Source organism: Pelobates fuscus, chromosome 11 (assembly GCF_036172605.1).
Source record: "Pelobates fuscus isolate aPelFus1 chromosome 11, aPelFus1.pri, whole genome shotgun sequence".
Taxonomy (NCBI): domain Eukaryota; kingdom Metazoa; phylum Chordata; class Amphibia; order Anura; family Pelobatidae; genus Pelobates; species Pelobates fuscus.
In genome coordinates, this window is record NC_086327.1 from 134170100 (window position 1) to 134242188 (window position 72089).

The 72089-nt window shown below is 38.7% G+C and overlaps 1 protein-coding gene across 1 annotated transcript; it reads left to right on the plus strand.

Annotated features, from left to right (window-relative positions):
- The first annotated feature begins 5031 nt into the window (after window positions 1-5031).
- On the plus strand, window positions 5032-53670 carry BARX2 (BARX homeobox 2). The gene is made up of 4 exons (XM_063436026.1): window positions 5032-5760; window positions 43521-43827; window positions 50279-50363; window positions 51329-53670. The coding sequence occupies exons 1-4, from the start codon at window positions 5574-5576 to the stop codon at window positions 51614-51616; spliced, it is 867 nt and encodes a 288-aa protein (XP_063292096.1). The 5' UTR covers window positions 5032-5573; the 3' UTR covers window positions 51617-53670.
- The last annotated feature ends 18419 nt before the right edge of the window (window positions 53671-72089 follow it).

The following is a 72089-nucleotide window of genomic DNA, read 5'->3' on the forward strand; positions in this document are numbered from 1 at the left end:
ACTGGGGTACAAGGGGTGGGAAGGAGGGAATGGAATAAGAGTACTGGGGTAGAAGAAGTGGGAAGGAGGGAATGGAATAGGAGTACTGGGGTACAAGGAGTGGGAAGGAGGGAATGGAATAGGAGTACTGGGGTACAAGGAATGGGAAGGAGCGATCGGTTAATATGTCTGTTTGTCTGACATGTCTGTCTGTCTACCGATCAAGGCTGGAGACTATTCAGGTACATATTTGTGTATTCTCTACGAAATTCCCATTACAGTGGATTCCTCACTCACTGATTTATTATTTCATTTATTTAAGATCTATTATTATACAGTGTAGGAGGAATCTGTTCAGCAATGGTGATTGCAAACTTTATTTCTCAGTCTCTCTCTCTCTCTGTCTTTCTCTCTCTCTGTCTCTCTCTTTATGTCTCTCTCTGTCTCTGTCTCTCTCTGTTTGTCTCCGTCTCGTTCTCTCTCTCTCTCTCTCTCTCTGTCTCTCTGTCTCTCTCTCTTTATGTCTCTCTCTGTCTCTCTTTGTCTCTCTCTCTGTCTCTGTCTCTCTCTGTCTCTCTCTTTATGTCTCTCTCTGTCTCTGTCTCTCTCTCTCTCTATGTGTGTCTCTCTCTCTCTGTCTGTCTTTCTGTCTCTCTGCCTGTCTGTCTGTCTATCTACAATAGGCAGTACGTGTCACTGTATGCTGTACATTGTATCTGTACAATAATCCAATAATCTGCATTTATTTAGTTTGTCATTTAGATTTGTTTGACAGCAGTCTTTACATAATGACAAACTAAGATCCCCCCCCCCCCCCCCCCCCCATCAAAATAAAACAACCAACACATTTACCCAGGTCCTACACGTTTCTACCCGATGTTAGATGTTTCTAACCGATCTCTATTTATTATTAAGATTTCCCCAGAGTTCTTTCAGCTCCCCTTAGCTCAATGTTTAGTGAATGAAAGTCTAATCCCGTGTAATTATGTGATAACGAACTCTGTGTTTTACTTCACTAACAAATTATTAAACAGCTAATTTTATCATTACTTTTAATTACTCAAATCAAATGCAATTTAAATATCACCAGCACTTAAATCCGCTGAACTGCAGATATTGCAACAAACAAAACGGTACTTTCATTGAAAAATAAAGAAAAATAAAATATTTCGTTTAATTTAATTCAATTTAATTTAATGGTTTGCGTTCTCGGTTACTGGACATATAAGGTCGGATTCGGCATTTAAAATGATTGTTAAATGCAACAAATCGTTTATTTATGGATCGATTAGTGTAAGAGATTATTTGGGGCAGAATTAGAATTTCTCACAATTTAAGAAATCGAAAAATGACAGAACATTCCTTTATTTTGCGATAACTGATTGTATAAATTGGTCATTGTTACCGATGACATAAAATCACTTTGTTTCCTTAGAGAAATAAACTGACAGAGACTAAAAACAACGAAATTAGAATAAATCTAAAATGTCTGCTTGTTACCTTTTATATGTTCATGTTTGCAATATTAACTGTTTATTGTATTTTACAAATATTATCATTGTTCATTTTATTTATTTATTTATTTATTTTATCTTTAAACCGGTGTAAAATTGTTAAATATCTTAAAAGTTAAATTCTAACAATTACAATCTAATAACAAATAGCATTGTAACTATACATATATAACCCGCACAGTTATTATTATTATTATTATTATTATTATTATTATTGTTATTGTTATTATTATTATTATTATTATTATTATTATTATTGTTAATGTTATTATTATTATTATTGTTATTATTATTATTTTCGATTATATCCAAGCAATGAAAACAGTTAAAGACAATAGATTGTATATAACTCAGGATTTTCTTTCCTTACACTCTGTTTGCAGATATTACTAATCCTTTGTGTTTGCATGTTTGTATTCAATATGGAATTTTACAGCTAATTATGACATACGGGCAAATACACAGAATGCAGAAAATGTCTTACAGAATTTAAAACGATGCAGGTTTCGCAAATATCCGGTATTGGAAGATGTTTGATACAGAAAAAAAAATAAAATAGTCTCTGTCACTGAGAAACTGTCTGTGTGTTTGATAGGCTCTGTCACTGAGACACAGTCTGTGTGTTATATAGTATCTGTCACTGAGAAACTGTCTGTGTGTTTGATAGTCTCTGTCACTGAGACACAGTCTGTGTGTTATATAGTATCTGTCACTGATACATTGTCTGTGTGTTATATAGTCTCTGTCACTGAGACATTGTCTGTGTGTTATATAGTCTCTGTCACTGAGACACAGTCTGTGTGTTATATAGTATCTGTCACTGAGACATTGTCTGTGTGTTATATAGTCTCTGTCACTGAGGCATTGTCTGTGTGTTATATAGTTTCTGTCACTGAGACACCGTCTGTGTGTTATATAGTCTCTGTCACTGAGACATTGTCTGTGTGTTATATAGTCTCTGTCACTGAGACACCGTCTGTGTGTTATCTAGTCTCGGTCACTGAGAAACTGTCTGTGTGTTTGATAGGCTCTGTCACTGAGACACCGTCTGTGTGTTATATAGTCTCTGTCACTGAGACACAGTCTGTGTGTTATATAGTATCTGTCACTGAGAAACTGTCTGTGTGTTTGATAGGCTCTGTCACTGAGACACCGTCTGTGTGTTATATAGTCTCTGTCACTGAGACACAGTCTCTGTGTTATATAGTATCTGTCACTGAGATAATGTCTGTGTGTCTGATAGGCTCTGCCACTGAGAAACTGTCTGTGTGTTTGATAGTCTCTGTCACTGAGACACAGTATGTGTGTTATATAGTATCTGTCACTGAGACATTGTCTGTGTGTTATAGTCTCTGTCACTGAGACACCGTCTGTGTGTTATATACTCTCTGTCACTGAGAAACTGTCTGTGTGTTATATAGTCTCTGTCACTGAGACACTGTCTGCGTGTTATATAGTCTATGTCGCTGAGACACTGTCTGCATGTTATATAGTCTCTGTCACTGAGACACTGTCTGCATGTTATATAGTCTCTGGCACAGAGACACTGTCTTCTTGTTAAATAGTCTCTGTCACTGAGACACTGTCTGCGTGTTATATAGCCTATGTCACTGAGACACTGTCTGCGTGTTATATAGCCTATGTCACTGAGACACTGACTGTGTGTTATATAGTCTCTGTCACTGAGACACTGCTTGTTATATAGTCTCTGTCATTGAGACACTGTCTGTGTTTTATATAGTCCCTGTCACTGACACACTGTCTGTGTGTTATATAGTCTTTGTCACTGAGACACTGTCTGTGTGTTATGTAGTCTCTGTCACTGACACATTGTCTGTGTGTTAGAGAGTCTCTGTCACGGAGACACTGTCTGTGTGTTATATAGTCTATGTCACTAAGACACTGTCTGAATGTTATATAGTCTCTGTCACTAAGACACTGTCTGTATGTTATATAGTCTCTGTCACTGAGACACTGTCTATGTGTTATATAGTCTCTGTCACTGACACACTGTCTGTGTGTTATATAGTCTCTGTCACTGAGACACTGTCTGTGTGTTATGTAGTCTCCGTCACTGACACATTGTCTGCGTGTTATATAGTCTCTGTCACTGAGACACTGTCTGCGTGTTATATAGTCTCTGTCACGGAGACACTGTCTGCGTGTTATGTAGTCTCTGTCACTGAGACACTTTCTGCATGTTATATAGTCTCTGTCACTGAGACACTGTCTGTGTTATATAGTCTATGTCACTGAGACACTGTCTGCTTGTTATATAGTCTCTGTCACTGACACACTCTCTGTGTGTTAAATAGTGTCTGTCACTGAGACACTGCCTGTGTGTTATATAGTCTCTGTCACTGACACACTCTCTGTGTGTTAAATGGTGTCTGTCACTGAGACACTGTCTGTGTGTTACGTAGTCTCTGTCACTGAGACAATATCTGTGTGCTAGATAGTCTATGTCACTGGGACACTGTCTGTGTGTTATGTAGTCTCTGTCACTGGGACATTGTCTGTGTGTTATGTAGTCTCTTTCATTGAAACACTGTCTGACACACTCATTGTGTGTTGTATAGTCTGTGTGTGTGTCTGTGTGCGTGTATACTCAGTATATGTTTTATACTTAATATATGTTGTATACTCTGTGTGTGTCATATACTTAGTATGTGTTTTATACTTGGTGTGTGGTGTATAATCTCTGTGTGTGTTGTATACTATTTATGTGTTTTATACTCGGTGTGTACAGTAGTATTAGTTAAATTCATAGTGACTGACATGAAATGTTATGAATGCTCTGATAGCAATGTAACGAGTTCTTGCTATAACAATGTATCGATTTAACACTGTATCAATGTATCGATGTATCAATGTATCGAGTGAGTGACGGTGAGTGGCAGTAAGTGACAGTGAGTGACGGGGAGTGGCAGTGAGTGGCAGTCAATGACAGTAAGTGACAGTGAGTGACGGTAAGTGACAGTAAGTGACAGTGAGTAACGGTGAGTGGCAGTGAGTGACACTGAGTGGCAGTGAGTGAGAGTGAGTGACGGTGAGTAACAGTGAGTGACAGTGAGTGAGAGTGGGTGACAGTGAGTGGCAGTGAGTGAGTGACGGTGAGTGGCAGTGAGTGAGTGAGTGACGGTGAGTAGCAGTGAGTGACGGTGAGTGGCAGTAAGTGAGAGTGAGTATCACTGACAAACAGGAGTTAGAAATACAAAGAGAGAGAATGTGACAGGAGAAATTGAGAGATGTTTGGTGAGTTAGACGATATTAAAGGGGAGAATTAGGGAGGAAAAAGAAGGGACTCGTGTGTGAGAGAGAGAGAGTGAGGTGGGGAGAGAGAGAGAGTGTGTCAGGGAAAAATACACGAGAGAGGATAAAGGGAGAATAGACAGAGGGAGAGAATAGCAAGGCGGAGTGAGAGGAGATACAGACTATAAAAGTGAGAGAGTGTGGGGAGGGGGGGGAGAAATGAGTGAAGGGGAGGTTTTAAAAGGAAAGAGAGAAGTGTGAAGATAGACTGAGAGCGAGAGCTGAACTCACACTGAGCTCTCATTAGACAGCACTTAAAGGGCACTCTCTTCCAGCATTGAGAAATAGACATCAATTGTAGTGCACTCTCCCTGCCCTGAGCTCTCATTAGACAGCTATTGGTGAGCTCCCTCCTCCCATTCTGAGCTCTCATTAGATAGCTCTTGTTGAGTTCTCCCTCCTCCCATTCTAAGCTCTCATTAGACAGCTCTTGTTGAGTTCTCCCTCCTCCCATTCTGAGCTCTCTTTAGACAGCTCTTGTTGAGTTCTCCCTCCTCCCATTCTAAACTCTCATTAGACAGCTCTTGGTGAGTTCTCCCTCCTCCCATTCTGAGCTCTCTTTAGACAGCTCTTGGTGAGTTCTCCCTCCTCCCATTCTGAGCTCTCTTTAGACAGTTCTTGGAGAGTTCTCCCTCCTCCCTACCCTGAGCTGTCAGACTATACAGAGAGCCAGACAGGGAGCAGTCTGATTGACAGCTGCAGTCTCCTAATAAGGGCTGTGGATGAATTGACTGTGCTCCCTCACTCACTCAGTGAGTGCCCCTTGCCATGCACTGCCAGTCCGAGCTCAGGATGCCCTCTCCCGGGCACAGCATGGCAGCCAGGAGGCGCTACAAATCCTTCATGATCGATGAGATTCTCTCCAAGGAAACCTGCGATTACTTCGAGAAACTGTCCCTGTACTCAGTGTGTCCGGCCCTGCTGGTCAGACCCAAACCCCTGCACTCCTGCACCGGTACGTACCCACCGCCTGGCACCCAGCTGGGCACCAACAGCTATACTGTGTGCAACCTCTATACTGTGTGTGCCCCCTATACTGTGTTTTATTATAGAGAGTGAGCCCTCTATACTGTGTTATCATATAGAGTGAGCCCCCTATACTGTGTGTAACCTCTATACTGTGTGTTATTATAGGGAGTGAGCCCTCTATACTGTGTGTTATTATAGGGAGTGAGCCCTCTATACTGTGTGTTATTATAGGGAGTGTAAACTCTATACTGTGTGTTATTATATAGAGTGAGCCCCCTATACTGTGTGTAACCTCTATACTGTGTGTTATTATAGGGAGTGAGCCCCCTATACTGTGTGTTATTATAGAGAGTGAGCCCCCTATACTGTGTTTTATTATAGAGAGTGAGCCCTCTATACTGTGTTATCATATAGAGTGAGCCCCCTATACTGTGTGTAACCTCTATACTGTGTGTTATTATAGGGAGTGAGCCCTCTATACTGTGTGTTATTATAGAGAGTGAGCCCCCTATACTGTGTGTTATTATAGAGAGTGAGCCCTCTATACTGTGTGTTATTATAGGCCTATAGTAACCTCTATACTGTGTGTTATTATAGAGAGTTAGCCCTCTATACTGTGTGTTATTATAGAGAGTGAGCCCCCTATACTGTGTATTATTATAGAGAGTGAGCCCTCTATACTGTGTGTTATTATAGGCCTATAGTAACCTCTATACTGTGTGTTATTATAGAGAGTGAGCCCTCTATACTGTGTGTTATTATATAGAGAAAGCCCCCTATACTGTGTATTATTATATAGAGTGAGCCCCCTATACTGTGTGTTATTATATGGAGTGAACCCCCTATAGTGTGTTTTATTATAGGGAGTGTAACCCATATACTGTGTGTACCCTATAATGTGTTCACCCCATTCTGTGAGAGCTCCAGTGTGCGTTCTCTGACAGCAACACCTCTGTATTGTGTGCCCCCCATACTGTGTGTTATTATAGAGAGTGAGCCCCCTATACTGTGTGTTATTATAGAGAGTGAGCCCCCTATACTGTGTGTTATTATAGGCCTATAGTAACCTCTATACTGTGTGTTATTATAGATAGTGAGCCCCCTATACTGTGTGTTATTATAGGGAGTGTGACCTATATACTGTGTGTACCCTATAATGTGTTCTCCCCATTCTGTGAGAGCTCCAGTGTGCGTTCTCTGACAGCAACACCTCTGTATTGTGTGCCCCCCATACTGTGTGCCTCCCATACTGTGACTTAATGTCCCTTCAACCGTGTTTGGGATTCTAATGCAGGCAATTTAAATTATTGAATACTGTGTGTACTCTCTTCGGTGTTCCCTCACCCCCCCTCCCCCATACTGTGTGCCCCCTGTCCTATGTGTACTGTATTCCGCGTGCCCCCCATACTGTGTGCCCTATACACTGTGTGTACTCGGTGCTGTACTGTATGGTGTATACTTTGTGTTGTGTTCACCTTCAAGGTAACTCTATGCTCAGTACTGTCAGTGCTCTCTGTAGTGTTTGCCTTGGTATAGTGTGACTTGTCTCTCTTAACCCCAGTTCAAATAGAGAATTCTAAGAAAATCTTACTGGCACTGCCAACCTCACAGACAACTACACAGCAGGCTGTGCCACATGGACATTTGTGTGTCTGTGTGTGTGTGTGTCTGTGTATATAATACACATATACACACACACAAACACATAATACACACACCAAATACACACATAATAAACACACTCATACACATAATACACATAGAGCACACTGATACACAGACAGGCACACACACACACACAAAGACAGACACACACACGCACAGACACACACAGCACCCCTCACATGCCCCCATTTCAGGACACTAACCCTCCTGATTAATGTAATTGGCAGTTTGATGCCTCAGGGAGAGCAACAGGGAAAACAGATTGATTACCAAAACCGAAACAAGCTCTCCCCCCCCCCCCCCCAAATATTCACTGACAGCCCCCACCCCCAAAAATAACTACCTGTCCTCTGGTTCACCTCACACAGACCTGACACTGTAATCCTGAGGATTCTTCTTCTTCTTGTTAATATTATTATTGTAATTATTAATATTATAATAATAATTATTACCATTGTTATTACATTCACTTAATAAGGCCCTCACCTGCTGATGGCTATTTACCAATATTATCGTGCCTCTATACGCCGGGTGCATTGATAATGATCACTGACTGATATCTCGATATCAATAATAACTATAAATTACCCAAAACAGCTTCACACACCGCCAAATGGAACACATAAACACAAAGCTTAACACAAACCACACAAAGCATGGCTGGGTTTATATTCACCGATTGTTCCTCACAGTAAAATATACTGAGATTCGGCCACATTGTATTAAAAGCAAATCTGTCTGATTCTCTGGGTTAATTTTAATATTAATTATTTCATATTACTCTCAATATAAAATAATACACCGAGTCATAAAACAATTAAATTAATAACCTTCACCTAAAACAATAAATATAAAAATAAATAAACTAAACTCCTAAATTAACTTCACTGAATTATAAACTAACCCGTTTTACAGGTGGGTGAGAGGTTTATAAAGCAAATAAAAAATACTAAATGCTCAGTTTGTAGTAAATAGGGAGTGGGGGCGGAGAATTACGCTGGTCGATGTTAAATTAAAATTCTGCAATCGCAATAATATAAAATAAAACAAAATAAACGATTAATTTAATTTAGTAAATGGAATCATATTTAGAATTCGATCTACACACGAAATAATATATATGTTTGATTATTGCTGCTATCGATATTCTAAACTGATGGAGAATTAAATTGAAAATCAAAATGTTAAAAATGACTTGTATACATTGTATCGGTTTGGAGGTTCGGTCTCAGCACGTCAAGGGTTAAACAGGGCATATTATTTATAAATACCCCTTAATAGTAATAATAATGCTATGACTACAAGAATATTTATTATATTGTAATGAGAAATAGTGCATGTTATCGCCGGAGACTTGATAACTCGCCACTCTTATGTACTAAGAAATCTCTGGAAGTTAAAGAGGATCTCGTTCAGTTTAATGTTAATTCTTTTAATAAACTCGCCTGATTTATCCTGAAACATTTTCTGTTCCCACAATCACTTTTTTTTATTAAAATACACCCCTAAATCTATGTAATCCCTCTGAGCTGGGAGAGGGGGTACATGACTTTAGTTAAATTGGGGGTGCACGATTTACTAAAACAAAGCAAAATAAACACAGATATAAATATTTACATAAATCAATAAATGAATAAATAAATAAGTACATTAATATATAGATACACTGATACATTGTTCCATTAATACATATTTATTTGTTGTTTGCAGAGCTGAGAGGAAGTGTTTATAAACAAATAATTCTAAAATAGGAATGTTTTGTAAACATTGGCACAGTATGTTAATAAACTTGTTTCAATTAATAAACTTGTTACATCATTTAGATTGGCTGCATTAGAATCCCAAACTCGGTTTCTATTTTGTAAATATTTATGTATTTATTTATTTAGTGTTTTTATATCTTTACAATGGTAAAGGGACACTGAGTGACAGCCATAGCAGCTTGCTGGTCCCCCCCAGGACCTTGTGCTGTGAGAGACTTCTGCCAGTGTGTGTGGAGGCAATAAGAGACTTCTAGCAATGAGTGATCAGTGCAATACATGAATGCTAAATACTATTGAAAATATTCTATAATTTAATTTCTCCTTCAGGTATTGGGGTGGTAGGTGAGCCCCCCCAAAATTCACTGCAAGTCTGTCTTGTTACCCTTTAAATTTAAATGGTCAGACTATTGTGTTTAGCCTCTGATGTTGTTTGAGGTTTGTTGGACAGGGTTGGTGGTTTAGCTGTATATATTTTTTGTATTTACTTTTGGGTTATTATTTGAGGGGAACTTGCCATCTCACCACTCAAATCATGTGGGGGTGGGGGCACCCTGCTTAATGCTCTACATAAAGAGTTAATTGTAGCATTTAAATAAACCCTGACATTGCCCCCATCCATGTATTTGAGATTAACCCATATTTTATCAGAAAGGTGTAGGAATTATTTACAAAGCAGGAAGCCTTGATTATTTGACAATTCCAAACAAGCCAGACAGTTAACCAAGTACATATCACCATATTATCAAACCAACTGCTATTATAGTGCGATTGGAGCCAGCATGGGCGATTAGGGACAGCTGGTGCTAGTTCTGGGCACAATATAGATGATGTCATTTATATTCTATAAGTGGATATATTGGTCCCAAATAAGTCCAGAAACACACAGATTATTTTGTAAAAAAAACCAAAACAAACAAAAATAAAATGAGACATTTCCCTATATATAGATTACTAATGTATTGCTACTATCTGGGCTGTATTTATACTCCAGGAGTGTTTTCAATACGCTGCATGCTTGGTTTACATGTCGCCTGATGTTGATGGATGCTTTTGGAAGGCCTCACATCCTTCTGAATCCGTTTGTTTTTTTGGTCAAAATAAATCTTGTAATTGGAGTTTTAATTAAACACATCAATATCCGCGGGATTTCTGCTCGATAAATAAGTCCGACTAATTGTAATATTGTCTTGATGTATGTGTTTATTTGTAAATATTCTAGATTAAACTCCCAGTGCAGAAACACTGCTTTCTGTAGATTATTCCGAACATAAATCAGAACTTTCAGTCCCCCCAAATGCCTTGCTGCAGCTTTGGCTGGTGCAATATCTTCCTGAAGATTCTTCTGTGAGGTCACACATTTTATTAAATTGAGTATATCACAGAGCAATGATTTGTAACCTTTTCTACATCAACCCAAGTGATCTGCATAGTACAAGTTTCAAAAACATTTCTTTAATTCTAAAATTAGATTAATTACCATTGTTCCATTGGAATAGAAAACTTAGCAAAATCATTTCTGTAAAACCCTTCCCGTGACTCCCCTCTGTGTCAGTGGAATAAGGGGGTCCCCATTTCTGAGGATGTACAGGATTTTTTGAGAGCAGCTTTCTTGGGCCTGGTCAATATAACACGACTGGTCCAGCCACTAGGGTCACAGTGAAATATCTTGGGCTCCCAAATTTGGGTTATAACCCAGGGTTGAATCCCCACTGTCATTGGGCATTATTATTGGGACACCTAAGCAAACGGTGTTCAGAAAGGAGCTTTAGATTACAGTGGCAGTTCCACCTTGTTTATAATAATGGCATTTTTATGATGTGCCCATGATAACTGTGTGTATTATACAGCATTACTTAATCTCTCTGAAAGCTAATAAGACATGAGTTTACTGATCAGAATTTACTGGTAACTGTAATGAATTAAAATGATATCCCCACACTTCAGGAGTCCTTTTATTAAATTGATATTTTGTATGTTTTCCATTTTACGTGTTAAGTACTGTGTGTACTCGAATCTAATGTGCACCCTTCATTTTTGAAACCTGGAAGCTGAAAAATGTTTTTCACTGGCGAATGTAATGGGCATTTGTACAAGAAAATACTACTATGCAACATTTACATAATATTTTATTTGTTATTGCTTTATAATAGCTCCTTAAAACTCAAATTGCTCCTCACTTAATGACCACGTTCGTTTCCCACGATGGTCGTTAAGTAAGGACAGCCCTCTTTCCTGGGAGAAATTAGTCCGTGCTAAATTCCTGGCAAATATACTCAAATCTAATGCGCCATCGAATCTAATGCGCATTCAAATTTAGGAAACTTTATTTTGCCAATAAGATTGTGCATTAGGTTCGTAAATGCGGTATTTTTTATGTTTTTATTTTATTTAAAAAAGTCATCATATACAGACAATGCGTGGCATGATCGACTCATTTGAGCCTCTTGTTCTATGTCAAGCAATGTCTGAGTGATCACTTGTATGTTTTGTTTACTCATTGTACAGCACTGCAGAATATGTTGGTGCTGGACAATAAATGAATTAGCCATAAAACATGCCAGGATAGTAAGCATTACAGATAATTCAACAATAAATTCGAATGATTTGAAAACTGAAATGAAAATGTCTGGCTACAATAGCCCAGCTGTGGCTATGCTGAATTGTATTTCCCCAGTTTCCCTCTTTTTTACGTGAATTATACAGATCAGCTTAGAGTTGGCCATGGCTTGCTGTGCAGTGTGTAAGCCCCATTGAGTCATGTTGCTATATGTGTGGTCTGTTACATGATAATTGTTTACAAAACCTGTTGCATGTGAGTTTGAGATATGGAACGCAGCTTCCGAACACGGAACTAAATTGCAGATATTGCAGTAAACTCCATGACTTAATCTCAGCAATATAACTGCTAGAGCAGACATCAGCCTGCTCAGCACAAATCGTATTTATATTATTATTATGAAACGTTATTTATAAAGCGCCAACAAATTCCACAGCGCTGTACACTAGTACAATTTCTGCAAGTAAAAAGACAAAGGTACAAAACATCTGAGACAATACAAAACCGAAACAAATACAGGAGGAATAGAGGGCTCTATTCCCAGGAACTTACCATCTACAATATATATATATTATTATTTTTTGTATTTTTTTTGTATTTTTTTTTAAGCAAGGAAACAATATTTCGTTGAATGAAGCAAAAGCTAGTGATCCGTCAAACGGTCAACATTATGCATTAAAGAGTGAATTGTCAGGAATTCATAATGAATCAGAGGACAAATCAGATAAACTGAAACTTAGTTCGGAGAATTGGAGAATATTTCTTGCTCCACTATTTTGGATTGCAATTTGCAATGATTGCTATATTTATTATAGTGAGTAATATGAAACATAGCGCACCATGTGTAATAAAGTAAAATGTGTTTTTTTTTTTAAAGGTAAAACATTTGTACAATAATATTAATAAACTATTTATTATGGATTATTATTTTACATAGGGACATTTCTGCAGCCCCTACAATCTCTGCTTGTACCAGCAATGCCAACTCTTGAGTATATAAAGGCATAATACTGCCATAATGTGTGCCATCTTCTTTTAACTGTTTTAATATATTTTATAAAAAAAGCATAGAACGCAGGAGAAACTGGCTGGTATTACGATGAGCACAATAAGGGAATTGGCATGGGCATGGTTTGTAAAAGTGTCTCCATAAATAAAGCTTTGACACAGCTTAGCCTATCAATATACCAGACGGTTACGATTCTGACTAATGTACATGTTCAAACTTCAGGTTACAGGTGTGATGCCCAGCGGGGTCAACTCATTATTTTACACTTCCTATAAAAAGAGTACAAATAAGTTAATAGTAATACGTATTACTCAGCTGCTGATCTGATAAAATATGAGAATCTGCATTGAAGCTCTTGACTCCCATTAGGAGAGAGACGTAAGAAAAGGTTGCTCCCACATGTATAAAATGATTACTGACAGATCGGAGTACCAGGGTGACAGCTGCAGTCAAATAAAAAGACATCTAATTATAGATTAAGAATTCGGTTGCAGATAGTTTCTAAAAATAGTTGCAGAAGTTCACATTTTATATCACTTTATTGCACTTTAATTTGCACTATCCTCTGTTTCGTGGTTTCTGAACTGAACGAAACGTTGCAATTACAGAATGAAACGTAGTACGAAGCCGTGATCGAGATCAGGGGTAGGTAACCTTCGGCAATCAAGATGTTGTGGACTACATCTCCCATAATGCTGTTATAGCCGTAATGCTGGCAAAGCGTCGAGGGAGATGTAGGTAATCATTGTACATCCAAATTACGTTCATGGTATTAGTGTGACGATCCATTCTTCAATAGTAAAATGAACTCCGTGATCCATTCTTCAAGTAGAATAAATTTGGTTTCTGACATCTTACATAATATTTATTTTTAGATTACATATATATATTTCAGCACACTGATTGGCCCATTTTTGTGCCCCAATGGTTCGTCCGAATCATCTTCCTCAATTGTTTGCATGGACGAAATGCATCGGAGCTGAAACGACCTATGAACAAGTTGTGGACTGCCCGATAAAACACATTTTGGACACTTTTTATGTTTGTTTTTGTTTTCATACAAATTATTTTTTGTGGTGTACAAATCTAATGAAAATAATCTGCGTGAGCCCACCAGTGGGTACCCCAAAAAATGACAGAGGGATCCAGTTTGTAGTTAAAAAACAATAATAATGATCTGTTTTCGTGAGCTTTTCTTCTTTATTTACTTTATTTAAATGTTTTTCCTGGTTGCATTCCAAAGTATCCATCTCTGTTCCTCAGGGTTTGACTCGGTATCCACATAAACGCCCCTGGGATGTTTTACGTTTGATGTGGGAACTTGCAGATGGTCATTTTTCGTCTAGTTTTGTCCCTCTACCATTTCTGTTTTCTCCACTTTTTCGAACACTCCTAAGAATGCATTTACTGTATTTTGTATTGTGAATTAAAAAAGCATCTGTCATTGATTAAATTACTATGTGATGATTTTATACCAAGTATATGTTTTGATTGTCTAATAAAATATAGATTTAAAAACAAAAATCTAAGAAAGTATTTTTAAGAACCAAAAACATAAAAATTGTTCTCCTACCTGTTCTCACATAGAAAATCTATTCATGCATCTTTATAAAATTCACTGTTAAGATGAAACAAAAACAATCTGAATATTACAAAAAGAACCAGTTTTATATATGAATATTATAGATTTATAGGTATAATATAGATAAGACGTTTTATTATAGGGTTAGTAAAATGTAAGATATTTAATAGAATTAATTTTCCATAAATATTTCTCCAAAGAAGAATCAAGGTAATAGGACATCTGCCTGTCTGTCTATCTCTCCATCTGTCTGTCTGTCTCTTCATCTCTCTATCTATTTATTATTTTATATACCGGCAGCAAAATTCCGTAGTGCTGTACAATGGGTGGACTAACAGACACGTAATTGTAACCAGACAAATGGACGCACAGGAACAGAGGGGTTGAGGGCCTTGCTCAATGAGCTTACATGATAGAGGGACTTGCATCTGTCTGTCCGTCTGCTGGTCTGTCCATCTGTCTGTCCGTCATCTTTCTCTCTCTCATATAGGAAATTTATTTACAATAATATTAATAAACTATTTAGAAACAAAAAACTTGTGACTTGTGTGACTGATAAAAAATGATTCAGTATATCATAAAAAAAATAAAAAAATCTGATTAAATGAATTTCCAAATAAGCAAAATATAAATCAAGTAGTAAAATGACAAAGAGGAAATTTTAAAATTACCTGTCTCCCTGCCGGTTGGTGCAAGGATTTTTAGCTACACAGGCGAAGGCGCATTTCAACGCCCCCCCACCACCTTAAAAAAAAAATGCGTCTTCGGAAGCAGCACAAAGGCTCACTGAACCAATCACACCAGAAGAAATTGCCTCTGTCTTGAAAACACTCAAACTGAACAAAAGCCCAGGGCCAGACAGCTTTACGGGTTTGTATTACAAAACATTTGCCCCAACCCTAATCCCACACCTTTGCCATTCTCACGGGCGAGGCCCTATCCCGGGACATGCTCCAAACTAACATTTGCCTCATTCCCAAACCCAACAAGACACATCTAGACCCAGGCCACTTCAGACTGATTTCACTACTGAATATGGATATCAAATTATTTACTAAATTTCTAACAGAACGACTGGGCCCGTTCCTTCCAAAACTGATCCACCCGGACCAAGTAGGATTTATCCCCAACAGACAAGCTAGTGACAATACCAGGCGGACATTCGATCTTATTTGGACAGCCCAAACTAGACAGATCCCAACCCTAATGCTCTCCCTGGATGCTGAAAAAGCATTTGACAGACTACTATGGCCCTTCCTATTTGCAACCCTGCACAAATCTGGATTACCGACCCCCATCATAGACGTCTTGAAAATACTATACGCCACCCCGATTGTTAACCCCCATCCGCTGGGGAGTCTGGGAGAAGAGCAGAGGAAGTCACGCCCCCTCCTCCTGACATCATCAGAAGAGGCCGACTTCAATTGCTGCTGTGTGATGACTGCAGCCTCCAGCTCCCTCTCACCTCTCCCTGGCCTCAGGGAAGGGGGATAAGTTTTATTTTTTTAATACAATTTTTTTTGGCAGCCCCTGTGCCCATCCTATAGCCCCTCCGTGTGCCCCCCTAAAGACACAGCTCCTATCACCCTCTAGAGCTCCTGTGCCCCCACTCTCTTGTCCATTTCACCACAGGCCCTGTGCGCCTGTCACCCCTCCACAGCTTCTGTTAACCCTCTCTCTTGAGCCCCTGTCCCCCCTCTCTCAAGCCCCTATCCCCCCTCCAGCTCTTGTGTCCCCGTCTCAAGCCCCTGTGTCCCCCTCAAGCCCCTGTGTCCCCCCTTTCCAGCTCCTGTCCCCCACTCTCTCAAGCTCCTGCCCCCCCACTCTCTCCAGCTCTTGTCCTCCACCCTCTACAGCCCCTGTGTTTCCCTGTGTCTCCCCCGTCAGCTTGTGTCCCACCCCTCTCAGGTCTTGCGCCCCTCACCACAGCCCCTGACTCACCTACCACACATCTCCCCAACTACAGCCTCTATCCCCCATGTGCAGCCCTAACCTACATTTACACCCCATACTCCCACTACAGACCCTATTCCATAACTAAAGACCCATATAATCCACACTACAACCCCTCTCTCCCAGTTACAATCCATATCAACCACACCACAGCCCCTTTCCCAAATTGTAGCCATCAACCTACTTAATTTCCTATCCCTGCCACTACATTTCCTAACCCCCCAATTACATCCCATACCCTCCACTACAGCCTCTAACCCTCAACTACAGCCCCTAGCCCCCTACTACAAGCCATGTGTCCCCCTCTAGAGCCCCTGCGACCCCCACCACAGCCCCCTGTGCCCCCCCAGAGCCCCTACCCCCTCCACAGATTCTGTCCCCCTCTCAGCCCTTGTGCCCCCCACACCACAGCTCCTGCCCACCCCCTCTCCAGCTCCTGCCCCCCTCTCCAGCTCCTGTCCTCCCCTTCTTCCGACCCTGTGCCACCCCTTCTCAGCCCCTGCCCCCCCTAATCTCGTTACAGGATAAAGATGGGTGGATTAAATTGTATTTTCCACACCTCACAATTACATATTTGTTCAATACAGAGATAAGTAAACATAATATAAACAAAACCCAGGCAGTGAAAGATATCCTACAGTTTGATAAATTATTTAGTGAAGTCTGCATTCTCACTAAATGAATGCGGAATTTTAATAAAACATTAATTTAAGAAATAATTTATTTATTCAAATTTCATTTTGTTCTTATTACCAAGAATACACAGTGATTAAAGTTGCTTTTAATAAACTATTTACAAACAAAACACTTGGAATAATTTTATGACTTGTGTGACTGATAAAAAATAATTTGGTATATCATAAAAAAAATAAACAAAATCTGATTAAATGAATTTCCAAATAAGCAAAATATAAATATTTGCCTATAAAACTGCACATGTTCTATGCTTTACATACACTCAGATACCAAGTAAAGTATTATAAACATAATTGTATCCCTGAACATCGGATTAGATTATAATCCAGTGCATCTAATATTTAGACACGTACAAATCTTTGCTCTGAAAGATTACAGTAAATGTACACGATAATATATCGCCAGCACTCGAGGTGTTAACACAGAACAGCAGTCTTTCAAGATATATCCATTTATCAAAGCGTGACCATAATGACTGCGTGGAGAGAGAACTGTGAAAATATATTTGTATGGTCTGTAGTTTTTAAGAGATGTTGAATGAAGGGAGACTTTTGGAAGCATTAAAAACAGCACTGCACAATCATGCTTTTGTCTTAAAAAACATTTGTATATTTTCACTTTTCTCCTGTTGAGAACAATAGATCTTGTCACTGCGATGTCTGTGCAAATAATGAATTGTTGGCGTTAAGTATTGAAAGTGAATGTAGAAATCCTGGCTAATAACAAGTCTTTTAGGTCCTGCAGTAGTAGCTTTTGAAATATATCATCAATATATCGTTTGCATCAGCTCCGAGCTTTCTTCAATGTGTGTAGTAGAAAACTACATCCAAAGCTTATTTTAATTTTAAAGAATGACTGTACAATATTTGGAATCTAATTTAGAACCTTTGTGACCTTAGATGATAGTTTTGATTGTGCCGGGAGATAAGAGCCGACTGGGAAATCAAGTTTATCCATTGTGCCATAGATATGCACTCACCAAATATTTCTGGTATTTTTCTATTCAGAGTTACATAGTACTAGCTACATAGTAGCATAGGTTGAAACGTTCAAATTCTGTCTCTCAAACATATTTACTGCTGTGGATTCAAAAGAAGGCCAAACATTTTTTTTAGTTATTTGTAGAACCAGAAATTGGAAAAACAACTTCTTCTAGATTCCAAATTGGCTATTAGATTTCTTTTTGGATCAACAAGCTGTTAATAATTAGAATATTACCTAAAATAGTGTAGAATTTGTTAAAACTTACTACTGACCAACACTTATTATTTTTTTGTTATTTGATCATTTTTATGTGCCATAAACATTTTTGTAACATTGTCTGTGCATTACCAAATCTGATGTATCTTATAATTATATGTATTATATAATCTATAAGATATTGTTTGTTTATGTTATAAATCAATACAAAAAGATATTTCTTTAAACAAGAGGAACCATTTAATTATGTTTATCTAGTGACTGTCACAGATAAAACATGTTGTCGAGTATCAATCATGTATCTGCTAGTTTTGTTTAATGGTTGTTTACTTGGTGTCATATGAATATGTATTTAATAAATGTATGGTAACATGCAATTTAATATAGGGAATCGTGTATAAATATATGAAGGTACTGAAATTTTATCCCATGAATTAACTATTTAATTTAAGATTTTTGATATTATTAATTATGAAAATTATATTTCATTTTTTTTTATATTTTAGTATCCAGAAAAGTACAATTCAAAAATGAACCTACATCAAACAATGTGTCTCATGTGCTTGTTGCTTTGTGTCATCTGATTAGTAATATTTATATAACGCCAACATATTCCCTACCACTGCACAATAAGAATGCACTATCGCATCCATTTATTATATTGTATTAACTCATTAATTAATTGAATTTACTAATTTGTTTTGCAGTCTAGAGTCTCCCATAAATTGGACCGAGACATTTAATTGCATTAAGGGTATATGTTTGGTAAGACGTTTATGTATGTTGCTGCAGGAATTAATATAATTGCTGAGAGATTTTTGTTTTGTTTTTTACATTTAAGTAAATAGTTTCACTAAAGTCAATAATCCGTACACCCCTCCAGTTTCTGTTTGTTCTCACTGCAATCGATTTAGGGAAAGCGAGGACTTTTTGAAAAGCTGTTAATATAATGAGTTTTGAATCTTATTATCTTCTAAACAGTTTGAGATTATATTTTCTCCATTTAATATGCTCTAATGGTGCTTGCTACTATTCCTTTTGGCAAAATAGCCAGATTTTGAATTAATTGTAATTATATTATTTATATATTCTGGGTGAAATAATATATCTGATGAATTCATTTTGCTAAGCTTCTTTTTCTCCTGCTTAATATACTTTTCCCTCGTCTATACCTTCTTTCCTTTGTAAAAAATGTTTAGTTTGACGAGTAACAAAGCTTAATATTTCCTGTGAGAGGCTGCTTTACACCACAGGTCAACGTGTCTGGATAAGACGGCTTCATAAGTTGAAAAAACGATCCCAAGTTAAACGCTCCGTTCTTATTGTTTGTCAAAATACACTGATGATTTTATAATAGAATAGACTCGTAAAAGAGAATAGTATAAAACATATTCAATTAAATAGACAAAATACAGATGGCATGATGGAAACGGTCAAACATCTCCCAGAACTTAACAAATTACAGAGAGGGATGATTTCTGTAATAGCTGAGCCATAGTGTGGGTGTGAAGTTGGAAGGGGGATTTGAAAGTAACTTGGGGAATACAGACCGAGCTGTTGATTCATTGTATTTACTTGTTATTATATTGTCCCTTATTGCATGGTAAATAACTATGTAATATGTCCGTGATAAATAAATGGTAATGATAATAGCAATAATATAGATAGAAATACTATGAAGAAAAAATGCACGTGTGTCAATATGAAATCACCTGGATTTAGTTTAAAAATCATTGAAACGTGGGAAAAGGGTTTATTCACTAAATGGTGAATTGTGTTGGATTTAAACAGGAATTAGACATTTTCATCGACAATAGCAGACCTGGTAAGTGATCCAACTCTGCTGGTTTTCCAGTCTTCAGAATTCACAATATTTACACCCTAATATAGTAAATGGTTTGATTCCAGCTAGGATAATTCATGATGGAGTAAACCTCACTGCGCAGCAAGCTGCGGTGGGGTGAGGTCAGAGCTGTACATTTTAAGCTACAATAGATCATTTGGATAATATTAATTCTTAACTTTCCAGATCTATTGTCTAATCATCCTAACTGATCGTTTATTGAATAAACCACAATTTAAAAATAATTAACTGTCATTTTAATCTCATTGGCCGCACTTGCCAAGAGTTCAAACTTCGTTGTCATTGTAAACTTGTTTGAGCAGCGCCTTCGCACCTCTTGACTATATTAATATTGTGGTTACATGCAAGCTCCTTGTTGTCGGTTATCCCCGTTCTGTGATTGTACAACGCTGTGGAACGTGTTGGTTCTTCATAAATAATAATAAGAAAAGGCACAGATGTAGATCCATTAAAAAAAATAATCTATGCATTTCATGTCATTTTTCATCTTAACATTCACCTTGTGACAATGTCTGCATGACAGAACGACCTGAAACATGTTTTCTAATAAAAGCAAGCTCTGGTATTGGATTTATAAGACTGACAATGACTGCGCAGACTGGTATATGTTAAGATTTCTACTGTGTACATCAGAGTTGAAGAGATATTACAGATCGTGTACAGATTTATAATTGTTATTTGTTTTACCGTATATACTCGAGTATAAGACGAGTTTTTCAGCACATTTTTGTGCTGAAAAACCCCAACTAGGCTTATACTCGAGTCAATGTCTGTATTATGGCAACTTACATTGCCATAATACAGACAATGGGGCTGTGGGGGCTGCAGGGAGCGTTTACTTACCTCTCCTGCAGCTCCTGTCAGCTCCCTCCTCCTCCCGCCGGTCCGGTCAGCTCCTCTGTCAGCTTCCAGTGTAAGTCTCGCGAGAGATGCGGGGTCATAGTGCGGCTCTCACGAGACTTACACAAGGACTTGCAGAGGGAGCTGACCGGACAGGCGCGGAGGAGAAGGGAGCTGACAGGAGCTGCAGGTGAGGTAAGTGCTTCCTGCCAGCCCCCCTCCACTGAACTGCCAATGCCACTGGACCACCAGGGAGTTAGAGCCCCCCTCCCTGCCATGTATCAAGCAGGGAGGGGGGACGAAAAAAAAAAAAATATATATATATATATATATATAAATAATAATAATAAAATAGTATTTAAAAAATATATAATAAAATAAAAATGAATAATAATAAAAAAAACAATAAAACAAAAAATAATAATTTAACAACAAAAAAATTATTACAATAATAATTAAAAAAATAATAATAAAAATGCCCACCCCCCACCAAGGCTCTTCAACACACACACAAACACATATTGCACCACACACACACACACACTGCATTCATACACACACACACACTGCATTCATACACACACTGCATTCATACTATCAGGGCTGCCATCAGAAATTTTAGGGCCCCTAACACAGCTCAAGATCTGGGCCCCCGGGGCGAGCCCCGAGTCCGCCCACAAGGATGAAGTGTGTGTGTGTGTGTATAGTGGATGCGGTATGTGTGTCATGGATGCAGTGTGTATAGTGGATGTAGAATGTGTATAGTGGATGCGGTATGTGTGTCATGGATGCAGTGTATATAGTGGATGCAGATTGTACGTTTTGTGTAATGTATGTAATGTTTGTATGCATGCATTAGATGCAGAGTGTGTGTGTAGTGAATGCAGGTGTGTGTATAGTGAATGCAGAGTGTGTGTTTTTGTAGTGGATGTAGTGTGTTTGTAGTGAATGTAGTGTGTTTGTAGTGAGTGAAACGTGTGTATAGTGAATGTAGTGTGTGTGTGTGTGTGTAGTGCAAAGTGTGTTTAGTGAATGTAGTGTGTGTGTAGTACAAAGTGTGTTTAGTGAATGTAGTGCGTGTGTAGTGCAGAGTGTGTTTAGTGAATGTAGTGTTTGTAGTGAGTGCAGAGTGTATAGTGAATGTAGTGCAGAGTGTTTAGTGAATGTAGTGTGTGTGTGTAGTGCAAAATGTGTATAGTGAATGTAGTGTGTGTGTGTGTGTGTGTATAGAGCAAAATGTGTATAGTGAATGTAGTGTGTGTCTGTAGCGCAAAGTGTGTTTAGTGAATGTAGTGTGTGTGTGTAGTGCAGAGTGTGTTTAGTAAATGTAGTGTTTGTAGTGAGTGCAGAGTGTTTTAGTGAATGTAGTGTATGTGTAGTGCAGAGTGTGTTTAGTGAATGTAGTGCAGAGTGTGTTAGTGAATGTAGTGTGTGTGTAGTGCAGAGTGTGTTGAGTGAATGTAGTGTGTGTGTGTGTGTGTAGTGCAGAGTGTGCTTGTAAGGATTCAGTGTGTGTGTAAAATAGGGGGGAAGGGGAGTATTATTTTATTTATTTATTTGTGTATATTTCAATTTTATTCCCCCCTCACTGGTTCTTACCGTGCCAGGGAGGGGGGAGATCGCGTTTCCTGTTGATCCAGTGGCATGGTGGAGGGAGCCAGCCGCGGTACATTGAAGAGGGGGCCCAGCAGCACACATTGTCTTCCTTTCCAGCTCCTCTCTGACTAAATCTCACGAGACAGGCCTGCGTGCTGTGCGGAGCGTTGCCATAGTAACGTCTGGCAGCCGCAGGGTGCAGGAAAGTTAGACAGAGAGCAGCTGGAAAGGAGGACAGAGTTTGCTGCTGGGCCCCCTCTTCGTCGTACAGGTAGCAGGGGGCCCTCTGTGCACATATATATATATATATGTGCTTCTCTATGACAAGCGTTCAGCGTCGACATGCAGAGCATGGAGATGTTAAATGTCAGTGCTGCACATTTTGCAACACTGACACAGGAAGCGCCTAGGTGTTCCTAGGCAGCAATGTAAACACTGCATTTTCTCTGAAAAGGCAGTCTTTCCAGCAAAAACCCTGCAGTGGTAGACTATACTCACCAGAACAACTACATTAAGCTGTATAATATAAATTAAGCTGTAGTTGTTCTGGTAACTATAGTGTCTCTTTATGTTTGTGCGTGCAAAGGGGTAGGGACTGCAGAGGGTGCCGAAAGGAAGGGGCTGTAAAGGGTGTGAGTGGATGCAGTGGGAGCAGGGGGGGAGGGGATGCAGTGGGAGCGGGGGGGGGGGGGGAGGGGATGCAGTGGGAGCGGGGGGGAAGGGATGCAGTGGGAGCAGGGGGGGAGGGGATGCAGTGGGAGCAGGGGGAAGGGGATGCAGTGGGAGCATGGGGGTAGGGGTGATAGGGGATGCAGTGGGAGCATGGGGGTAGGGGTGATAGGGGATGCAGTGGGAGCAGGGGGGTAGGGGGTGCAGTGGGAGCAGGGGGGTAGGGGATGCAGTGGGAGCAAGGGGGGTAGGGGATGCAGTGGGAGCAAGGGGGTAGGGGATGCAGTGGGAGCAGGGGGTAGGGGATGCAGTGGGAGCAAGGGGGGGTAGGGGATGCAGTGGGAGCAGGGGGGTAGGGGATGCAGTGGAAGCAAGGGGGGGGTAGGAGATGCAGTGGGAGCAAGGGGGGTAGGAGATGCAGTGGGAGTAGGGGGGTAGGGGATGCAGTGGGAGCAGGGGGGGTAGGGGATGCAGTGGGAGCAAGGGGGGGTAGGGGATGCAGTGGGAGCAAGGGGGGGTAGGGGATGCAGTGGGAGCAAGGGGGGGTAGGGGATGCAGTGGGAGCAAGGGGGGGTAGGGGATGCAGTGGGAGCAAGGGGGGGTAGGGGATGCAGTGGGAGCAAGGGGGGGTAGGGGCTCCCAAAACCCTCCCAAACCTTACCTCTCTGGTGGTCCTCTTCTGAAGGAACCTCACAATGCTGACACGCTGCCTGTAAGTCTGCTCAGGGCAGCTCCGCACAGCTCACTCTGCACTGTGACTGGTGATGTCACTTCCTGCAGAACCAGCCGCAGGGAGCTGCCCTGAGCAGTTACAGGCAGCTCAGTGAGGCTGTGTTTGGAGACAGGCACACTGAGGGGCAGCCTAGTGGGGTCTTTGGAAGGCCCCTATAGCTGTCCCTCAGTGTGCCCTGCACGGAGGAGATGATTAGTAGCAGCAGGGGCCCGCGGACAGCTGTGCGGGCCCCTTGCTGAGTGCAGGCTGGCTGGGGCGATTGTTTAACTCCCCAGCTCAGCCATTACTTACTGCAGCAGTATGTGGGGCTCGGGGCCCCCCAGGACCGCCGGGCCCATGACAACTGTTATGGTTGTCATGCCCTGATGGCGGCCCTGCATACTATACACACACTGCATTCATTATATACACACACTGTAAATAAATATTCAACTAATATAATTTTTTTAGGATCTAATTTTATTTATACTTGAGTCAATAAGTTTTCTCAGTTTTTTGGGGTAAAATTAGGGGCCTCGGCTTATATTCGGGTTGGCTTATACTCGAGTATATACGGTAATTTTTTTTTGTATAATCCAACTTTTTCAAAAGGTTTAATTTGTTGTTTTTTGTTGAGTGATAGTTTTAAGCTAATTCTATTTGATATTCCACATTTTTACTCGAGTCGTAACCCCTTATTGATTTTGAATATGCATTGATCAGCCACGACTCCCTGCGTCAAAAAACGCAGGTTCTTCTATTATGTACAGTGTAAGCGACATCTGTTTAGCAATGGTTCATTTCTCACCACAAGTCTGTCTGTCTGTCTGCATCAGACGTATATAGGTTATATAGGAACAAAACAAATCACCCTTATTTACACAGGCCCATTTTAACAACATTATGGACCCCCGGGCAAAGCAGTGCACTGGGGCTCTGCCTACACACAACTCACAGGAATAAAAATTTAAATTATAGATAAAATTAAGCTTATATTTATTAGTATCTCAAACAAATGCAATACATACATACAATACATACACACAGACTGTTGAATACTGTCACAGACTGCTGAACACCCACACACACCGACTGCTGAATACACACGAAAACTGATGAATACACACACAGACGGACTGCTGAGTACACACAGACAAACTGCTGAATACGTGCACACAGTCCGCTGAATACACAGACTGCTGAATACATACAGACTGCTGAATACACATACAGACAGACTGCTGAATACACCCACACACACAGAATAATGAGTATACACAGACAGACTGCTGAGTACATACACACAGACTGCCAAATACATACACACAGTCCACTGAAAACACACACACAAAGGCTGCTGAATACATAAAGACTTCTGAATACACACACACATATACATACACACACATACTGTGTATGTGTTTGTGTGTATGGGTGCTGTGTGTGTGAGGGGTGTTTGGTGTTTCTGAGGGGTGTTTGTGTGAGGAGTGCTGTGTGGGGGGGTGCTGTGTGTGTGGGGGTAGGGGTGCTGTCTGTGTGTGGGGTACTGTGTGTGTGTTGGTGTACTGTGTGTGAGGAATGCTGTGTGTGGGGGAGGGGTGCTATGTGTGTGGGGTGCTGTGTGTGTGTGTGTGAGAGCAGCTGTGTATGTGTGAGAGGTGCTGTGCGTGTGAGAGAGATGCTGTGTGTGTGTGTGTGTGTGTGTGAGGAGTGCTGTGTGGAGGGGGTGTTGTGTGTGTATGTTGCAGAGTTTGAAGGGTGCAGGTAGAAAATGATTTTTTTTTAAATAAAGGTGGTTCTCGTTTTGTGACCTACGTTTTTACGACAGCTCACACTTGCGACCAGCTCTCTCGCAGGGTGGGAAGTGCAAGCCGAGGAGTTAAGGGATTCCCTGCTCTGCTGCGTTCTTCTATGTTCGGGGATATTTCCTCGAACAGAGAAGAACCCAGCAGAGCAGGGAATCCCTTAACTCCTCACTTGCCGATCAATTCGTTCTACGACCGGGTCGTAGGAATGGAACCCGGTCGGTAAGTGAGGAGTGTCTGTAATCCTATACATTAATAAAGTCTTCATCCCTCCCTCCCGTCTTCTTACCTTTGTTGAAGGAGGGGGGATACAGCCAGCACTGGTGGTCCAGTGGTGGTAAGTTCTATGTAGCCTGCAGCTCATTTGGCTGCAGGCTCTGCTGTCCTCCCTCGCGCAGAATGCTGTCTGGAGCGCTGCCATGGTAACGCGCAGCAAAGCTCCACACAGCCTGCTCATGGGAGAAGAGATCTGCTTCCCAGATCCCTCCCACTGCTTCTGTGTCCTCCCGCCCCCTCGGCCCGATCAAAGGGCCTTTGGACCGGATGAGGGAGATCGCCTGTGGGGCCCCGGGGCAACTGTCCAACGTGCCCATGGGGAAAGATGGCCCTGTATTTACACATCAAGTGCTCGGTGTCTTAAAGATAAATATAAAAGATAGAGCTTGTAACGAACAGCTTCCCCTGGTAACTTCCCCAGCTGGTTACCACAGTAGCAAAATATATGTATAAAAAGAATAGGGATACAGCTATACGATTTAAAAGGAATACATCAACAAAAACATAGTGTGATATTATTGTACAAAGTGTACTGAATCGCTTGTTATAAGTTGCACTCACGAGATAAAAACTTTAAGATTGCCTTGAAGGTGCTGTCACTGATGTTCTCAATTCAGGAGCCGAGAAAGGTCAGGAATCCAGGTAAGTAAAAAAATCTTTTTATTGTACCAAAAAACCTAAATGGTTTTCAATTATTATAAATTAAAAAATGTATCATAGAGCCCAGGTCCTACGCGTTTCGTTCATACATAACCTTCCTCAGGGACCTCAAATTATATAAAACAAATACAATGCAGTAAAATTCCAGAATGCAATTCTACTCTATGTATGTTTTTATTTTTATATCCATGTTTACGGTCCCTTCATACTATATCGAAGGGTAAGTGACTATTTACTATATAGTGCTGCACTCTTACTTGGGAGTTTAGGTGGACGGTCACATCCTCTAAACAATGAGTTTTGTTTGTTTGGTGATTCTATTAGTTGTGGGGTACAGGAGTGCCCGTTGTTTTACAGCAGCTAAATATTTATATATATTTTTAGCACCTGAATATCACACTTTAATTTGCCATATACAATAAAAAACGCCTGAATTCCTCTCCCGAGTCCCGTTCTAAAGGAAATGTCCTTCTTGTTCCTTGGTGGTTGGGTGGATAGGTTATAATCAGGTCACTATCCTGGATAGATAATTAAATGGCGTTAACAGTAGGTTAATCACAGATCCAGTTGCTGCACGGATCTCATGGTCCTAGCTTTGTCAATCTTCCTGATGGGCAGATAGAATGATCCGTTGGTTTCAATGTTGTGAGTAAGTGGATCTCTGCTCGGAAGCTAATTGAGGATGTCTTGATTGATGCCAGGGGTCGCTGGCTCTGATGGGATATCAGAGAAAGTGTGAATGTCATCAGATCTGTAATAAAAGATAATGATTTGAGTTTCAGTTCCCCCGTTACCCAGGATCCCACCTCTCTTACCATAAATACACTCGGTCAGTGCTTGCGATCTGATCTGTGTTTCTGAACCACGTTCTCTGATTGTCAGGAAGCCATGATGATCGGCCACAGATCCTGTATATTAAATTCTGGCACAGTGTGTTACCCTGAGGAGTGCACACTTATTGATTTAATTATTATTACATTCTGTTTATCCAGCAGCCTTCGCTCCTGGCTAGTTCCTGGTATCTGTGCCATTGCATACACAGCGTTGTGGCATGGTTTTATGCTTTATTAACAAGGATTGAAGCAGGTAAAACGAAGATCCACTAATACTGGAATTACTGTAGGAGAACAGGGATTTAGATTTGTATTATATGTTTTAGAGGAATTGTTGCCTTTACTGGCTGATCTGAACCCTGGGAGAAATATTCTTAATTTCGCCACTCCCCATAAAGAAGCTTTATAACAAAATGCTATATGTTCTTAATGTGACTTACAGTGCAGCAATCAGTGACATCTGTATCATTTGGGGGGTTCTTGGTAACAAATATCTGAGACCGCCCCCCCATATCATAATGTCCTCCATTTTCTCAATCTTGGCCTCAGAAGAGGTGCCTGGAGGTCCATTGACTGCAGTGGAAGGTCTGGGCATTTTCTGGTGCACCCCTCCCCATTACAGCTCTGTTGCTCACAGTAAATTATTCAGGATGCAGATTCTCAGGATTATTACATGAAGTCCTAAATCTGCACCCTGTATCATTTGGATGCACTTCAAGCAGCAACAGAGCAGTTTGAGACATGCACATTCCTCCCGCCACTAGTGAGGTTTCACATATATGATCATGACGTTGCAGTGCTGCCTGATAACGCCACCTTCAACATTCAAACTTGTCTTGTTGCAATTACTTGTTAGTTTGTCCATCTGTCATACAGCGCTCCAGAATATGTTGGTGCTTTACAAATAACAAGTAGTCATAAATTATTTATAGCAAGAACACTCAAAAAGCTGAGACTGGCCAGGGACCTAAGTGTGGGGCTGGTTAGAATTGATAATCTAAATTATTTTTATTTTATACCGTTTCATGGTACACAGCAGAGACATTACAGCAGCCGTAAAACATAGTTCATGACTGAATGAAGCGAAGCGTCAAAATGCAAAGTGGCTAATAAATGTATGGAATTGTAAATGATATAAAATGTCTTTATTTGCTCCCGATCAGAAGGGGAAGATTTTCACCTGTGTCTCATCCAGAACCCTCTAATTCCTCCAAAAGTACAGATTATTTTCTATACAATTAGCATAAGGTGTTTGTTCTTTAAAAACATTACGCTCTAATTATCAAAGATTGCTATCATCTAGCAACAGCAATAATATAAAACAAACATTGCAACCAGAGCCAAAAATGGACAGAGATTATAAAACCCAACAGATTTAAAAACTCCGGATATAAAGTTCAGGACTGTGTTCCCGGCAGAGATTGTAGATACAAAGTTCAACCTTTAAAAATAGAAAATGTATTACTTAAAGCTCGGCACTCAAATAGTTAAACGGAATCACTTGGTGTCTTGCGACCTTTCGATAAGGTCAAACTTTTGCCCCATTCTGGAAGCAGTGATTCGTAATTTGATCCAAATATAAAGCGAGAACATATTACAAGTAACTAAACTGGACAATTACTCATTAGCAATAACGTGAGATAAATAATGAGATCCATAATTTACATATGTTTTCAAACCCTGCCAAAAAGAACAGTAAACAATATTGATCAATATTGATCTCAATATTGAATACACTATGATCACAAGGGGTTAAATGACGGCTCTTTGTTTTAATCGTTAATATATTATAATGTACAATATATGTTTTTATCAAACTATTAATGCAATGAATGTAGAGGAACTTTATCATTTGGAATTAATGCATGGATTTTAAAATGAATCGTTTTTTTAATTATAAATGGTAAATCGTTTTTAAATACTATTTATATACTTTGAGAAATGTGATAAAAAATATAGTGTTACTATCTGCAAAAAAACAACAACAAACAAGCAAAAATATTTTTCCTTGTTGTACTTTTAATTTAATATTTATCAAAAGATTTGGAAAAGTGATGGTTAAATTGAATCATTAGTTCGATCGTATTTATAATAGTTATCTAAAATAAAATAAACATTTCTTGATAGTAAACTCCCACAGTTTTGGCAGAACTTTCCATTTCAGCCAAATTTGCCAAATTTAGAGAAGTGAGCAAAAGGGAAGTGAAAGTGGACACTATTCTGTAGGGAGAAAGTGGTAGAAAGATTGGTAAATATGTTGTGCTACCCAAAAAAACATCATATATTCAAAAGTGGCGGTTAGAACGGAAAATAAGCAACAGATAAAAATATATCTGTCAGATTGAATCAATTGCATCTACAGTTAACCTGAAATTAGATATAAAAGTTATGAGTCACTTCTGAATATTGCGCCCATATTATCGGAAGTATTTCGAAAAAAAATCTAGGAGCTAATAATTAAACGCCGGACGTTGGAAAAACATAATTTATCAAAAAACTGTTGAATATTATATTATTTTTCTAATTTTAGCAATATACTGTGTGATTGCTGCAATGTGAATCTCAATTTGAAATGAAACATGAACTCATAACCCAATTAATCTTCAAGGGAGATTAGCACTAATTTGGGTAAATAAATTCTAACGAAGAATTTGAAATTTTTGTATTTTTAAACAAGTAAGTCTGCTACAACAAGAATCAATACACATAGAACAATATCAAATCATTGTTATATCATTCACCAATATTTGGGCATCAATCTTTAAAATAATATATATCCCGCCAAAAAATAAATAAGAAATTCAATTTAAAAAACGCAGCAAGGGTTAATTATTGTGTATTATAGATAATTGTCATTTTTACGGCAAAACTCCACCTGGTTCAATAGAGGTGAATTTGATCTATCGTTTTCTAAAATGTTCCACTCACTGTCAATTCCCCATGATTGTTCTTGAGATTACTGTCACTCGTGCTAGTCAATGTCCCCTAAGACTCTTCTCACGGCTGGAGGAAGGATTTTTGTCCCTAACCCTGATTAATATAACCTTATAACGTCTTCTCCTCCTGGTAAATAGAAGTCTGTTGGAATGTCCATTAGCCTGGTTTTTTTTTTCTACGTTAATGTTATTTAATTAGTTTTTTTTAACGTATGAACGGTATGTGTGTTTCCTTTGTGTCCGCATTTGTTCTTAGCTGAAGCTTTGAAAGGCTTAAAAGAGGATGGTAGCAGTGAAAGGGTTAAGAGAGCGTTATTTTGTGATGTTTAGTCTGGACAGTGAAAAGTTTGAGCTCAGATAGCTGATGTCCGAGTCTAATCAGTTTTTTGAATTTTTTCTAACAAAGGTTTTAGCGAGCTGTGTTTACAACCATCGTCTGCAGAAAACGCACAATAGTTTCTGCCACTCATTCTGACCCGCCACCCAATAAGCTCTTCATTAATACAGGAGTTAAATGCCAAGTCAAGAAGGCAAAAATAGTAGTTATAAACAAAACAAAATGGTTGGATATTATTAAACCGCCCCCACCCCTTTAATACCTCAAATTTGTATCCAGCAGCAAAATTGGACACTTGACCCTTTTTTTCGAAATGTGGGACAATTAAAAAATATGGAAAACATGTATTTATTGAGTATTAAGATTTTAATTTAATGAAAAATATCATTTAATGAACAGAGACTCATGGGATTATTTAAAGATGCGAATGGTGAAAATTCATATTTTTTAAAAGAATGTCATCGTGCAGTGAGTTAAGAATTACAAATGCTGCTAATTGGGGACTAGCACTGTATCAGGACTTTGTTGGCACAGAATAATTAGTGAAGCCAAGGCATGCTAACAGTTTAAAAAAAAAAAAAAAAAAAACTAGTTATGAAACCTCATCAACAAGTTTATCATATTTAATTAGAAAAGTCTAATTATATGTTTGTAATTTAATTATGCCAATCCAATAACATGTTTATTAAAATTCCTCAATGACAACTTGTTGCAGTACAATGATTTGCATAAACACAATGTTTTTAACCCGTGGAGGTTTGTCCTGATTTGGCATATAACGTGGAGTTAAAGGGGATCTGTAACATCTCCAGAATTTACATCTCATCTTGTGTTGATCTTTTTCATGAGATATTCAGTTTTACTTTAACCCCTTAAGGACTGGTCCAAATGTACACGTTGTGATCAAAACAAAACGTAAACAAAACCTGGAATTTGCGCTATATGTCTGTTCAGGCGTAATTCACCTCTTTCATATTATGTGCACCCACACTTATTATATATCATTTTATTCAGGGGAAAGAGGGCTTTCATTTAACATCTTTAAAAACTTTTTAGTTCTACGTGACATTTTAACTGTGAATGTCATAATACTGTTTGCTTTTACTGCAATAAAATACACATATTTGTATTCAGCGATGTCTCATGTGTAGAACAGTACCCCCTATGTACAGGTTTTATGGGGTTTTGGGAAGTTACATGGTCAAATCTAGCGTGTTACATTTTTCAGTTTTTTCACATTGAAATTCGCCAGATTGGTTACGTTGCCTTTAAGACCGTATGGTAGCCCAGGAATGAGAATTACCCCCATGATGGCATACCATTTGCAATAGTAGACAACCCAAGGTATTGCAAATGAGGTAGGGGAAGTCTTTTCTAGCAGCCACTTGGTCACAAACACTGGCCAAAGTTAGCGTTAATATTTGTTTGTGTGTGTGAAAAATGCAAAAAAACTAATTTGAACGCCAATTTTAGCCAGTGTTTGTGACCAAGTGGCTACTGAAAAAGACTAGACCTACCCCATTTGCAATACCTTGGGTTGTCTACTATTGCAAATGGTATGGCATCATGGGGGTAATTTTCATTCCTGGGCTACCACACGGTCTCAAAGGCCTGTAAATGAAGGGTACTGTTATACTCGTGAGACTTCGCTGAACACAAATATTAGTGTTTTAAAACAGTAAAACGTATCACAACAATTATATTGTCCGTGTAAGTGCCATTTGTGTGTGAAACATGCAAAAAATGTCACTTTCACTGACGATATCCTCGTTGTAATACATTTTACTGTTTTGAAACACTAATATTTGTGTTCAGCGAAGTCTTATGAGTAAAACAGTACCCCCCATGTACAGGTTTTATGGTGTCTTGGAAAGTTATAGGGTTAAATACAGTGCTAGCAAATTAAATTCCCTGGACTTTTGGCCTGGGTTGTCAGGCAGGTCCTGCAAATTGTAATTAATAAAATGACCTAATTATGTAAAATTATTACATAAATATATACGTAGAATTATTATATATATATACGTATGTTTAAATATATATATATATATATATAATATTTTAAGTCATTTTTATTTATATATAGGTATATATATAGTAATATATACGTATATACTTATGTATATATGTATATATATATGTATATTATTTCGGTCTACGTGTATTTTGATATCAATATATATATATATATATTAATTTTAAAATACAGTTAGAACGAATTTACACATATATATTTTTTATTTATTTATTTTTCATTTTTTATTTTTTAACGTATTTACATATTTATTTATTTTATATTATATATAAATATATAATTATAATGATATATTTAATCAATATCATTTTTCGTGTATTTTGATATTAATATAATTATATATATTAATAATATATATATATTAATATTAAAATACACTTAGTGTATGTGTATTTATGTGTGTGTATGTGCATATATATATATAGTATCCAAGAAGAGAGCACTCTGGAGTCTTATAATTCAAGGTAAATACTGCTTTATTGTGCAGTTTACAAAAAAATGTCGACGTTTCAGTCAATGCTGACTTTTTTCAAGATCTTTAAAACTGTTTTAAATGTTTGTTTTGTTTTTTTTACAGACAGCAGGGGGAGTACCTGTCATTCCAGGCACTCCCCCTGCTGGCAATGCTATGGACAGCTATGCCGTCCATGTGATCGTGAGGTCCTCGCAAGGACCTCGCAATTACAAGGCCCAGGGGGGCCGGAACGGAAGGAGGGGGACTCCCTGGGATGCCAGTTGAGTCCCCACACCGCGATCGCCGGTTTGGGATCGCCAGCGACCGGGTAAGTACAAAGGATGGCGGGATATGCAATGCCACCCCCTGGCGTTTAGAGCCGGGTCCCCAAGGACAGCATGGCACGCCTGACGTCCTTAAGGGGTTAAATTCATATTAAAATTTAGCAAATAATATTGTAATCCAGTTTAGACAAGGCACAGGCAGGGCACATATTGCAAATGAAGAGGAGAAATAGTAACATTGTTTAATTTCTCCTCCTCTCTGTCTGCTATCTCTATGCTGACTGCCAGATGTAAAGGGTGGAGCTTGTAACAAAGATTGACAGGGAGCCAAGATGGAGGTGCCCAGTTGCAGCAAGTGTGGGTTTTTACATTTGATTAGATTTTTCCCACCTCACAAATATGTTTATTAAATAAACAAGTAATCATAATATTAAATTCCAACTTAACGTGGTTGTTAGATTTTGCGACAAATCTCTGATAACTGAAATCTAATGCTATAAACTGATGGCGACCATAACAATTACTGATGGCTAAATAGATAAACTATTTAGTCTGTTTTATTCTAAGGGGTTTCGGTAGTAAACACAGAATTGCTCCAAACTGAAAACTGAACTTCAAAATCTAGCCGAGTAGACAATACAGCTCACGAGGAGAATATTTCTCAAACCAGTTATTTTTGTCAAAATTTTGCAATTCTCTTTTCAATTCACTGCAGTTTGTTATGTAGTAAATGAAGCCCTATATTTTGTTTTTTAAATCACCAGAACCGTGTGTTTTATGCATATTTCTCAAAAGAAGCGACCGGCAGTATTTCAAATAACTAGTTATATGGACACTCCAGACCCCTGAAGTTAATCTTGCTGAAATGCTTTGTGTGTCCTCATTTTTTTCATTTGATTAAAAGTGCAGATTTCACTAGAGATTAACACTTTTATAAATGAACCTTGTTACACCCTCGTGGCTGTCAATCAGACAGCCGGTCCTGTTACTTCCTGGTTTATTTAGCTCAGTGGAGCTAAACTCAAGAGGCAGCAATTGTTCAGAGCACCTGCCTTGCAAAAACTTCTCAGTGAGCTTCATTGCGAAGTCTGTGATTGGACAGTATTGGCGGGGTTAGAAGGGGAAGACTTGTAAAAGTTGCAGACAAGATATGTGTAAATTTACTAAGCACTGAAAAAAAATACATAATTAAATGCCTGCAGGTTTTATTGGCAGGATATATCTATTAAACAGTGATTTATATATATATTTGTGTTTGGCCATTGTAGTGCACCTTTAATAAAACACATCCCACTGATAAAATGTTAAGCCTCTTAATGTTAATGTTAAAATCTGATTGAGACTGACTCATTTCGCAATCTGTGTATATTATCTTTCAATAAGGGCTTATCTGTGACTGTTGTCTATCTATCATCTATCTATCTATCTATCTATCATCTATATATCTATTTATCTATCTATCTATCTATCTATCTATCTATCTATCTGTATGTCTATCTCTCTATCTGTCTGTCTGTCTATCTATCTATCTTTCTTTCTATAAATAAATCAGCACACCCAAAGACAGACCTTAAGATGCTAATTGACTTGGTAATTGATCAGGAGTAAAGCAGTAGATGGTGTTTAGCTAAATCCCAAATCAACATAAAAGGATAATTATAGAGAAAAGATTGTCATTGACTAATCACCTAAACATTTGTTTTTTTGGTTTTTTAAATGAATCTTCCAGGTTATCTCACGTGTTAATGATATTATCTGTAGTTCCTTTGCCATGTGTTCTGAAAGAAATAAAGACAAACATAAAAACCGTGCACTATGAAACATTCGTAATGCTATGTAAACATTTCTTTAAAATAAATTCACAGATGTTTATAACAATAGTGATCGATCTACAAAGGCCAGCCAGGAAATACATTCCGAAATGAAAAATAATCCATCATTAATATTCTTCACAAACTGTAAAACATGTCAAAACAAAATAACAATGTGTGAAAAGCAATCAGTAACGAGTGAGCAGAAACATAATAAGAAATTCCCCCCTATAAACATGAGATGAGATATACATGTAAAAAAAAACAGTTTGCAATAAGTCCTCCCATTCTAACCCAGCCCAGACTTTCTGTGGCTGTCCAATCACAGACTTCCCAATGCAGGTCAATGAGAAGTCTTTGCAAGGCAGATGCTCTGGGCAATTTCTGCCTCCTGAGTTTATCTCCACTGAGCTAACCGAACCAGGAAGTAACAGGACCAGTTGTCTGATTGACAGGCAGGGGGGTGTAACAAGGTTCATTTATAAATGTGCCAATTTCTGTTGAAATCTACAATTTTTGTAAAATAAAAAATTAGGACAAACACTTCACACATAGAGCACTTTAGCAAGCTAAACTGCTTTAGGGGTATGTAGTGCCCCTTGAAAAATTCAATGTAAAAATGACTTAAGTGAATTAAGGCAGCATGTTTTTACTTGGTTATTATAATATATTCTATATTCTTTCTGAGTAAAAAAAGATGGGAATTCATTTCTATACATAAATACTTTCAAAGTGAAGCAAATTCAATTATAAATTGCAAAATAAATCTTGATTTAGAATAATCCTACATCCCAACTTTGGTCATAACTTGACTATTTTAGCTTAAATTCTAGAATTGTGCACAGCAAAAAAATTCTGCAGAATGAATTTTTTAAAAGATATAAATTTTCCGGGACATCTGAAATCCATCTGGATGTCTGTGCCGCTCTGTCGAATTTCGATTCAGAAACTGATTTAGGAGAACATACTAAAAAGGTGTGAAAACGGGCCAATCGCTGTGCTTGAAAATATATACATTACACGGATTCACGGATCAAGTGAGAAAAAAAATAATCAATAGATGAAAAAAATGGAGCAAATCTATTTTATTAAAAATATAAATACAGATTGGTTTTTGCTGCTCCCCTTTTTTCTCTCTGTTTGTTACTTTTCACTTGGAGTAAAATAAACATTTGCTGACTGTCCAGTATCAATCAATCATCTTTTTTTTTTTAATCATAATTAATTTCTTATTTTGGCCACGAACGCAGAATTTTAAATATTGACACCCCCCAATTTGTTTGACATTGTGCACTTCAGTTAGTCCAGAAATTGGGTATATTTTGGCTCGGAATTTTGCCAGATACCCGATTGGCCCAAATCAAATTGCAGCATGGTCCGTACCTTATCTCCAAGTCTACTAAATGTTGCCTTTCGGTTTTTATCTTGCTACAGTTCACAATTTAGTAAATTACCCCAGGAAAAAGTTGAAATAAAATCTGTTTGGATCCTCTCCTTCAGCGAGCGGTGCAGTTCTGAAACTCAATCTTCGATCATTATTGAACTTGCCGTTGTCAGACTAGCAATAAAGAGTAACTACAATTTACTGCAAGTAAAATACACTTATATATAACTGCACACGTACTCCGACCTAAAATAGACTGGCCAAATGTTGGAAAGACACTTCAAAGTATTTTGTTATGGAGATACCAGCAGTCTCGGTAACACAATATTTATCAAATCATTTTAAAATAATCGATACAGTTTATTCATCTCAATAGAGCATGCAGTAAGGATTCATTGACAGTTTGATCATTTGAAGTAGATTTTAGAGCGGTAAGCCTACATTCCTATTTGATATGACAGAGTATCTATTTTAGCTAAACATGGAGGGCGGCTGGACCCTGAAAACAGGACTGTCCCACCAAACGCAGGACAGTTGGGAGCCTTGCAGTGATTTTTCCAAATTGCAGCAGTTATACATTGCAACTGTAAAGTTTTTCGCAAAATGCTGCACAGCGGCGCAAAGTTGTAAACATGGGGCAGTCACAATGGAAACAAATGAAATCAACCGAAATATTCCATTGATAATTGCAATATTTGAACAACTTTCCACCCCTTTCAGATCCTGATACTGTGATACATCCTCCCCTAAATAAAGAAAGACAGGAATGGTAAATAGGAACTCATTATTGCATCATTTGTAATGCCAAGAAAGCATATTTGCTAGGTACATAGAGACTGGGCTTGTAACACCGAATGCATTAGGAATACATTCGATACATGGGCAAATTTAACAACAAGGCACACAAAGCTATTCTAAAATATAATTACAGGGAGTAAAACAGGCGGCTATGAGAGTTCAGAAAGAAAATTGTAAAATTCTATCCAACAAAAATTTGTAAAAGATTACTGTTACTTCGTTTCTAGATATATACGCACACAAAACGTTAAATTACTGTCTGTTCATACTTTACTCACGGCCCTGCGTGGCACAAAAGCTGGTTTGCATTAGAGACCTGCCAGTCCTACTGTGTTTAATATGATTGCTATGCAATAAAATTTATTTAAAAAAAAAGAATAAAATCTAACCGATTGTTAGACTCAGACTCTTCACATAGAATTATGGCAAAAGCTCAAAGATAAATCTATAGCTCCTAATCCTATAACAGCTTATATAATTAATGGGAAATGATTAATACAATTCAAACATACAGTTATGTCCGGTTAAATGCACAAATTAATTTAAATGTAAATCAGACGTATAAATTGAAGGATTAAGAATATTTAGTATGTAAATTAATTAAAACGTGACATGATTAAGTGGTTCTATGTTGAAACGCACAGGTTTTAGAAGTCAGTCATTTTATGTGAATGATAATAATCAAATGGGATAACTTGTAATCAATCTATTATCCTTATAAAACCCAATAATTAATTTGTTTAATGTGAGGTTTTTTTTATCACTGTGTTCCTACAGATCTTGCATAATTAAACTAGGTTTCAGATAGCTTCGTTATAATTTGGGGTATTTGTTTTATTATATTCCAAATATTCATGGGTACCCCTCTTAAATCTCACCCATTTTGTTGTTTTTTTTTTGCTACTTTTTGTTTCCTGCAAATAAATCAAGCTGTGTTATTTGTTACAGCTGATTCGATAAAATCACTTGTTTATTTGGCATGTAAACTTGTTTATTTTATTTGTTTATAACTTCTTAACTATCGTAGTACAGAATGGACATTTTATGCAAATTAAACTACTTTCCCATAATCCTCTGATGCAAGAAAAAATGATCACAGTCTCATAGTATTGAGAACTGAGAGGGGGCTAACTGAAGGGCAAGCTACTGAGTTTATAAAAGCTTTTTTTGCCAGATTTCAGAACTTTTATATGCTCTGTTTTTTTGTTGCAACAATTCCTGTTTGTTGTTCCATGGGAAATCAACTGGAGAGCTCAGTTTATGGCAATTCGTAGCATTTGGGCATTGTTAACTTATACTGACACACTTTCATTGTACCAGAGGATTTCGAGAAAAAACTGCTAATTTGCATGAAATGCCCTGTCCATGCCATGTGTTTAGAAGGCCTTTAAATATATAACTTGCCTCCTTTGCAATCCTTTCCAGAATACTTTGTATTTGGCTAGCTCAGAGCATACATTAAATATTTGAACAATTAACATGGGACTTGCTGGTATTATGAATGACAGAGTTCCTTTAACATATGGGAAGACTTCTCCAGGCTTCATAATCTGGAAAGATTACAGAGACAGACTGAATATTAAAAAGGAGCATGTGGACACCTTGTTATGATGAAAATCTAAAGCCCTTTACTTTCTTGTGAAACTAAAAATAACTAGACAAAATATAATAAAATAAAAAAATGATATACAGAACCAACTTAAAGCTCTCCAGGACATATGCAGTAACAGGACAGTACAATGGCACAATCATATCTTCTTCAGAGGTCACTGTGGATTGAGGGGTCTGCTGAGGGCAAGGTCCATCCCGTTCTGGATCCTGGTTTCACTGTTCCAGTTACACTTTCTGAAGTTCCATCTCTAGGAACACTCATAAAAGCCCCCTAATGGGCAGTTTGTTGAAAATCTTTGCTGGGCTTTTCTGACCAAACATGAATTCTGCTGTAGGTTGATTTTCATGGTGGACCTTGGTTGGCTGGTTTGAAGCAGGTCTTGTGTCTGGTAAGACAGACTGTCTCTCGCTCTGAGCATGGCTTTGATTGGTGTCACTGCCATGCCAACTCTACAGTCACACGGCAGGCCCCTGCCTATGGATAGGTATGACCAGCAGTGAATTTCTATCTGAGCAAGAAGCATCTATAAAATAAACTAAAAAGGGGGCAATAACGCACATTTTTCCACACTATAAAAAAAACTGTTACAAGTTCAGATGTATCACAGGCTGTCAGTTCAGATGTATCAAAGTTGTCAGTTCAGAGCAATGGACATCCGCAGGAAAAAGCATCATCTGATATTATCTGCAGAATTATTGTAGATGGTGCAGATAAGAAGACTCTGAACTCATTTTAACATTGCATTGAGGGAACATAGGCAGCTTCTTAATCTCCCCCTAAAGCAGTTTTCTGCATATCTTGAATCATGGCGTCATATAGCGAGGACGTATTATCATTAGCTATTTATATAGTGACAGCTACAACAAATCTTAATTCTACAGAAACACCTGCACAATCATTCACAATAGTGTGAATTGATGGGAATACAGAATGAATGTAAAATGTGAGATCAAAATATCCCAATAGGAAAAAAATCAGCTTTCATTCCATTGAGCTGTATTGACCTAAAATTAAAGTTCACTTTTCCGACAATTCACATTATTAGTGAATACAGTTCCTGAAGCTCCTTTGGGTCTTTATTCTCCAATGAGCAAACTGATAACTTGACAATCAAATACCAAACTCTGTTATTTGGGAAAATATTCTAATGTGGATTCTCTGCAATTTGTGTCTTTAATATTTTGTAGAAATGTTACTGTAATGAAGCCGATTGCAGCTTAAACACGAGGATGTATATTCCCCACGTAGGAAAAAGGTTTACGCCATGTTCTGAACTTTTCAAATGTGTTCCAATTGTCCTTAATGACCAACTTGGAACATGTGGCCCGTACTGGTATACGCACCATCACCAAGTAAACTGGGGATCTAGCTGAATTTCGCACCAAGTTTAATACGATCTATTAGGCACGTTGTATTGTATAAATTACATGTTTACATGCGTCATTGACATACCTGGATGGTTATATAAGGAGGTAGTCATTTCGTTGTAGTGATACAAATAAAACATAATATCTAGAAGTCTACAAATTGCGTTACCCTATTTTTATTTTAACGTAACATGTGTCATACAATGCGTTACTGTAAGGGGATCATTTTAATGATACGGAGAGGAAGGACACTGGGTCACCTGTAGCCAGATACTTTACACAATGTAATAATGGTGTTATGTGTAAAGCTAAGGTTGAGTGGTAGCAAGAGTCTCGAAACCTGTTAGAACAGAGACTGGAGGGCAGACTTAGACCACGGTCAGGTTAAATTAATTTTATGTTTCAAACTAGAAAACAGTTGGTTTGAATCCGGGCTTGGATGCCCCAACTGCATGTTTTGAACATTTCTTTCTCATTTTATGATATTTCAAAATATCATCGGTATCGTGTATAATATTATAAATAAATATATTTTAGGATAAACCTCTAGAGTTGAGCAAAAGTAATATTTTAGACACAAATGTCTCACACTGTGCTTTGTTTTTTATCGTTTGAGCTTTTATTGGTGTTAATGTTTTTTAAATTGCCACTTTTATTTGATCATCCAGCTGAATCTGTCACAGATTTTTGGTAAATACCTCTCTGTTCCGATTTTCCACTTCTGCTTTGAATATTCTAATGCATTGACTTAATTTTTCCGTTCTTTGTAAACCGGGAAGATGGAGTTCTGCCTGTGATCAAGTGCTGAGTGTGAATGATATATGTAATGTCAGTATAACTCAAAATTAAATGTAAGTTACCGAGAACTCAATAACGTTTGTATTTTTTACCATATTTTGAGGATTCCTTTACAATATTGCATTAGCCAACTATCAGGTGATCACCTTAATCTGGCAAGATAACATTTTAAACTGCGGAATAGAGTTGCTAATTTGACAGTTAATTCCTTAAGAATTCTTTATTCCGTGGGGCACGGTTTGAATGTTCTGCCCTGCAGTGTGTGTCATTGATCAGTCACAGCTGATCAGAATATCAATCATATCACATTGAATGCACATGATATTCGCATACTGACGGGAAGCAGTTACAAACCCTTCTCAACAGGTTGAAGAATTCATAAGGGTGTATTAGAGAATCCTGCTCCAGTTTATGCCTGGACTTTGGGATGTTCTGACACTATACAAGGTGTGTATGTAGTGAGCCCTGTATTCCATATCTGGAATGACATTCTAACCCTGTGTACCGCGTTCTGCCTGCTAGTTGAAGTCATTTGCCAAGAGATGCCATCCATTAATCTGTTAAGTGCCTTCAACCTTAGCCCACCAAAACAGAACATGTTGTGATTGCCCTGGAGGGGAACACATTGTTTTTACATCCTGGTGTCTTAGTGTGGGAGTTGCACCAATTCACTAGAGGGATGTCACGCCTCGCACTGCAGTGAACAGGGAGCTGTGCTTCCACCTAATACCACCCAGTCCCTCACCAATGGAGCCTGGGGGAAGCACTGAACACTCTGAGCCAAATCCTGGTTCAAGCCCTTGATTAATTAATGCAGCTGTTAATTAATCAAAGCAGTAAGGCTGACTCTATTATTTGTGGCTTTTTAATTATATGTATATATGTGGAAGTCACCTGCAGCTCAAAACAGGCTTTTATTCCTTGCAAAAAAAAAAAAAAATGTTTTTACAAATGTAACCCTTCTGTTGCCAGGAACTTGTCACTTTCTAAAAGTATTGAGGTTAAAGTACTTGGAGTTTGTTTATAAATATGTGTTTCGTTGAATTTGTAGACTTTTAACCAGCTGTAATGACTGTGCAGCAAGCCATCTTTCAATCCCTGGTCACCCATTTTATCCAGCCAGCATTGTGTCTGTGCATTTAATATATTTTTAATGATTACTGAGATTTTCTGAATTTAATGTGTTATTAATAAACCTGTAAAGTGGTCAATGAATGCAGGGTTCAGTCAGGTCTTTATGTTCATTCACGTCACAGCCTTGAGGGGTATTCGTAAAGTGGGGATACCGCACAAACCTACCCAGTTTATTTCTGCACGAAAGAAACCTTTCAAAGTGAATTAAAATTCAAGGCAAAACTGACCAACCTAGAAGTATTCTATGCTTCTAACTCGGCTAATCTGGCCTTAAATTGAAATTCACTTAGAATTCACCATCTGTGAATATCCCTGAAAGTGAACCGGCCTTTAATGTCTACTTTATTTATCACCTAATTTGTTTTAATCAATATAAATGAAAAAATTTTATTAAACAAAGCTTTAATAGAACCAATGCAGTAATACCCACACCGGATTTCAATATTTATGGTGTGTCTAACTTTCTAATATTTTTTTATGGTTTGCAATATTGTTACAGTAATTCAATTTATTTTCATATTATTTTTATTCTATGGATTAATGTATTTGGTGCTCCCCAACTTTTATTTTCTGACTTCAGTTTTTGGTAAGAATGAATCAGAAGCCCAAACATCATCTTTCAATAAACCTTCTTTAGTTCCATTTTTAATTACGTTATTAGGATAAATCCGTAATCTGTGAATCGCCAGGAATCTTTCAATGATTTGTACAATTCAGGCCAAACTAGTCGAGCTGTAAGTAAAGTTTTACATGGAGAGCTTTTGCAATTTTTCTATGCTGGTTTACAATTTGCAATTTCCTGGAAAATTCAAAGCCATTTGCAGTTTAGTGAATAATTCCGTGAGAAATTCCTGGTTTTGGAGAATGGCCAATCTTGATGTGTTTTGGGGCAGGGCGCGGGAATGATTTTTTCAATTGTTTTTTTTTCAAGCTTCTTTATTTAGAGTGTTAGATAACTTTGGCACTGCAGATCTTTATAGACTACATTTCCCATGATACTTTGCACACCTTATGATTCGTAAACATCTGCAGCCTGTAATCCGCCATGAATGTTGACTGAAGATATATAGTTACATTATTTTCATAGAGTTTCTAACCTTGCCCTCCCTATTGCAGGATCATTGCCACACAGAACCTATCCTCTTCTCTCCGTCATCACTCGGCAGCCCAACGTTGTCACTCACCTGGTCCCCCAGGCCTCGTCCCCGCTCGTCCAGGTGCTGTCCCCGACACACCTTTCCTCGGGAGGTGTGCGCTCTGAGACCCCGGCCAGCGAAGCCCACCCCAGCAGTGAGTCAGAACTTGAACAAACAGCCCCTCGAGTGAAAAAGCCGCGTCGCAGCCGAACCATCTTCACCGAAGTTCAGCTGATGGGCCTAGAAAAGAAGTTTCAGAAGCAGAAATATTTGTCAACCCCAGACCGGTCAGTGGTCTTACACTTCGTATGTCTGTTACCATTCTATACTGCAGCCGCACCCCTCATTTTATAGACATCATTGCTAAAATCTGTACTTGTGTATATCTAATAAATATATATTGTTATGTAGTATAAAATAATGTAATGAAATATAATATACTGTGTTATACAATATATAGTGTAATATAAAATACTGTAATATACTGTAATACAATATATAGTGTAATATAAAATAATATAACGTAATATACAGTGTAATACAATACATTAACATAAAATAATATAACGTAATATATAGTGTAATACAATACATTAATATAAAATAATATAACGTAATCTATAGTGTAATACAATACATAGTGTAATATAATATAATGTAATATATAGTGTAATACAATACATTAACATAAAATAATATAACGTAATATATAGTGTAATACAATACATTAACATAAAACAATATGTTGTAATATATAGTGTAATACAATACATTAACATAAAACAATATGTTGTAATATATAGTGTAATACAATAAATTAACATAAAATAATATAACGTAATCTATAGTGTAATACAATACATTAACATAAAATAATATAACGTAATATATAGTGTAATACAATACATTAACATAAAATAATATAACGTAATATATAGTGTAATACAATACATTAACATAAAATAATATAATGTAATATATAGTGTAATACAATACATTAGCATAAAATAATATAATTAATATATAGTGTAATACAATAGAAACATAGAAACATAGAAACATAGAATGTGACGGCAGATAAGAACCATTCGGCCCATCTAGTCTGCCCAGTTTTCTAAATACTTTCATTAGTCCCTGGCCTTATCTTATAGTTAGGATAGCCTTATGCCTATCCCACGCATGCTTAAACTCCTTTACTGTGTTAACCTCTACCACTTCAGCTGGAAGGCTATTCCATGCATCCACTACCCTCTCAGTAAAGTAATACTTCCTGGTATTATTTTTAAACCTTTGTCCCTCTAATTTAAGACTATGTCCTCTTGTTGTGGTAGTTTTTCTTCTTTTAAATATAGTCTCCTCCTTTACTGTGTTGATTCCCTTTATGTATTTAAATGTTTCTATCATATCCCCCCTGTCTCGTCTTTCCTCCAAGCTATACATGTTAAGATCCTTCAACCTTTCCTGGTAAGTTTTATCCTGCAATCCATGAACCAGTTTAGTAGCCCTTCTTTGAACTCTCTCTAAGGTATCAATATCCTTCTGAAGATAGGGTCTCCAGTACTGTGTACAGTACTCCAAGTGAGGTCTCACCAGTGTTCTGTACAATGGCATGAGCACTTCCCTCTTTCTACTGCTAATACCTATCCCTATACAACCAAGCATTCTGCTAGCATTTCCTGCTGCTCTATTACATTGTCTGCCTACCTTTAAGTCATCAGAAATAATCACCCCTAAATCCCTTTCCTCAGATGTTGAGGTTAGGACTCTATCAAATATTTTGTACTCTACCCTTGGGTTTTTACGTCCAAGATGCATTATCTTGCACTTATCCACATTAAATGTCAGTTGCCACAACTCTGACCATTTTTCTAGTTTACCTAAATCATTTTCCATTTGGCTTATCCCTCCTGGAACATCAACCCTGTTACATATCTTAGTATCATCCGCAAAAAGACACACCTTACCATCAAGACCTTCTGCAATATCACTAATAAAAATATTAAAGAGAATGGGTCCAAGTACAGATCCCTGAGGTACCCCACTGGTGACAAGCCCAAGCTTCGAATATACTCCATTGACTACAACCCTCTGTTGCCTGTCACTCAGCCACTGCCTTACCCATTCAACAATATTCGAATCTAAACTCAAAGATTGTAGTTTATTGATAAGCCTTCTATGTGCAACAGTGTCAAAAGCCTTACTGAAATCTAAGTAAGCAATGTCTACTGCACCACCCTGATCTATAATTTTAGTTACCCAATCAAAAAAATCAATAAGATTAGTTTGGCATGATCTCCCTGAAGTAAACCCATGTTGTCTCTGGTCTTGAAATCCATGTGTTTTTAGATGTTCAACAATCCTATCCTTTAACATGGTTTCCATCACTTTCCCCACTACTGAAGTAAGGCTTACTGGCCTATAGTTGCCCGACTCCTCCCTATTACCTTTCTTGTGAATGGGCACAACATTCGCTAACTTCCAATCTTCTGGGACTACTCCTGTTTTCAATGATTGGTTAAATAAATCTGTTAATGGTTTTGCTAGTACACCACTAAGCTCTTTTAATAGCTTTGGGTGTATTCCATCAGGTCCCATTGACTTATTTGTCTTTACTTTTGACAGTTGAAATAGAACCTCTTCCTCTGTAAACTCACGTGTAATAAATGACTCATTTATCCTTTTTGTTAACAGAGGTCCCTTTCCTTCATTTTCATCTGTAAATACCGAACAAAAATATTCATTGAGGCAGTCAGCTAGACCTTTATCCTCATCTACATACCTTCCTTCTTTTGTTTTTAATCTAACTAATCCTTGTTTTACTTTTCTTTTCTCATTTATGTATCTAAAAAAAGTTTTGTCCCCCTTTTTTACTGACTGTGCTATTTTCTCTTCTGTGTGGGATTTGGAAGCTCTTATAACTTGCTTAGCCTCTTTCTGCCTAATCTTATAGGTCATTCTGTCTTCCTCACTCTGGTTTTTTTTATAATTACTAAATGCTAACTTTTTGTTTTTTACTATTTTGGCCACATCTGCGGAGTACCACAGTGGTTTCTTGAATTTTTTGCTTTTACTGACAAGCCTAATGCAATTTTCTGTTGCCTTCAGTAGTGCAACTTTTAAATAATCCCATTTATTTTGGACTCCATATAAATTGCTCCAGTCTGATAATGACTCCTTTACACATATTCTAATTTTAGAAAAGTCTGTTTTTCTAAAGTCTAAAACTTTTGTTTTTGTGTGGTGTGACTCAGTCACTGTTCTTATATTAAACCACACTGACTGATGATCACTGGATCCTAAATAATATAACGTAATCTATAGTGTAATACAATACATTAACATAAAATAATATAACGTAATATATAGTGTAATACAATACATTAACATAAAATAATATAATGTAATATATAGTGTAATACAATACATTAGCATAAAATAATATAATGTAATATATAGTGTAATACAATACATAGTGTAATATAATATAACGTAATATATAGTGTAATACAATACATTAACATAAAATAATATAATGTAATATATAGTGTAATACAATACATTAACATAAAATAATATAACGTAATATATAGTGTAATACAATACATAGTGTAATATAATATAATGTAATATATAGTGTAATACAATACATTAGCATAAAATAATATAATGTAATATATAGTGTAATCCAATACATAGTGTAATATAATATAATGTAATATATAGTGTAATACAATACATAGTGTAATATAATATAATGTAATATATAGTGTAATACAATACATTAACATAAAATAATATAACGTAATATATAGTGTAATACAATACATTAACGTAAAATAATATAATGTAATATATAGTGTAATACAATACATTAACATAAAACAATATGATGTAATATATAGTGTAATACAATACATAGTGTAATATAATATAACGTAATATATAGTGTAATACAATACATTAACATAAAACAATATGATGTAATATATAGTGTAATACAATACATTAACATAAAATAATGTAATATATAGTGTAATACAATACATAGTGTAATATAATATAATGTAATATATAGTGTAATACAATACATTAACATAAAATAATATAACGTAATATATAGTGTAATACAATACATAGTGTAATATAATATAATGTAATATATAGTGTAATACAATACATATATAATATAAAATAATTTAATGTGATAGATAGTAGAATGTAATGTAATATGTCCTACGTTAGAATGAAGCGTTATTGATTATTGATACGTGCATTGAGCAGGGTTTGCTCTGTTTGCCTGTCTATGGATTTATATAGAATATAGACAGACAGACAGACAAATAAATAAATTCAAAACATTGACAGATATACATGGTATAAAATCATTCGATTTATAAACACATCCATACAAATGAAGAATTTGCGAAAAATGTTTTTTTTTATTTAAAGTGTTAGAATATAATCACGAATTTAGCAAAAAATCAAAAAATTTATATTTTAAGGATGGTCTATTTAGCGTTGTTCCCTGGGTGTTATTCGGTATTATGTCGGCCACGGCCAGCTGTGTTTGGCCTCGGATTCCTGCACAGCTGCACGGTGATGTCACCAAGCCGATCACTGAGTTCCCGCCACGTTGGCTCGATCTGGCACATGTATGGCTCTGCCTCCGACCCTCTAACATCACATCAAAGGCGTGGGGTCTGGACGCCAGTGAAAGGATCCTCTCTGTGCCGGTGCATTGATTTCAAGCTTCACGCTCACAGACATGGGCTCAAACCTTTCAAAAAAACATTAAAACATCTGACAGCAGCGAGCTAAAACAACACACCCCTCGCATGGCTGAGATTCAAACCGCTCTGTAACCTAGCAACAGCATGAAATGTCTTTTTATGTAACACAGCTCGGCTCAAACCATCTGTATGCCCACATGGGAACATCTCAAACCACAAAGAGTAACACACTGGGGTAAATGTCTGGAGGGGGACAGAGCAAATGTAATATAGTCACATAGCCCTGACCCTCTGTATATCATACATACCCTGATATATAACCAGAAACAGTGATATAGAAAGGGTAGTAGATACCTGGAATGGCATTCCAGTGGGAGCAGTAACAGTGATATAGAAAGGGTAGTAGATACCTGGAATGGCATTCCAGTGGAAGCAGTAACAGTGATATAGAAAGGGTAGTAGATACATGGAATAGCCTTCCAGTGGGAGTAGTAACAGTGATATAGAAGGGTAGCAGATACATGGAATAGCCTTCCAGTGGGAGTAGTAACAGTGATATAGAAAGGGTAGTAGATACCTGGAATAGCCTTCCAGTATAAGCAGTAAAGACTAACAGTGATATACAAATTGTAGTAGATACCTGGAATAGCCTTCCAGTGGGAACAGTAACAGTAATAAAGAAAGGGTAGTAGATACCTGGAATAGCCTTCCGGTGGGAGTAGTAAGAGTGCTATAGAAAGGGTAGTAGATACCCGGAATAGCCTTCCAGTGGAAGCAGTAACAATGATATAGAAAGGGTAGTAGATACCTGGAATAGCCTTCCAGTGTGAGTGGTAATAGTAATATAGAAAGGGTAGTAGATACCTGGAATAGCCTTCCAGTAGGAGAAGTAACAGTGATATAGAAAGGGTAGTAGATACCTGGAATAGCCTTCCAGTGTGAGTGGTAATAGTAATATAGAAAGGGTAGTAGATACCTGGAATATCCTTCCAGTTGAAGAAGTAAAGGCTACCAGGGATACAGAAAGGGTAGTAAATACATGGAAGGGTCTTCCAGTGGAAGCAGTAAAATTAACCGTGATATACAAAGGGTAGTAAATACCTGGAATAGCTTTTCAGTGGAATCAGTAAAGGATAACAGTGATATACAAAGAGTAGTTGATACATGGAATAGCCTCCCAGTGGGAGCAATGACAGCAATTTAGAAAGGGTAGTAGATACCTGGAATAGCCTTCCAGTGGGAGCAGCAAGGGCTAACATCGATACAGAAGTGTAGTAGATACCTGGAATAGCCTTCCAGTGGAAGCAGTTTAACATTAACACAGTAATGGAGTAGGGGATTGCTTGATATGTGTACACAGTTTCCCAAATAACAGATCAGCTCAATATATGTCATATTGAGCAGATTAACTCTTACCTGCCGACTCAATCAATATTTAGCAGTATTCTTCCCTCTTATCATAAAACTAGACCATTCAGTCTCAGAATCCCTCTATCACTTTAATTTCCCCCAAAACTGCACCTACTCACCCTTCCCTTCCCATTCTAAATTTACATTACCGACCCCGGCCTGTATTATTTCTTAACGTCTCTGGGTCCCAAAACACTTAACAGGATTCGTGAAACTGACCCCCCATCTCTCCCATGAACTGAACACCAAGTCCTGAAACAGGGACTCAGTCTATGATTTGTGCTGGAAACTAAATCTATGGCGTTTATTCAGCAAACACAGAATTGTAGTGAATTGGAAACCGACTTCTAATGTTAAATCCCATTAGCAGATCTGAAACCATGCTCACAACGTTTCAGTCTACATTTTGCCATGTGGTGTTCAGTTATCTACAACTGATTTAAGTCGATAAACCCTGATATGTTGATGCGTATACTATTTATTAACACTTTGTTCAATGTGAATTCCTGAAAGCTGTTTGGTCGCCATTAGCGTCAGTAATATATTCGCTGCTTTACAAACTAGGTTTTGATACAAATTGTCTCTGCGTTTCCCCCAGGTTGGATTTGGCGCAGTCTCTCGGTCTGACACAACTTCAGGTCAAGACGTGGTACCAAAATCGCAGAATGAAATGGAAAAAAATCGTAAGTCGACTAAGTAGATTTTAATCTTAGAATCTGATAACTTTCAGTCATTTGAAAACATTACATCTTTAATTGTTTCTTCTTTTTTTTTAATTTTTATAAGAAATTTGCTTTGCATTTTTGCCTCTAAACAGACTCTTTCAGTCCCGTACCCCACACTGGCTTTTCAAATATCGATTTAACGGAATTTTAACCCTGTTTGGTTTAGTCTTGATTGTATTGGTTTTCAAGGTAACTGAGATTAAAGATCTGGCAAGAAATTTATTGAAGTGTGAAAAAACATAAAATCAAAGAAATTGTGGAGAAATAAAAAATTTGGAACACAATTACCAAGTGAAATAATATGTGATTTAAAGAAAATTTACAGTTTGGTCGTTTTAGCGCAACATTTTTAATTCTTTTGTTAATTCACTGCAATTCGCGGGTTAGTGAATGAACTCCAGAGACTTTCGTATCCCAAGGAAACCATGTCGAACTTTTTGATCGATCTTAACTTTTTTTCAGAATTTTTAATGACATTAGGTTGATGAACCAGTCTTCAATTTTAAATTACCTCTATCGAAATGAGTATTTCAAAAAGATGATATCTTTTGAAATACTTATTTTCTATGGGGGTGTGGTGTTGACAATGCAGCTTAAAATTCTTCCCAAAGTCATTACTGCTACATTCACCAAACAATGTAACAATTTACCATGATCACCTACCTGGTGAATACAGTGATTATGATTTACCTGTGCAAAAGGTGAAGACCCAATAAAATAGTGTAGGGGGGGATCACGAACCATTGCTAAAGACTTAGAGGACTACTTATATACTATATAACTATTGTAGATTGTAATTTTATTGATAATTATTGTTTTGTTTGGGTTTTGACTGTGGTTGATAAATATTGACCCCGAATTTGACACTGGAAATCCAAGTATTATTATAAAGTGTTAACAAACAAAATCTCCTTCCTTTGAAGGTGCTCAAAGGGGGGCAAGAAGCGCCCACAAAGCCAAAAGGTCGCCCAAAGAAAAATTCCATCCCATCCTCCGAAGAAATCGAAGCTGAAGAGAAGATGCACCAATTGACCCACGCGTCCGAGCTGGATGAGGAAGAACATAGTAAAGACACAGGACAAAAACAGAACGCTCACACGTTACCGGCGAGTGTGGAAGAAAATTGTACAAATTCAGAGTTACAGTCACCGCTGTTGCCAGGCACACCGCAACCAGAAATGACAATCAGTGATCAGCACTCCTCGAGTTAAAACGGGCCAGGTCACACAGTTACATAGCCAAAGACTGAGGACAATTCTGCATATAGAGGGGCCCCTGGGAGCTCCCATTGCCTGTACTGGACATGATCATTGCCAGAACCCGCCCACTAACTCCTTTCATCTGGAAGGGAAAGGGTTAAACTGCCGTTTGGAAGAACATAGAGTAAGAAATCTCCATCACTAATGCCCAAGGAGTCTTACTGCGTTGAAATGACTGGGAATTTTTGCTGTGTTTGTAAGACAATCAGACAGTGTATATAGTGTTCTTTATTTTTGTGCCAGGAACTGCCGTTAAAAGAAAAAAAAAATATACGGGCAAATGAAACTGTTTTTCCTTTGAAACTTAGGAATGCCTTGATATTAAGTGCCTTTATTTTGCATGAAACTAAAGGGATATATTGAGTGTCTGTCCTCATTTAACCCTCTCAGATACTTTGCCACGGAGAGTGAGCAACCAATTGTACTCAGCAAGGGCTAGACGGGTGAGTAATAAAATTATGCCCATTATGTGCCTAAAGGATGAGCAACAAATTGTATCCCATGAGTGCCAAAGGGTTGAGTAAAACATTGTATTTTATGTGTGCTAGAGGGGCAATTTGTTTGATGTTGTGTGTGCTATAGGGTTGTGTTACAACATTATATCCTGAGTTCTAGAAGGGTTATACATTGTACCCTGTAAGTGCCTGATGGGTGAGAAACATATTGTAATAGGTGAGTGCCAAAGGGGGAAGTAACACATTACGATCTAGTAATAACATAGGGGTAAGTTATCCATTGTACACCTACTGCCAGAGGGGGGAGTAATGTATTATGCCTTGAGAGTGCCAAAGGGCTGAGTAAACCATCATTCCCTCTGAACGCCAGAAAAAAGAGCAATTCTTTCTACTCGTTTACAGTCCAAAGGGCAAAGTAACACATTGTGATTTATCTCCAACATTTTCCGTGTATTTGGCAAATAATAGAATTTAACAATTTTATTCATAAAGCATGTCCTGGTTAACTATTTAATACCAGTAGGTCTGTCTGTCCATGTTTGTTTCCTTTTCCAACTTTTCCATCTTTGTCCAACCATCCATCCTTCCGTCTCTTTTGTTTCGCTACCCATTTGTCTATCTCTGTCTATCTCTGTCTATCTGTTTCTCTGTCTTTTTGTCTGTCTGTCTGTTTGTATGGTTGTTGTCTATCTTTGCTTGTCTGTCTGTCTGAAGGTACTGTTTTGCCCTTGTTTTCTCGCTCCATGACTGCCAATGCCAAGCAATACACACTGATTGAAGCACATAATGTGCGTCTCTTGAAACCCAGAATTGTAATCACGTTTGTGGTGTGAGAGCATGCATCGTCTCTGTCGCAGGTAGAAAGTTAAGCTATTTTTCCCCTCTATCGACTAATCTTGATTGCTGACTGTAATAAATCTTATTGTTTTTACCTTAAAGGCAGACATTTATTTCTTTCGCTGACCTTATGGGGTCTTCAAATAGAAGTTTGGATGAATATTTATATTTTATGTGTAGGATAGGAGTTAAACATCATTAAATAACTATATATAGCTGCCCTACATTTATTACATACTGTATAAGAAGTGTTGCTGAAAAATCACTTATTAGCCTTGTGTGAACAACAATTCATGTTTGTAAGATTATTGGTTGCAAGGAGAGAAAGGTTCCCTTTTTAATAATGCTCCGTTATTTTGCTGATGTATGTGCACTGTTCTCGTCAGTCAAACTGACTGTGATCTGTGCGTTTCTGAAAACACTTTAATCCATAAAACAATAAAATTAAATCTCGCCACGCCCCGCGGGCGCCCTTTGCCCCACGGAAGGTGCCACGGAAGCGGGTATAGACCTACGATTACCAAACAGTGTGAGATTTATAGAAATGCTCGATGTGTTTACAAACCACTCACTGTAAAATGATCACAGTATCAACTGTAAGAGAGATAGCTGTGTACCCCACTGTTACAGGGTGTGAACCCCACTTGATTCTCATGTAATAATTCTGTTTGGGAAAAAGATTTATAATAAAGTGTCTATTTTTTAATGAAAAAAGAGTAACTGTCATCTGTGAATATGCTCTGTCTTTCTATCTGTCCGCCTGCCTGTCTGTCTGTCTCTTTCTATCTGTCTATCTGTCTGTCTGTCTTTCTATCTATCTGCCTGTCTGTCTATCTGTCCGCCTATCTGTTCCAGGCCTCAACTCCAGTCTCCTTATCCCAGTCCCAAGGTTCACGTTCTCGGTTCACGTTCTCGGTTCACGTTCTCGGTTCACGTTCTCCGCTCCCTTCCCACTAGGCAGACCGAAGTACATGGAAACACTCGCCATTTAATCACAAGAGATTTAACATAAACCTGGATGAAGGATTGCTATGGCCGGTTATTATCAGATTAAACCCAAACATGTAAAGAGTGATCCAGGTTTCAGCGTGACTCGAGAACCTAAATCACCCAAAACCCCATAATAAGACCCCCAAAACACAATACAAAACCTCCAAACTGACATAGACAAGACCTCTCTCTTTCTCCAAGTGTGGTCATAGTAACAGGACTAACACAGCCCTGTTACCATATAAACGTGATCAATCTCACCTTCTTTCTCTTCTCCCAATAATATATCGGGGTGAAATAAACTCTCCCGAACGGCTGAAAGTATCTTTCTTATGAAATCTCCCATTTATTTACATTGACTCCATATGGTAAGAGTAAATTTCATATATCTATGAATAATTACTAAAGAAGGCTTAGATTGAAATACACCAACATTAAAATGTGCACCAGTGCACGTCATGCACCGATTGATCAGCCGATTACCAGTTACATAGTTACATAGTTACATAGGCTGAAAAGAGACTTGCGTCCATCAAGTTCAGCCTAACTCACATTTGTTTTTGCTGTTGATCCAAAAGAAGGCAAAAAACCCAGTCTGAGGTGCTTCCAATTTTGCCACAAACTAGGAAAAAATTCCTTCTTGACCCCAAAATAGCAGTCAGATGTCTCCTTGGATCAAGCAGCTATTACCCCACTAATTGTAAATTAGATCCCTGTATGTTATGTTTTTGCAAGTATTTATCCAAATGCTGTTTAAACATCTGTATAGACTCCGACAAAACCACCACCACCAGTGAAAGGGTTAATTAAGCAATGGGTTGGTATCGCAGGTTATTTGGGCAGGGCTCCTCTAAAGGAAAGTAGACCAATCTTTCCAGATACAGTAGCGTGCCGCAGCTTGTCGCTTTGTTAAAACTTGCATTAAGGCTTCTCCAAAAACATAGACCCTATTGTGCTCCCCCAAGAGGAGAACTCAGGAAGGCTGCATGCACCCAGCTCTGTGCAGGAGCAGCTATGGCAGGGTAGGAGTACACAGCCAACACTTATTGTTTCAATTAAACCTATCAAAATGTGTCTGAATTATGAACAGTTAATTAATATAGTTCTAGAGCCATTGCCAAATCTCTGAGGTCTAAGAAAATGAGCAAGCCTTTGGGAAAAGCAGAGGCCACCTCCCACGACAGCTGTAATATACCCAAAAACACAACAACGCAAGATTAATTGTTGTTTCTCAACGAGCTGGAAATACGTTTCGACAAATCAAGAGGTAACAAGAAAAACAAACGAGAATCTAATAACATATCCCAAATAATATTAAGTCGTACAATGTTGTCAAAGCAAGTCAATAAACGTTTGCCAGCACGTATAAACATTTCACGTGCATCACTGCATAACCCCTAACTTAACAGGCGCCCCCTGCATTCTATGGAGGATTTGTCTGGAGTGTTCTAGACTCTGGATCACACTTAGCGCTCTTATGAGAATGAGCAGAGATTATTATTGATTTATCAATCAAGGACAGATCTGAGGGGTGTGTGTAGGGTATCGTATGAAAATTAGAAGATGAAGTTGGGATATTCCTGCTATTTGAATATTTAGCATTTTGTATCAAGAGACGCAGTATTATGTTGTAATAGTAAACAGTCCTAATCTCTTTCTATATTTCTGTTAGTCAAAGGCTGGAGAAAGCCAGCGTTTCTGTCAGTTTATTAGAGGCATTATACTCAAATAACTGGCCCGTTTTCTTGCCTAAAAGGTAGTTTATGTATAATTTCTTGTTTGTAAAATGACCGTTCGTGTTTAATGTTCGTGTTTTTACAGGGATTTTGCAGTACGTTGACATTAAAGTGCTGTCTAACCATACAAGGAATTCATTAGCTCTTAATGAGAAAGGTATAAATTAAACCTGGCAGGAATATCAAATAAACCAACATTATTTCTTAATTGGTCGCACACTGGGAGCATGTGAATTCTACATACTGACAGGAGGCATTTTAAAATGGTTCTGTCACTCTCTTGGTTTACCTTTAAATTAATCTATTTTTTTTTTTTTTTTTTTTTTTTTTTGTCCCTTTATTTCTCCCTGTTTTTAGTTTTTTGAAGTTCACAAAAAGGAGGGAATACATTTTCTTGTTCGGAGAGGGATCTTTTTTGAGGCGTAGCTTAAACAGAGTTTTATTTCAGTTGCTAATTTACCCACAATTGATCTCTCACAAGAATCCAACAGAGGGCAAACTGCAGACGTCAAGGGCAGAGGAAAACAAAATGGCCGCACCCAGGTATTGAGATCCAGTGCAAGGAAGAAAATATGATAAATATAAATAAAGGCAAGCCGTAAAAGGGGGAGTGCAACATTAAGATACAAAAGGCATACAGAAAAGAAAACTGTGGGAAAATAAAGTGACAGGGTGACGGAGCTCCTGTTCTCTGACCGAGTTGCTCCGTCCAGTCCGCTTCCTAGCCACTTGCAAGGACCCTGGAACGCCTTCCACAAGCCTTCCACAAGCTTTTCCACCCAACCAGGCTGCAGCTCTCCTTCCAGGCAGGTATCGTCCCCTCTGCCTCATACACTGAATCTCTGCTTCCAGGCAGGAATAGTACCTTCTGCCTCTTCCGTTGCAGTCCTTCTTCCAGGCAGGTATCCACACCCGCCCAGCTGTAGATCTTGTCTTTAAAAAAGACACTTGCGGCTCTCAGGCCCAGCTCTCTTGCTTTATCACAGGGCTAGAGGGATCCTGCAAGCAGCAAAGACGCCCGAAGACTCTGTCACAGGAATACCTACAAATTCACACAGAAAACAAGTTACAAAAGGAACTAACATACAAAACTTTATTTTTCTCAGGACTAGCCTACATCATGCTTATTACATAAAGATTGCTGTGACAACTCAATAAAAATACAAACAGTCAAATCATATCAGACAACATACAGCAACTTATTATAACACAATGACATATTTATAAAGGGGTGGGGAAGACAATAATTAACAGAAAATATCTCTCCGGCCTGCAGAATTAGCAATATGAAATCTACCCAAATATGCAAATTAACCAGCCTTGGTGTTGCTACCAACAGAGGGCACTACATAGGCTCCAAATCCAAATTCACCTAGTTTGTAGCAATCCTCAGCAGTACAGGAGAGCACGCAAAACATTTAACAGCACACACACACATTATAAACAATTACATTACACACACCCTGCACCTATAATGGGCACAGGGTGACTAAACGATAAGAAAAGTCCCGCAACCTATTTAAATAGTATGTCTGAAGGTCCAGGTGATGGTGACTACGGTCACAGACAAAGCCATGCGGTGACAGGTCTGCCATCAAGGGAATTCACGTAGTGCATCCATAAAGGGGTCCATCTGGCAAAAAATAAAGTTCATATATATATATTTATTTATAAACATATAGCCATGGGGGGATTGTCTGTGTGCTCCTGGGCCAGGTCCTTTACCTCTTGCGAGCTGTCATAGAGTTGCCATGCTTGGCGATGCTGCACACTGCTGGGGCTTGTGAGAAGAGCATTGGCTATTCACTAAAAGTGTGAATTATTGTAAAGTCAAATTGAATTCATTAGGAATCAACGTGTGTTATATGGGCCTGGAAGATTTCTCTAAGTATGATTGCAGTTTGGCCTCTCTGGCCTCTCAGTTTAGTAAATAATCCTGCAAATATAAGAAGGAAAAAAATTGTCCAAGTCAGCTTGTTTTCGGTTCTGCTTTTTATAGGTGAAAATTTTAAATTCATTATGAAGTCTCATCAAATTCCCAACAAATTACACTTTAATTAAAAAGTTTTTTTCAAATCAGTTATTTTTGTTTACATTTTGAAATTTGGATTTGAATTAATTGTAATATAGAGTTTAGTGATTATCCCTGTGTGTGTTTTAAAAACGCCCAATCCTGATAATGTGGACTTTCAAAAAGTGATTTGCCTTTATTAGACCATCAGTCCGAAGCATTGTAGCCGGTATAAATGACTGCTTGTGGCAGAGGGTCCCAATTCACAATATAATTAGCATCACATTCTGTCATTATACGTTTCGAAAAGTTACATTCATCCTTATGGTGCACGTTACAATTTTGGCAAAACACTAATTACCGATCTCTCAATATTTAATAACACATTACACTCTTTTCAGCTTGAATAAACTCTCTCCAATGTGCACAGTTACATTTATTAAACCCATGTTATCATTTGGTAATCTAAATATATATGAATATTCTGTTTATACAAAGAAACAAACATTGCAATGCAGCAACTTCAGCGAGTGAGTTACTGGTAAAAAATGTTACTTTCAAAACATCGAATTCTTAAAAGTAATGATCATATAAAAATATGTAAACCATAAATAGCCCGAGATAAGGCTCTTTGCTCATCAAATAATATGGTAAAAAAATAGTATTATTTTTAATGTGAATCAGGTAAGATCATAGAGACAAAACATTGACCCAAGGTGCATCTTTAGGGCTGATGGGAGGGATCCTCGATCCTCTCATATACTACTGGTAGGGATACGTTTTCCATTTTTTACATATACTTAATTTTAACCCCTTAAGGACCAAACTTCTGGAATAAAAGGGAATCATGACATGTCACATGTCATGTGTCCTTAAGGGGTTAAAAAAAAAAAAAAAAGCATTTCCTTTCAAAACTTCAAAAAATAATTATTCTATGAAAAAGTCGTTTTTAAGGGTGCTAGATGTCCTTTTAAAAATAGCTGCATGTCTCAGAACTGTCTCGTAAACCACCAGTTCCTAGCGATCGAGGGTCAGTCGCCAATTGTTATAATTTCTCAGTATGAAGGGGTAGTCCGATCCCCTCTCTGTGCAATAAATATCAGGAAACTTACAGCTTGCCTTGTTTCTAACACCCAACAAGAATTAAAGAAAGGTACTACACATCTGCACTGACAATGAACCCTGTGTTAATTAATAATCATTATTCATAATTATGGTTATGTCAAGATGATAAGATTATTGATGAGAGCAAACTTGACAGTAACTTTATTGTCCTGAGCAGAAAACACCCAATTCATAATGTGCCCTAACACAATCAGATCCCTTGGCTGTTTGCTGACACCTCTCCTCCTTTTCAAGTTCTGTGACTCTGAATCACACCTGGCGCTAGGCCAGGACAGGTAGCAAGAGCTGCCATTAAAAGCTCATTCAGTGTTTTCCATAGTTTGGGAGGTGCTATAATCCAACGCCCCCACACTTCGAACTTAATAGTGCCATTGCGGGGGTTTTTACACTTCCTTAATGTTATTAAAAGATTGACGCATTTTTAGAAATATCAGGTTCATTTAACCTATACATAAGAGTGAATTATTGTACAGCACCGTGGGTGGCACCATAATTTATATTGTATATTGTAATAATTATACTGTATATTGTAATGTGCCGCCTGTACAGACAAATTAACAGTATCAACAAATATATTAAAGCACAGAGCAAATATTTAATTCTTATATCTTCTACCAATAAACAGGTCTGAAGACCTGGTGCTCCTCCTACCTCTCCCAGCGCTCTTTCAGTGTTTCTTTCTACTTCTTTTCCCCAACTGCTCTCTGTTTGTGTCCCCCAAGGTTCAGTCCTTGGTCCCCTACGGTTCTCTATCTATACTGCCTCCCTTGGTAAACTCATTAGCTCCTTTGGCTTCCAATAACATTTCTAGGGAGATGACACGCAAATCTACCTGTCCTCTCCTGATCTCTCCCCGTCCCTCTCTGCTGTTTCTAACTGGATGGCTGCCCACTTCCTTAAACTAAACTTCACCAAAACTGAAATTTTGCTCTTTCCTCCCTCAAGTGTCGTTACTCCTGTGTCTGTCTCCCTCCAAGTCAACGGTGCTACCATCAGCTCCACCAGGCAGGCTCGCTGCCTAGGTGTTCTCTTTGACTCCGACCTCTCCTTCACGTCTCATGTTTAGTCTATCACCAAATCCTGTCGCTTCCATCTCAAAAACATTGCGCGCATCCGACCCTACTTAACGCCAGATGTGACTAAGGTGCTGGTCCATTCCACTGTCCTTTCTGGCCTTGACTACTGTAATCTGCTTCTCAGTGGTCTTACATGCTCCCAACCTACACCGTTACAGTCCATAATGAATGCAGCGGCAAGGCTCATCTTCCTGTCCGCCCGCACCTCCCACTTCCTCTAAGATATAGGGCTCAATTTAAAATTCTGGTTCTTGCTGTCAAATCTCTGCATAATGCTGCTCCCACCTATCTATCCTCCCTAATACACTAGTATGTCCCGTCTAGGCCCTTACACTCTGCTGAAGACTTACGTCTATCTTCTGTCCGTACTCCCACCTCTGATGCTCGCCTTCAAGACTGTGGAACTCACTTCCTTCCTCCGTTAGATGCTCACCCAGTCTCCACTCCTTCAAAAAATCATTAAAAACCCACTTCTTCATAAAAGCGTATCAATTAAACTGTTAATAGCTCCCGACTGATTCCTCTCTTGCAACTGTGATTAGTCTAATACTATCCTTACCTTTTGTGTGACTTTACCCCCACTCCCTCTAGCATGTAAGCTCATTGAGCAGGGCCCTCAACCCCTCTGTTCCTGTGTCACTATACCCCACTCCCTCTAGCATGTAAGCTCATTGAGCAGGGCCCTCAACCCCTCTGTTCCTGTGTGTCCAACTTGTCTGGTTACAACTACATTGGCGCTATATAAATAATAACATAATAATATTAAAAATTTTTGCAGTGTGGTAGGGTGTGCTATCCTGCTGAAATAGGTTATTGCCATCAGGGGATACCACAGACATGAAGGGGTGTATGTGGTCTGCAACAATCTCTTGGTAGGTGATACGTGTCAAAATAACATCCATGTAAATGCCCTGACATCAGTTCCTTCCTTGCATCACTTTTGGTAGGTACTAAGCACTGCATACTGGGAACACCCCATAAAATTTTTTGGAGATTCTCTGACCCAGTCATTTAGCCATCACTATTTGTCCCTTGTCAAAATCACTCAGATCTTTTCGCTTGCCCATTGTTCCTGCTTCCAAATCATGAAATTTAAGAACTGACTGTTCACGTACTGCCTAATATATCCCACCCCTGACAGGTGCCATTGTAACAATATAATTAGATAATTTTGCTCTTTGCAATTGAACTTTGAGTTCATCATAATTTACTGTTTGGTGAATAACCCTCTAATTGTTCAGATTAATTTCTAAAGAGGAATAAATTACTAGCATGGGTGCACCAATCAACACAAGATTTATGTTGGATATTATGAAACTGATTCTCATTAGAGATGTTTACACTTTGTCTGATACCAGCAAAGTTTATTGTATGTGTAGAAGCCCTATAAAGGGTTAAATGTGAAAGGGTTTATAAAATACCCTTCCTGTCTCATTGGAGATTCCTGGCTGATATCAGCAAATCTAATGGCTAGTGTAGGACTCACCTTTTGGGGCTTGCCTTGACGTGGCAGGTGAGCTTATATTCAAATGGCCATTGGAATGAAACGAAAGAGCCTCCATTTTGTTTAAATGTACATGGGGATTTAGGCCAGAGCGCAGGTAACGTTCTCTTTGTTCTTACTATGTATTTTGAGCTGTTGGATACTAAGCTACTGCTGCTGTAAGAGCGGTGCTTTATCTTTGTGTTTGTATATGAACAGAATAAATTTATCTCACCTGGGAGATGTTATCTTGTATTTCATTTTGTTTTCTTTGTAAACAAACATAATTCAACGTACGAATGAAATACATTGTAAAAACATTCATACACGTTATCCTGTATGAGTCTAACATACAGTACATGTATTAGAGATAAGTGGCGTACAATACGGTGTGTCTACAAGTAGGTGACTCAGTTTGACTTAGAAAGCTGCCTATAACCAATGAAATAAATGGGACAAGTTCAGTTGATCTTGACCTCTGCTTTTTTTTTTTTTTAATTCTTTATTTTAAAGGTGCATGGTAATATTACTTGCATTACAGTGACGAAGATGGTGTTACATACAGAAAGAAAAAACGGGTTAGTGGTTCATCATATGAGTCTGCACACATTTTCAATTTTTTCAAACAGGTTACGTTACTGGTGTGGTCCCTAGTGTAGTACTGTGCTCCCATGTCGTTTGCCTAGCTGCATTTAAGTTCAGTTCTGTTATGTGCCCTAGCTCATCTCTTGGTTATTCAGGCATATTGCAGGTTTGTGACGAGCGGGGTAGGCGCTATAGTTCAGCATGTCTGGTTCCCACGGGTTGCTATGTGATGTTTGTTATGGCGTTGTGTTGCGCGTTGGTAGGTACCCCTAACCAAGGGGGTGGCGGGGGGGGGGGGGGAAAGGGTGAGTTGTGTTGTATTCTGCATGTCCCCTCTGAGGCTATATGTGGGCTGGTGGGCCCGGCTACATTCTAAAAGGTATAAACCGACATAAACAAGTGAGTGTACGGGAAAACAAATCAAATACAAAGGAAAAATTGCACACGATACAGTTACAAAAAACAGTTGCAAATCAAGAGTCCGTTAGGACCTATTGGACCATGTCCTTGGTGTAGGCGGCTGAGTTCTCATTGATCCGGCTATGGGGTACAGGTTTGCGTCAGGGAGTTGTGTGTGAGCTCCCCGAGGGTCGAGGCACAAAGGAGGACACCGCGGCTGGGTCCCCCATCCGAGACGAGCCGCCCGCACTCCCATGTGTCTCCGTGAGTCCTAGCGTAGCCAGTATAGCAGGTATGTCCGCCTCCGACGTGGCCTTGTAGGTGTTGTCCTTGTGTGTGATTGTCAGGGCTCTGGGTGCCCCCCAGCGATACTGCACTCCTGTTGCCCTCAGGCGGCTGGTTAATGTGTGCATCGTTTTCCTCCATTGCAGGGTTGCCCTTGTCAGGTCCTGGAAAAAAAGTAATTGGGCATTTTCAAAGCTCAAGGGTGTCTTGCCTTTTACTGCCGTTAGTATGGTTATTTTATCTTGTGTCGTGGTGCAGCAGATGATGACGTCTCTTGCTCCTGCGGAAGGCGAGTTGGGCCCAGATGGTAGGCGGTAAGTGCCCTGTAGGGTGATTTTTCGGGCAGCTTGGGGTGATAGGATCGTGTTCAGGCGCCTCCTAATGTAGTGAGGTATTTCGGCTTGGGAGATTGTAGCGGGTACCCCCCTGAGTTTGATATGGGTGCGGCGCAGGTGGTCCCCCTGGGCGGATACCTGCGCTGCCAGCGCCTGTTGGGTCGTTTGGAGATCATGCAAGGTTTTTTGGAGGTGTGACATGTCACCTGTAACTTGAGCTACGTTCTCCTCTAATGTGTTTATCCTGGTTGTGTTTTGCCGTACCTCTGTCTTTATGGTGCTTATGTCCGCGGTTATGAAATCCTGGAGTGCCTGCATCCATAGTTGAAGATCTTGTTTCGTGGCCAGGGTGTGTTCCCCAGTGTCCGCGGCGGATTCTTGAAGGGTTGGGAGTTTAACCCGTTGTGTCCCTTCTGTTGGGGCCGCCTGTGGTTGGGGTGAAGGTGCAGGCTGCATATTATGTGTTTGTGCTGGCTGGTCAGTGGGTTGAGGCTGCGTCGTTGGTACAGGGGTTGCCTGTAGTGAGGCTGACAGCGTGGGCCGCATTAGTGCCGTGGAGGACTCCTCCGCCGCCATCTTAGGTGGAGCCTTGCGTTGCAGCAATTCCCCGATGCCGGGTTGTTCTGCTGGGGACCTCTGCCGGCCTTTCTGGGAGCGGCGTGACATTGTTGTTTGGGTGTCCGCGGGTGTCGCAGGATTCCTCCCTTCCTCTCTTGGCTCGTTATGTCCCCAGAAGCCGTCGAGGTAAGTCTCCTGGGTGTGAAGTGTGGGCTGGCGGTAGGCCTGAATTTTACGTTTGGCCTTACCGGTCCTCGTGGGCTGGAAGAAGGGCATCAGCTTGTTCCTCCCGGCGCCCTAGTTCAATCGGTGCTCTTTTTAATTTGGTATTTTAGTGCAATTTCGCCTTTTTGTCGGTTAAAGATAGTTTTCAGCGGGAGCTAGCTGAGTGTGCGTCTTGTCGGGAACAGTCCCAGGCTCCGCCCTTGACCTCTGCTTTGACCTTCTGCAAGTTCAGCATTTTTCTTAAAACGTGTGATTGTTATTTAAACATTCTTTTGACAATGAATAATTCCATTACGGAGCTCTCTGTGATGACAGCTCAGCGTAGATAAATGGCTCCTAATTACAGGTCTAATGGACAGGGAGGAAAAAGGTAAAAAATGAAAATAAACACAGACTTGTAAGAACAATCATCTAATAGTTATCTACAACATGTTAATCACCTGTCCCATATGCTAACTGTGGAGCAATCTAAAATAAAACCTTCAAAAATGCTCACTTTTTTCCGAAAATTGTAGAACTGCAAAATATTGTTGAAAAAAGTATGTTGACGCTCACCAAGCACACATTATTGCTATCATTATTATTATTATTGGTATTTAGATAGCGCCAGCTTATTCCACAGCACTTTACAATAAAAAGGGAATTTACCAAATGAGACAATAACAAAATGTAACAGGAACAATAGGTAGTTGAGGACCCTGCTCAAACGAGCTTACAATCTAGAGGAGGTGGGGTATAAAAACACAATAGGAAGGGTATTGAGGGAGACAGCAAAACGCATGGTGGGAAAGTAGCAGAACTGGAGGTGAGAGTGGAGTGTGGTCCTAGGAGAGAGTAAGAGGAAGGTTTGAGAGATAGAAGTTACTCTGGTAGGTCATAAGCAATCCTGAAAATAATGGTTTTGAGGGACTTCTTAAAGGATTGAAGACTAGGGGTGAGCCGCCCATGTGAAGTCTTGCAGGCGTGAATTTACAGTAAGAGTGCGAGCAGTAGACTGGAGAAGGTCACCAGTAGAGTGGAGAGACCAAAAGGGGGCATACCTATGAATCAGTGAAGAAATGTAAGAGGGGCAAAAGTTGGTTAGAGATTTATAGGTAAGGGTTAGTATTTTAAATTGACACCTGTAGGGGATAGGAAGATAGTGTAAGAATCGACAGAGGGGTGAGGTGTGAGAGGAGCGATAGGAGAGAAAGATCAGCTTGGCAGCAGCATTTACCACAGATTGTAGGGGGGCGGTACAGCTTCTGGGGAGGCCAATTAGGAGAGAATTACAAAAATGCAAGAGATTACTAGAGCGTGAACAAGCTCATTGGCAGCATCTTGCATAAGAAAGGGGTGTATGCGGGCAATGTTTTTAAGTTGGAATAGATAGGTTTTGGCAACAGACTGGACATGAGGCGCAAAGGTGAGGCCAGGATCAAAAATGACACCAAGACAGCAAGCTTGCTAGGGTGGGGTGACGCAGGTTCCGTCAACCTGCAGGGAGAGTGAAGGAGGAGGATCAGTGTTATGAGGAGGAAAAATAAGAAACTCGGTGTGGCGGCACCAGCCACCTATTTGGATTATGTGCCTTTCTTTTAAATAATAAACTTATCTGGTTCGGCAATTGGGGTCCACCAAACAAGTTATAACGGAATTGTTTGTATACCGAACAAACTCCCGAACAGTTAGACCACACAGGGAAGTTGTGTGCTGCCAATTGACCCTATTAACCTCCTTCACACTTAGAAACCGCAACGTTTTAGGCGGTCGGCTGGGTGGCCGTCATTCGTATGAACGTGTTCATCTTTAGCCGTGAACACGTTTGGTTGACAAGTGCGTGGAACTATAATCGGACACTCGATGGCGCGAACAAGCTGGGACTTCCACCTCTACGTGTGTTCAGTTCCATTCACCTGAAAAGAGCGAGATTCGTTAGGAAGCAAATTCCCGAACGAGGGGCACACAACCAACGGATATACGAACTGCTACATTTGTTATTTTATTTGTTTTTCGTACTCCCGAAAGAGACCGACCACTCCGTCTGAATTCATGGAACTCTTTTGGGCAGGCGCCTCGTGTGCAGTCGGTCTAAAGTATACCCCGGTGGCGTTTCGGCTGTGTTTGTGGGATCTGAGTGTTTTCAGGATATGTTGGGTGCTCAGATCCAGGCTATCCGGAATATAGTACTTGTGGGGGTACCTTATTGTTAGAGGGGTGGTTTGGAGTGTTTATTCATGTACATGTCCTGGACCTTAGAGGTAATGGTAATTATGTTGTGTATTTTGTCACTGTCCCCTCTCAGGTCCAGTGGGGAATGTAACACCTTGCATGGGGACACACATAAAAGGCAGTGTGTGGCTCCCATTAAACAGTTGACTCCCAGAACTGTGTATTGTCCGGTTACTGGGGGAATTGGGATTATACTGCTGAACTGGAGATATATTTTTTTTATTGCAGCTCTGCTACACTCAGTTTTAGAGAGATTGAGCTTCAGAAAGCGGGAGGACATCCAATCAGAGATAGAAGAAAGGCAATTGGAGACACATTGTAGGACAGCAGGAGAGAGGTCAGGAGAGGAGAGATATATCTGGGTGTCGTCAGCGTACAGGTGGTAGTGGAATCCAAATTAATTAATGAGTTTGCCAAGAGAGACAGTATAGAAAGAGAACAAAAGGGGACCAAGAACTGAACCTTGAGGGACTCCGACTGAGACATGACAAGGAGAGGAGGTGCTGATGGAAAAAGAGATGGTAGCGTTAGAAGAAGGGGCCATCATCAACAGTGTTAAAGGCAACAGAGAGGTCAAGAAGAATTAGTGTGGAGTAGTGGACTTTGGATTTGGCTCTAATTAGGTAATTTGTAACTTTAATAAGAGCAGTCTCCGTAGAGTGGAGGGAGCGAAAGCCAGATTGAAGAGGATCGAGGAGAGAGTTGGAATTTAGGAAGTGAGTCATACGAGTAAAGACAAGTCTTTCTAGAAGCTTTGAGGAAAAAGGAAGCAGGGATATGAGACGATAGCTGAAAGTGGAAGACTGGTCTAGGGATGGCTTTTTTAGGATGGGTACGACAGTAGCATGCTTAAGGGGAGCAGGGACAACACCAGATGAAAGAATGCAGTTTAGGATATGTGTTAAGGGTGGTACAAGACAATGGGTGATAGTTCTGATGAGGTGGGAAGCTACCTCCTGTTCAGTAGCTGGAGGGAAGTCTTGGAGGGTAGGGGTGCTATGGTCAAAGTGAGGTTGAGCTAGAGGTGAGAAGGGGGGAGAATTCATTCCTTAACTGTTGACAAGGTACAAGACTTCCTCCAGCAGCGTTTAGCTGAACGGGAGCATCTGTGCATGTAGTGGGTTGACTTAGTGTGCCACGGTTGGATGCGCACCCTCCTTGAGGAGCATGCTTGGAACGGGGCTGCAGCATCTAGGGCAGAGGTGAGGATAGCATTATATAAGGAGATAACCGGAGAGGGACAGGAGAAGATAGGCATGGATGAGAGTTGGGAATGGAGATCAGCTGAGAGTTGCTGGAGGTCAAGAGAATTCAGATTCCTCCTGAGTTGTGGGGGTTAGGTTGAGGATATTGGGTGTGGGAGCAAAATGATAGAACAAATGATAGATGGTGGTTGTCTGATAGAGGAAATTGAGTATTATAGACATTGGAGACTAAACATGGATTTGAAAAAATAAGATCTTGGGTATTGCCAGCTACATGTGTGGTAGAATTAGCCCATTGTGATAGCCCAAAGGAGGAGGTGATTGCAATAAGTTTTGAGGCTACTGAGGACAAGGGTGGGTTAATTGGAATGTTGAAATCCCGCTAGAATTACATTGTTAATAAATACACCAAATAACAAAAATTGTTATTATTAATTCTAAATAGGAAACCTTTGTATATCTTTAATAATTCTGAGATACAAGTCTTAAAGTAAATAGTAAATTTAAAAAAAAAAATGTTTTGATAATATTATAAAATTAATGTTTATTGAAATTTCCCCAATGCAAAGGTAGGTATCTGTATAAAAATCCCTGTAAGAAAGTAATTATCAGAAAGTCTGTACTGCTCATCAAGTAGGATCAGTAACATTTCTGTTATCATTTGTATTGCTAAAAAGGCTGAATATTGCACATTGTTGGATAGATAACATTCAGGAAAGCAATGCTACAATTTGGCAAATGACCCCATGTAAGAAGGAAACTGATCAAAAAAGCTTGCAATCAAGAGGACGTGGTTATAATATCAGAAAAGAAAGCAAGTAATATATCTAAGTCAAAATATAACAAAACCAAAAAGCACACTCACCCTAACAGTGCAGTGAAAAAATGTGTAAAATAAGTAAAAATGTTTTTACCCTTTCACTATTAAGATGGTAGGTATGTCAAGGATTCCTCTATGTCCTCAAATGTATAACTGACTCAAAATGTATCTCCAAAAAACACATAAGAAAACAGCAATACAGTGAGTGCTCCAAATATACTGATATTCAAGGTTCAAAGCACAAACAGTATTGTAAACACTCCCAACTCATATATTTCAACTCCAAATGTAAGGTATCTTCCAGATGCTCAGGGATAAATTTGGAGAAAGTGATATATAAAACTATAGTGCAATACCGTAGAACAATTATATTGCTGCTTTAATATATTACGCTTACAGAATCAAGGATGTTAAAAATGCACATCAACATATAGCCTGAAGGTCCTCGTCCAAATAATAGAAAGTGCCAATGCAGAATGGTCAGGATAAATATTCCAATAGGGCATGAGTGAAAAACATATAAATAATAAACAGTGAAGCACAAATTTCCGAATCATAAAGAAATAATAAAAAAAAAATTTAAGATCAAGAACTTGCCCTACGCTTTTCGTCTCCCTATTGAGACTTCTTCAGGGGAAAAAGAATCCACTGTGCAAACAGTATAGTTCCTAAATCCTCCCTATAACGTTTATGTATGTTACAGTCCCACCTGCGGATCGCCTTTTGCCAATCCACCTTGTCTGGACACAACTGCGAAAATTTGTTCTTGAGTCTGGTACGCGCCATTCAATCCCATCAACAAGTTCCTCTATATAGACACTGGAGGAATACGTGTGCGTTCCACTGATGTCATGTCCTCTGCAAACATTCACTTTTCAAAAGTTCTGTTGGAATGCTTATGCGTTCCACTTGTGTCATGTCTTCCACAGGGCCCAGAATGCTTAAGTCTTTCAAATGAGTTCCAACCCCTGTGCTTCCAATGACTGACATCCCATACATTTCGTTCCAATATGGCAGTGTGTCAGGATACATGTGCAAAGGAAAATATAATGCATTACATGGTGGCAATAACCCACTGATATAACAAAAGATACACATATACACAGTTATAAATCACCTCCCTACATTACACGGGGAAGGGGCAAAATTGTATTAAGAGAGACAGAACAAAATATATAGAAGAGAATAACGTGGGGAGTTACGTTCTCCAGATAGTTAAGAGGTAAAAATTGGATGCTGGAAATTGGATACTGTACATGTTTACAATTGGATATTGAAGTAGTATACTATATTGGATTATGTATTGTACATGTTAACAATAAAATCATTTTATGATAAAAAGACGATCTAAAAAAACAACTAAAGTGTGAAATGGAAGCCTTAATTCTTTATTTTGTATAAAAGTTGTTCTTTACGGCAGCACCACGGCTAAGAAAAGCATGTTTTAGGTGTGCCGCAAATTCCTCTTTTTTTCTATGTGTTTTTTTTCGGGTGTCCTGACTCCTTGACCTGACTTCATGTCAAGGAGAAAGTTTGAACTAAAACATTAGGTCTCCCGTGGGTCACCATGGCCAAATTAGGTCCAGCTCCACTCTCCCATACTCCACTCCAATGAAGAACCTTAACACAATGTGTTCTTGCCCAATGGCCAACAATTTACTTCCTCCACAATTATAACAAAACGTATTGGATGACCCAATACGAGACCTCAATGTACAACATGGCAGCAGAAATATCTCATTAATGTATAAAATTGATAATTTTCTAATTCATCTAAGAGATGCTTAGCCGCGACAATTTCAATGATTACAAGGCAAAATATTCTGTGAACCAATGGTCTGGAAGTAACATTTACCTTAATAAGATAGAAAAGATCATAATAACACGAGGATTAAGCGTCTTTATACTGTCCTTAAATGAGCTTATTACGTGAGTCTCTAGTAAATTTCAGACTTGAAGAATTCTGCTGTGGCTCCGAGTGCTTACATGCCTGAACAAAACTCGCACTTTTTACTTTCCCATAAATAACACATGATGTGAATAAGAATAACATTTGTAGGAACAATTTAGAAGTCATGGTGTAGCTGTTGATCTCCTCTTTAATTCTAGGATTTAGTACCTGAATCTTAGGTTTTATAAAAAAAATAAAAAAAATAACATATTGCACAATGGAAAACAATGTAGCCCGCAGCACTTGTCACATGTCTCTTCAGCAGAATCTCTCCGAGCACGGTTCATTAAAAGGTCAAACTAAGAACGAAAGAAAATCAGGTACAAGAATAATAGGGGCCTCTTGTCAGTTAATGTGAATAACAAGTCATTCGATGAGATCAACATAGGGATCAACAACTATAAGTAACTTGGTTGTGATGCTATTGAAAAAAAATTACCATGGGTCATCCGCTGAGTTCCAAGTCAATTTAAGAAATTATTACCATAGCATTCCGGTTGTGTGGAGCTTCATTCGGTCGAAGTGGGGTGTGTTATTATGTATACTGCTTCAGGGAGATACTGTGGCTCACACTCCATGGGCAGCTGCGAAAAGATAACTCCTGACGTGGGTATGTAAAGAACCACTCCAAGCAACATAATCAATTACTACAAAACTCTGTTGTGGTTGTGGGGCTAGTATGCCCTGGTATTTTTTTCAGTGTAGTTTGTCAACATACCTGGCCCCCCTCGGACCCTCTCCGCACGGCTCTATTCAACTAAGTCAAGTTCATCCAGAATTGCTCTCAGCCAATGTTCATCCAATGACTGCAATGACTGGTATGGCCCGTGCAGGAGACTCCTAGGGGCAAAGTATATAGGACAAGTGAGACCCAAGTAATTTGTCAATTCATTCTACGATGGTTTAAAAAACTGCACTGGAATGGACCCAGGTCACACCTGGCACAATAACCACTTCAGCTGGCTGTAATATTTATAGCATTTGGAGTGTTCCTCCAATATTTAAGTATTTCCTCTTCATTAACAATGCGTGCCCTGGCTGTGCCTGAATGGAACTGGATTATTGTATTATGAATTTAAGAGAAAAGATGAAAAATATCAACTCAAATTATAGATGATTCTCAATGTTTCAGTCAATGCAGTAAATTCCAGAAAAGTGGCAGTTTCCTCTTTAACTTTCTTAGACTTTAGAATGGAGGTCAACCCGAGCATGGGAGGTCTTCAATGGGAACATTTCTGGTACCCCCCTCCCTACCCCACCCGTGAACCATGATATTTTTAAAATAGTGCTCATTGTAACCTATTTCTCCAACTTGGCTTAAATAATATAATTAGATTGTCAGTCCGCTACAGTTCACTTTTATTATGGAAACGCGTTATTATAAAAGGTTCATTACAGTGTGCCCCCATAATCCATCCTGCGGCTTGATTCTGGGCCCTAGCAGCATGGTGATCACAGGAGAGCGTGCAAGAATCGGACCCCTGCTCACTTTCTTGGTTGACCCTATTCAAATTGGTGGCGGCAGTTCAGATCTATTGTGCTTTCTGGTTTTGCTCCAATTTACTTCTTGTAGCAAAAATATAACACCTGTTGGAACCTATTGTTGTATCTGGCACATGATACATTATTGTTCTGTAAATTCTGATATGTATATGTTATTGTAAGTCATCAAATACAGATTACAATTTGGGCAGACAAAGAGTCTCTAAAGCTGAGGTTACAATAATTACAGCAGTAATAATAATAATAATAATAATAATGTAAAAGTATTTAACCCGGGAAGATACAGTGACTTTCTCACGTTTTCATGTCCTGGGATCCTGATGTGTTGTTGACTTGAGCTTGATAGGATTGAAACTTGCATCTCTTTGATAGCGCTACAACCACTGCGCTATCATTCCAACTTAAAATAAATCTGCCATTTCTGAGCTTTTTATTAAATTAGAACATTCATGGAAAATCATTAAAAAAGGCTGGATAATGAGAGAGAGAGAAAGTGAGGAAAGACAGGAAGGCACTTCATGTTAAGAACCATAGAGACTATAGAGGACAAACAAATGTTACCGGTAACAGGAAGTCCTCCAACAAATTCCATTTAGGCCTAAGTGAGGATTACTCACTAATCTAGGAATTCCATT

Coding starts and splice junctions, on each gene's coding strand:
- BARX2 (XM_063436026.1), top strand. CDS start 5,574: ATGCACTGCCAGTCCGAGCTCAGGATGCCCTCTCCCGGGCACAGCATG. Junction 5,761..43,520: donor ACCCCTGCACTCCTGCACCG/GTACGTACCCAC, acceptor TCCCTATTGCAG/GATCATTGCCACACAGAACC. Junction 50,364..51,328: donor GAATGAAATGGAAAAAAATC/GTAAGTCGACTA, acceptor CTTCCTTTGAAG/GTGCTCAAAGGGGGGCAAGA.